At 45.0% G+C, this 72,089-nt stretch overlaps 1 protein-coding gene across 1 annotated transcript; it reads right to left on the bottom strand.

Moving 5' to 3' along the window:
- Window positions 1–16,757: 16,757 nt before the first annotated feature.
- CNDP2 (carnosine dipeptidase 2) lies at window positions 16,758–43,903 on the bottom strand. Its single transcript, XM_040432408.1, is given in 12 exon segments — window positions 16,758–17,074; window positions 17,077–17,105; window positions 19,322–19,469; window positions 21,711–21,852; window positions 22,447–22,611; window positions 22,859–23,019; window positions 25,554–25,638; window positions 26,284–26,484; window positions 29,078–29,166; window positions 35,549–35,711; window positions 42,417–42,560; window positions 43,741–43,903. Coding segments are annotated over 12 exon segments (1,422 nt in total). The 5' UTR covers window positions 43,801–43,903; the 3' UTR covers window positions 16,758–17,039.
- Between the last annotated feature and the right edge of the window lie 28,186 nt (window positions 43,904–72,089).

Below are 72,089 nucleotides of genomic sequence, written 5' to 3'. Positions count from 1 at the left end.
CCCCCCTCTATTGTATTATCATTGGTGGCCAGTGTGCGCCCCCCTGCCCCCCCCCCCGCCCCCCCTCTATTGTATTAATATCATTGGTGGCCAGTGTGCGCCCCCCCTGCTCCCCCTCCCTCTATTGAATAAAGGAACTGCTCTTACTAATTAGAGTGCTGAAAGGGTTAACCCGCGTCCTGTGAGCAGAGGTGGAGAACGAAGGGCGGAGTGGAGCTCGTCTGAGGAGGTGGCTTACCTGCTGCGCTGTCTGTGACCGGCCGGGAGCTCCTCCTACTGGTAAGTGACAGATCATTAAGCAATGCGCCGCACAGACCTGTCACTTACCAGTAGGAGGAGCTCCCGGCCGGTCACAGACAGCGCAGCAGGTAAGTATGATGCTTCTAATATTGCTAAGTAACCATGGCAACCAGGACTGCAGTAGCATCCTGGTTGCCATAATTACCGATCGGAGCCCCAGCGATTAAACTGGGACTCTGATCGGAACTCTCCGCTGCCACCAATGATCGGGGGGAGGGGGGGGGAGAGAGGGGAGGCCGCACACTGGCCACCAATGATAATACAATAGAGGGAGGGAGGGGGGGCCGCACACTCGCCACCAATGATAATACAATAGAGGGAGGAAGGGGGGCCGGGGGGGGCGCACACTGGCCACCAATGATATTCAAACTGGGGAGGGAGGGGGGTGTGCCCCCTGCTGCCTGGCAGCCCCTGATCTCTTACAGGGGAATTATGATACACACAATTAACCCCTTCAGGTGCGGCACCTGAGGGGTTAATTGTGCTGATCACAGCCCCCTGTAAGAGATCGGGTGCTGCCAGGCAGCAGGGGGCAGTCATGTACACAGTTCGTAGTATATTCTAACTTAAAAGGGTCCCCATCACTATGGGAACGCCTCTGTGTTAGAATATACTGTTGGATCTGAGTTTCACGATGTAACTCAAATCCGATGGTATATTCTAACATAGAGGCGTTCCCATGGTGATGGGGACGCTTCAAGTTAAAATATACCATCGGATTGGAGAAACTCAGATCCTATGGTATATTAACTCCTGACTTTACATTGAAAGTCAATGGGGGACGGATCCGTTTGCAATTGCACCATATTGTGTCAAGGTCAAACGGATCCGTCCCCATTGACTTGCATTGTAATTCAGGACGGATCCGTTTGGCTCCGCACGGCCAGGCGGACACCAAAACGACTTTTTTTTCATGTCCGTGGATCCTCCAAAAATCAAGGAAGACCCACGGACGAAAAAACGGTCATGGATTACGTAAAAACGGAACCCTTTTTTGCGGACCGCAAAAAAAAACGGTCGTGTGCATGAGGCCTAAGGCTTACATAATAGAAACCACCCAAAAATGACCCCATTCTAGAAACTACACCCCTAAAGGTATTCAAAACTGATTTTACAAACGTCGTTAACCCTTTAGGTGTTCCACAAGAGTTATTGGCAAATGGAGATGAAATTTAAGAATTTCAATTTTTGGGCTAATTTTCCATTTTAATCCATTTTTTCCAGTAACAAAGCAAGGGTTAACAGCCAAACAAAACTCAATATTTATTGCCCCGATTCTGCAGTTTGCAGAAACACCCCATATGTGGCCGTAAACTACTGTACGGGCACACGGTAGGGCGTAGAGGGAAAGGTGCGCCGTGTGATTTTGGAAGGTAGATTTTGCTTGACTGGTTTATTTACACCATGTCCCAACCCTTTTGTGGAACACCTAAAGGGTTAACGACGTTTGTAAAATCAGTTTTGAATACCTTGAGGGGTGTAGTTTCTTAGATGGTTTCACTTTTATGGAGTTTCTACTCTAGGGGTGAATCAGGGGGGGCAGGGTAATAAATATTAGGTTTTGTCTGGCTGTTAACCCTTACTTTGTTACTGGAAAAAACAGTTTAAAATTGAAAATTTGCCAAAAAATAGCTGTTTTGGCACCATTTTTATTTTATTTTTTTGACCGTGTTCATCTGAGGGGTTAGGTCATGGGGTATTTTTATAGAGCAGATTCTTACGGACGTGGCGATACCTAATATGTCTACTTTTTTAAAATTTATTTAGGTTTTACACTATATTATCCTTTTATAAACAAAAAAAAAATATCATTTTAGTATCACCATAGTCAGTTTTTTTTTTTAGTTTTATCTTAGGTAGGGGCTCATTTTTTGGGGGATGAGAGGACAGTTTTATTGGCACTATTTTGGGGGGCATATGACTTTTTGATCGCTTGCTATTACACTATTTGTGATGTAAGGTGACAAAAAAATACCTTTTGTTGAGGTTAGTCATGGGATATTTTTATAGAGCAGATTCTTATGGACGCGGCGATACCTAATATGTCTACGTTTTTTTAATTTATTTTAGTTTTACAAAATCTTTTTTGTTTTAGTGTCTCAAGTCTGAGAACCATAGTTTTTTATTCTGATTGACAGTGGCTAAATTGGGGAAGGGGAATATAAATTTAGTACTCTATGGAAGTGTGGTACTACCTGAAGCAACCAATAAGGGTCCATTCACACATCCGTGTGTGTTTTGCTGATTCACAAAACATGGACACCGGCAATGTGCATTCCGCACATCGCCGGCACTAATAAAATATGCCTATTCTTGTCCGCAATTGCGGACAAGAATAGGGCATGTTCTATATATTTTTTTTTTTCGGGAACGGAAATGCGGACCCGGAAGTGAATGGTTCTGCAAAATGCGGAACAGAATTGCGGACGTGTGAATGGACACAATGTTCCGCAAAATTGTGGAACTGATCTGGACCCAATTATTTTCAATGGGGCCGCAAAAGAGGCAGACAGCACACAGTGTGCATCCGCACTTCCGCAAAACACGGACTGCGGCAATGTGCGTTCCGTATTTTGCGAACCGCACATTGCCGGCACTAAGAGAATATGCCTCTTCTTGTCCTCTATTGCAGACAAGAATAGAACCTGTTCTATTTTTTTCAGGATCGGAATTGCGGACCCGGAAGTGCGGGTCTGCAATTCCGATCGGGGCCGCACATCGTGCGGCCCCATAGAACTGTATGGGTCCGCAATTCCGTGCCTATTGCAGAGGCCCGGATGATCGGGGCACGTGTCACACTGAGTGGTGGTGTCCTTCCGTACCCCTCTCCTGTAACACACTCTGCACCTTTTTTGGGTCCATCCCTTCCATCAAGTATGGGGGACCACACCTGGAAAGTGTTGGCCAAGGACGAACCTGGCGCCTCCAGTTCCCGATGTACTCCGGCCTGCTCTTTCCCGGTCAGAAAAGATCAGGGCCTTGAGGACTGCCTCATAGAACTGAAGGAATTTCCCTGTATTGCCAGCGCTCCGGGACAGCACAAAAGAGTTGTACAAGGCAACCTGTACCAAGTAGACCGCAACTTTTTTGTACCATGCCTGGGTTTTGCGCATAGTATTATATGGCTTGAGGACTTGATGAGAGAGATCAACTCCTCTCATATACCGATTGTAGTCGACGATACAATCGGGCTTGAGGACCGTTGCCGCGGTACCTCGCACAGGGACAGGGGTGATGCCGTTACCATGAATTGTGGACAGTAGAAGGACATCCCTCTTGTCCTTATATCTGACCAGCAACAGGTTTTCTCTGGTAAGGGCACGGGTCTCACCCCTGTGGATAGGTACCTGGAGGGGGTGGGCAGGGAGGCCGCATTGATTTTTCCGCACGGTCCCACAAGCGGACGTGGATCTGGCGGCGAGGGACTGGAACAAGGGGATACTAGTATAAAAGTTATCCACGTACAGGTGATAACCTTTATCTAGCAGTGGCTGCATAAGGTCCTACACAAGTTTCCCGCTAACACCCAGAGTGGGGGGACATTCTGGGGGTTGAATACGGGAATCTCGCCCCTCGTACACACGAAACTTGTAAGTGTACCCTGAGGTACTCTCACAAAGTTTGTACAGCTTCACGCCATACCTCGCCTGCTTTGAGGGAACATACTGGCGGAAAATGAGTCTCCCCTTGAACGCAATGAGAGACTCATCAACCGCGGCCTCCCTTCCAGGTACATAGGCCTGTACAAATTTGGCCCCAAAGTGACATGCTGCATTATCTGCATAATGCAGGCATTTCCGGATGGCCTCAAACCGGGAGCATGTCATGGCCGTACTGTAAAGTGGGGTCTGGTAGAGGACGTCCCCACTCCAGTAATGCCTGACACTAGGTTTTTTGACTAGGCCCATGTGCAGCACGAGACCCCAAAACGTCCTCATCTCGGCTGCACTGGCCGGAGTCCAGCCAACGGCCCTAGCCAAAAAGGAGAGGTGTTGAGCAATGAACTGTTGGCCATCAGGTTCACAAAGTAGTCACTGAAAAAAAGACTAAAATAGTCATATTCAGTGAAGCCCACTGTGGGAATCTGGATTCCTGGTTGGCCAACAAAATCAGGAATCGCAGGCTCAAAATGCTCTGGGGTACACCATGCAAGTTCACCTGTAGGGGCTCCGGTGGACTTAACTGGTGGGCAGAAATCTAGTACGAGCCCCAGAGCTGCTCGTACAAGTGTGGGCCACAGGGTCCCTAGCATGGCGGTCCCCTTGCTCCGCCTAGCGGATGCGGATGACAAAAGGAAAGTGGGGTCATCCTCGTAAAAATTCAAACTCGCTGATCAGCCATCCGAAGTTGATCAGCGGTGGGGTGTGCGATGCACTAACAGTGGCCGGACGCTAAGAGGGCCGGCCACAGTCAGCGTACGCAGAAAAAAAAAAAAAAAACAACTGCTTGCGCCCAAAAAATTTTGTGTGGTGGGGGAGGGAGCAAGCTGCAGCACCCCTGGGGGGGGGGGGGGGGGGTCTAGGGTCACACAGCTGTGCTGATTTAGGGTGATGCAACCAAAAACTTTTTTTTTTCAACTAAACTTTCCCTGAATATCCCTGCCTAACCTAACCTTTCCTAAATACATTTTAGTGCCAGAAGGCACTGTGGAGGGTCAGAACTGGGGGTGCTGGGTTAGAAGATCGATGCAGCGCTCCTCTCTCCTCGGACTCTCTCCTCGGCTCCCCTGCAGCCAATCAGAGCCGATCCTGAGAGGTGATGTCACCATCACTTCTCAGGATCGCAGGATGTTGATTGGTGGTGTATTATCACACCACCGTTCACCATCCTGCGCTTTGCTGCGATCGCCAACACGGGGGGGGGGGGGTGTCAATGATTTGAGCAGGCACCCAGTTCCGATCACCACCCGCCGCTGATCTGAACTACACATGACGTACCGGTACGTCATGTGTCCTTAAGTACCGGGACATCATGCCGTACCGTCCCCAACAGGTTAAAGGGGTATTCGAAAAGATTTTGATATATATTGATACCCTGCAATGAGCAGGACACTGGTACAGTGGGTCAGCTATGCAGTGGGTCAGGATATATGTGTAGTAGTTTGTGAGCCATTTGCAGCTTGCGCAGGTACTGTAGCAGGGCCCTTTAAGATGTTATAACTCATGTACCAGGTGAGGAATGCCAGAGGGGGATAATGTCTCTGTGTAATAGGTATTGTAGTGTCAGCGGTGTCTCCTACTTTGGTACGGCTGGACTCCTGGATCCTGGCTCACTTGCAATAAAATTGAGTGTGGTCAGTAGGAGTAATTGAGGAATGAATGAAATCCAAACAGGGAATATAATCCAATTTGTCTTTACTTAGTGATTGGCAGCTTTGATCCATACAAGTTACAGCTTTAGTCTTGGGTCCCAGCAGGTATTGGCAATATGTGGCAGGAATCTATATATATTCTGCTTCTTGTCATATGCCTAAAGGATCTGGCAGGTATCTATCTTCTGCTCTGTCTGTAGTCTGCTTGATATGGGCCTGACTAGCTGAGGAGGTATTTGGCTTCTCCTGGTCTTTGGATCTGTACTTACAGGACTGCTCGCAGGGTATGATGGCTTCTTCCTGGAGATCTGTAGTTCTGGAGATGGCTGCTTTCTTTGTCAACCAGCTGAGTTAGATGACTCAGGCTGGGAAGGGTGATCTTGGCCTCAGCCGAGGCTCGATCCTGTCTTGGGATCCCTGTTGCTGGGAGGTCCTACTAACACAGCCTTCCCCTAGCAGGGGGCTGATACACACTCTAACTAACTTCCTTTCCTCCCCTTGAGGTAGGATGTGAGAACATTCCACTCCTCCTCAAAGAGGGGGGAGCTAGCCTGGAATGAACTATTCCAGTCTAGGGATACTAAACTGGCTCTGGTCTGCTGAACATATTGCTGCCACCTGCTGGTGTACATTGAAATTACAGCAAATACATTATACAGGCCTGGAAAATACATATAATAATGAATGCAAAGTTAGATTACACAAGATGACAATACACATATACACCTAAGATTATTGTAGCGGGGAAACAGAAGTTTAGTGACATACTTCAGGATGTTACAACCCTATCCCCTGTAAGTGCCAGGAACTTCACAAATGTGTCTACATTATTTTGATTTTATACCAGATTGTACAATCAAGTAAAGTTGTGTATTCTCTTTTACTTTTGTATTTCATTTATTGGGTTAAAAAACAATTGAAGGCTACGTAGATGCTTACTAAAGCTGTAACGGTCACGTCCACACACACACAGGGGGAAGGATAGTGACCACTGCGCTCCACCCTCACCCCTGGCCCTGCCTACTTGCCTCACGAGTCCTAATGACAGGGGACAACTGGATGACAGTCCCTAACTTAGGATACGTGCAGGGAAGACAGACAAGACAAAATACGGAACATGAACGGACCGGGTCAGAACCAAGAGAGCTACGCAGTACAAAGGGTTAAGCAAAGAATGGTCAGGAGAAGCCGGGGTCAAATACCAGGAGAGTAGAGAAGTACAAGAGGAGTCCTAAGAGAGTGGTCAGGTGGGAGTCGAGGTCACAATACCAGGACGGATGCGCAGTACAGGAGGAGCAGGCAAAGGATCGTCAAGGAACGGAATCAGGTGGGTATTCAGTAGTCCAACAAATAGCCAGGAACCTAGAAATTAACAGGCAACCTGTGGCTAGCAGGCTGCCTGTATTTATAGTGGGGAGTGAGGGTTATGTGAAATGGCCAGCGTCACATGACCGACAGACCAACCAGTTGAGCACCGAGTGATCAGCTCGGCGCTCAAGGCAGACTTAAGAGCAGGGAGCCACCCAGCAGTAAAGCCGCCCTGGGAATGAGGTCAAACACAGATCCTCATTCCCAAAGCTAAGCAACAGTTCTGCGGGCAATGGGGGACCGAGTGCACCTTCGGAACCCTGTTACAAAAGCTCGTAAATATTGTACAATCTTACAAATCCAGGAAAAAAATATTATATATATATATATACCAATTGTTCAAAATTTTCCAAAACTCCCTCATCCTCTCCCCCCACCCCTTACTTCCATTGCATCACAGTTAGGGTCCCGAAAACACAGACACCGGCAATGTGCGTTCCGCATTTTGCGGACCGCATTTGGCCGGCACTTTAAATAGAAATGCCTTTTCTTGTCCGTGTCTGCGGACATGAATAGGACATTTTCTATTTTTTTCGAAACGGAAGTGCGGATGCGGACAGCACACTGTGTGCTGTTCGCATCTTTTGCGGCCCCATTGAAAATGAATGGGTCTAGATCCGTTCCACAACGTTGCGGAACGGATCCGGACCCATTTTGCAGACGTGTGAATGGACCCTAAGGCCCCCTGCACACGGCCATATGGCTTTTTCAGTATTTTGCGGTCCGTTTTTTACGGATCCGTTGTTCCGTTCCGTTTTTCGGTTGTTGTCGTTTTCAGTGAAGATAAATTTTTTTTTTTAAAAAGAGATTGATTGATTGAAACTGGAAAGATGATACCATTGCAAGCTTTTGAGGCTACTTGAGCCTCTTCCTCAGGCAGTATCTGAAGACTCATATATTTATACACCAAAGTACATAGGAATAATGAGGTAGATGAGGCAAGTGATGTTAATCAGATTAAGGCCTCATGCACACAACCGTAGTTATGGTCCGCATCCGCCGCTTTTTCTGCGGCTCGGATGCGGACCCATTCACTTCAAAGGGGCCGCAATAGATGCGGACAGCACACGGAGTGCGAGGCCCCGCAAACAAAAATATAACATGTCCTATTCTTGTCCGTTTTGCCCACAAGAATAGGCATCTCTACAATAGGCCGCCCGTTCCGTAAATTGCGGAAGGCACACGGGCGGCTTCCGTTTTTTTGCAGATCCGTGGTTTGCGGACCGCAAAAAATGGCATGGTCGTGTGAATGAGGCCTAACCCGTAGGATACCAGCGCCGTACATGAACGGCGCTGGAAAGTGGGTCCAAAATCCTAGCGCCGTATGGCACAGTCGGACCCCTGCTGTATGCGCTGGCATCAGTGAAAAAACAGATGCCAGTGCATTAACCCTTGCACTGCCTTCCTTTAGGCATCGTGGCTGCCTTCCGTGACAGCCTGTGAGATCCAGCCCCCTAGATCTCACAGACAGGGAGCTGTAAGTGTATTACATTCAGTAATACACTTACAGCCATTGCATTACAAAACAGAAGTATTGTAAAGGGGATCAGACCCCCAAAAGTTGAAGTCCCAGATTGGGACAAAAAAAAAAAGGGTAAAAAATAAAAATATTAGGTATCGCTGCATCCGTATCAACCGGCTCTATAAAAAAATTAAAAAAACATGACCTAACCTAAAAAATAAATAATAAAAATTGTGCTAAAACAAATATATTTTTGTCACCTTACATCACTAAAAGTGCAACACCAAGTGATCAAAAAGGCATATGCCCCCCAAAATAGTACCAATCTAACTCTCACCTCATCCCGCAAAAAAATGAGCCCTTACCTAAGACAATCGCCCAAAAAAAAAAAAAAATAATGCTCTCAGACTATGGAGACACTAAGGCCCCTTTCACACGGGTGTTGCGGGAAAATGTTGCAGGAACACCCGCGATTTTTCCGCGCGAGTGCAAAACATTGTAATGCGTTTTGCACTCGCGTGAGAAAAATCGCACATGTTTGGTACCCAAATCCGAACTTCTTCACAGAAGTTCGGGCTTGGGATCGGTGTTCTGTACAGTCTGGCCAAAGTTTTGAGAATTACATAAATATGGAAATTGGAAAAAGTTGCTGCTTAAGTTTTTATAATAGCAATTTGCATATACTCCAGATTGTTATGAAGAGTGATCAGATGAATTGCATAGTCCTTCTTTGCCATTAGAAATTAACTTAATCCCGAAAAACAGTGGTAGATTGTGGTGGCTCACTAGCAAGTAGTTAAGGTCTGGTGCAGCAAGCTCAAATAGAGGGAATCACCCCACCCCTCTCTAAAGGCAAATGTAGTAATAGGAAAATGATCGAGCACTCATACACTTGCAACCAGATTGACATGGCAGAAAATAATTATAAATCCCCATAAATTACAAGTAATAAAATTTATAGACAATATAGCAATAATATACAACATTACAGTCACATATATTGTGGTAGATATGATCGACGCTATATTCATAGACTCAATAGTGTCGATAAATTCAATAGTATATATCTCACCAAAAAACTTCAAATATATGCTGTTTATTGGGAAGAGGGGGTATTATCTTCTAGCGCTCTATCCCAATTTGGGAAACTGAATTCACTGAAAATGTTGTAGGTGTATTCACTGGAGCGCAATATGTTCATAAAGTGTCCGCAGAATCCTGATATTGTGAAAAGTCTCTTATAGCATATCCTTTAAGCTCGATATGAGCTTTGGATTGAAGAAAACTTTAAATCGATGTTTGGCTTACGTCTAGCGTCTGCTGTCTCCCTATAGCTTCAATGGAGCTTTAAATATTTGCAGCTTGTCAGTCGCTCCATACAGCAAGTTGGTTTAAATTTCGCAGGAGTTCCAAAGATCGCGGGAGTTGCCACTCTGTTCCGCAATTTCCTTTGGTGCAGCTTTCGACGATAATAATAGTTAATCCTTTACTGTAGAGATTTTCTTCTGTATGGCCATACAGTATTATCGGAGGCTTTTCAATGCAGGTACATCACTTGTTTCACCATACGCGTTACGGGTAGATTCACTCTCCCTCCCTTATCGAGCTTAAAGGATATGCTATAAGAGACTTTTCACAATATCAGGATTCCTGCGGACACTTTATATACATATGCGCTCCCAGTGAATACACCTACAACATTTTCAGTGACATTCAGTTTCCCAAATTGGGAAAAGAGCGCTAGAAGATAATACCCCCTCCCAAATAACAGCATATATTTGAAGTTTTTTGGTGAGATATATACTATTGAATTTATCGACACTATGAGTCATATGAATATAGCGTCGATCATATCTACCACAATATATGTGACTGTAATGTTGTATATTATTGCTATATTGTTGTTATAAATTTTATTACTTGTATTTTATGGGGATTTAATAAATATTTTGCGATGAATGTCAATCTGGTTGCCAAGTGTATGAGTGCTCGCTCATTTTCCTATTACTTAATCCCAAAAAAAACCTTTCCACTGCATTTCATTGCTGTTATTAAAGGACTGCTGAGATCATTTCAGTAATCGTCTTGTTAGCTCAGGTGAGAATGTTGACGAGCACAAGCTGGAGATCATTATGTCAGGCTGATTGGGTTAAAATGGCAGACTTGACATGTTAAAAGGAGGGTGATGCTTGAAAATCATTGTTCTTCCATTGTTAACCATGGTGACCTGCAAAGAAACGCGTGCAGCCATCATTGCGTTGCATAAAATGGTTCACAGGCAAGGATATTGTGGCTACTAAGATTGCACCTTAATCAACAATTTATAGGATCATCAAGAACTTCAAGGAAAGAGGTTCAATTCATGTTAAGAAGGTTTTCAGGGCGTCCAAGAAAGTCAGCAAGCGCCAGGATCATCTCCTAAAGAGGATTCAGCTGCGGGATCGGAGTGCCACCAGTGCAGAGCTTTCTCAGGAATGGCAGCAGGCAGGTGTGAGCGCATCTGCACGCACAGTAAGGCAAAGACTTTTGGAAGATGGCCTGGTGTCAAGAAGGCCAGCAAAGAAGCCACTTCTCTCCAAAAAAAACATCAGGGACAGATTGATCTTCTGCAGAAAGTATGGTGAATGGACTGCTGAGGACTGGGGCAAAGTCATATTCTCCGATGAAGCCTCTTTCCGATTGTTTGGGGCATCTGGAAAAAGGCTTGTCCGAGAAGAAAAGGTGAGCGCTACCATCAGTCCTGTGTCATGCCAACAGTTAAAGCATCCTGAGACCATTCATGTGTGGGGTTGCTTTCTCCATCCAAGGGAGTTGGCTCACTCACAATTTTGCCCAAAAACACAGCCATGATAAAGAATGGTACCAAAACACCCTCCAACAGCAACTTCTTCCAACAATCCAACAACAGTTTGGTGAAGAACAATGCATTTTCCAGCATGATGGAGCACCGTGCCATAAGGCAAAAGTGATAACTAAGTGGCTCGGGGACCAAAACGTTGACATTTTGGGTCCACGGCCTGGAAACTCCCCAGATCCTAATCCCATTGAGAACTTGTGGTCAATCCTCAAGAGGCAGGTGGACAAACAAAAACCCACTAATTCTGACAAACTCCAAGAAGTGATTATGAAAGAATGGGTTGCTATCAGTCAGGAATTGGCCCAGAAGTTGATTGAGAGCATGCCCAGTCAAATTGCAGAGGTCCTGAAAAAGAAGGGCCAACACTGCAAATACTGACTCTTTGCATAAATGTCATGTAATTGTCGATAAAAGTCTTTGAAACGTATGAAGTGCGTGTAATTATATTTCACTACATCACAGAAACAACTGAAACAAAGATCTAAAAGCAGTTTAGCAGCTAACTTTGTGAAAACTAATATTTGTGTCATTCTCAAAACTTTTGGCCACGACTGTAGATTGTATTATTTTCCCTTATAACCATGGTAAAAGATCAAGTGACATACCATGTGATGACCGGAGTGACGTCATCAAAGGTCCTTGACCTATAATTAATGCTCACCACAGGTCCTATTCAGTAAAGGGGACAGAAGGAGATGCCGGCATCGCGATCAAGTGGATTAAGCGAGTTAAATGATTTTTTATTTTTTTAACCCCTCCAGCGCTGTTTTACTAATGCATTCTGTATTCAGAATGCTATTATTTTCCTTATAACCATGTTATAGGAAAATAATAATGATCGGGTCTCCATCCCGATCGTTTCCTAGCAACCATGGTGAAAATCGCACCGCATCCGCACTTGCTTGCGGATGCTTGCGATTTTCACGCAACCCCATTCATTTCTATGGGGCTTGCGTTACGTGAAAAACGCACAAAGAGGAGCATGCTGCGATTTTCACGCAACGCACAAGTGATGCGTGAAAATCACCGCTCATGTGAACAGCCCCATAAAATGAATGGGTCAGGATTCCGTGCGGATGCAATGCGTCACCTCCCGGCAACGCATCCGCGCGGCAAAACTCGCTCGTGTGAAAGGGGCCTAAAACATGATTTCTTTTGTTACAAAAATGCTTTTATTGTGTTAAATGTAAAAAACTTAATAAAAGTAGATATATTAGGTATCACCGCATCCGTAACAACCTGCTATATAAAAATACCACATGACCTAACCCCTTAGGTGAACAACGTAAAAAAGGTAAAATAAAAACGGTGTCAAAAAAGTCATTTTTGGTCACCCTACATGTGTATATAGCAAGCGATCAACATAAGTCATATCACCCCAAAATAGTGCCAACTGTCATCTCATCCGGCAAAAATGAGCCCCTACCTACGACAATCACCCAAAAAATAAAAAAAACTATGGCTCTCAAACTATGGAGACACTAAATATGATTTTTTTTGTTTCAAAAATATTATTGTGTAAAACTGAAAATAATTAAAAAAAATGTTAACATATTAGGTATTGCTATGTCCGCAACGACCTGCTCTATAAAAATATCACAAGACCTAACCCCTCTGGTGATCACAGTAAAAAACTAACAAAAAAAACGGTGTAATAAAACTTTTTTTGTCACCTTACATGACAAAAAGTATAATACCAAGTGATCAAAAGTTCATATGCACCCCAAAATCATACCAAACAGTCATCTCATCCTGCAAAAATGAGACCCTACCTAAGATATCACCCAAAAAAATAAACAAAAATAATGGAGAAATGTTCTCAAAAAATGCTTTATTATGTAAAACTGAAACAAACAACCAAAAAAATATATTTGGTATTGTCGTATCTGTAACAACCTGCTCTATAATAATTCCACATGATCTAACCTGTCAGATGAACACTGTAAATAACAAAAAATAAAAACGGCACCAAAACAGCTATTTTATGTTACCTTGCCTCACAAAAAGTGTAATATAGAGCAACCAAAATCATTGTACCCTAAATAGTACCAACAAAACTGCCACCTTACCCTGTAGTTTCCAAAATGGGGTCTTTTTTTTTAGAGTTTCTACTCTATTGGATTCATCAAGGGGGTCTTCAAATGTGACATGGAAACTTAAATTTATCCCAGTGAAATCTGCCCTCCAAAAACCATATGGCGTTCCTTTCCTTCTGCACCCTGCCATGTGCCCGAACAGCAGTTTACGACCACATATGGAGTGTTTCTGTAAACTTCAGAATCAGCGTAATAAATATTGAGTTTTGTTTGGCTGTTAACCCTTACTTTGTTACTGGAAGAAATTTAAAATCTGCCAAAAAAGTGAAATTCTGAAACTTCATCTACATATTCTTGGTTTCCCCCTCAAGGAACCCAAACCCTCAGTGCTTATCAAACCAGAGGACCACCCCAATCTCCTCTTCCAAACCATCCTTTTAGCATGACAGCCCGCTAGCATCTTCCTCAAGCACAGCTCCACCAGCTGCTGTTTTGCCACAGTCTCCTTAGAGCAGGGATGGCCAACCTGCGGCTCTCCAGCTGTTGCAAAACTACAACTCCCAGCATGCAAAGACTGCCTACAGCTATCAGCCTACAGCAGGGCATGGTGGGAATTGTAGTTTTACAACAGCTGGAGAGCCTCAGGTTGGCCAGCCCTGCCTTAGAGAGTTTGAAGCACCTCTTGTCTGGGTCCATCCATCCATAGCTCTTCAACTATTCTAACTCCACAAGCATTCTCTCCACAAGCATATTAAGTTCTGACAAGGGTCCTCCATTGATCCCTTGTGTTTTTCCCAGCACAACCCACAGACAACCAATTGAACTGAGATTTTTGAGAAATTTGGAGGCCAACTCATCACCTTAAGGGCCCATTTACACATCCGTGTGTGTTTTGCGGATCCGCAAAACATGGAAACCAGCAATGTGCGTTCCGCATTTTGCGGACCGCACATCACCAGCACTAATAGAACATGCCTATTCTTGTCCACTATTGCGGACAAGAATAGGACATGTTCTATTTTTTTCGGGATCGGAATTACGGACCCGGAAGTGAGGCCCCATAGAAATTAATGGGTCCACAATTCCGTTCCGTATAATTGCGGATGTGTGAATGGAGCCTAACAGGGTTGTCCATGATTTTTTTTATTTCCTCATCACCCAGCTGGACCTGTGAAAAGAACTGTACTTACCTGCTTCCTGGAGCTGTGTTCAGGATCCATGACTTCCAGGCTGTTTTCAACAGACTTCCATCCCACCTGTAAATTTCCTGCATGGACCACAACACTTATACTGCTGCAGCCAATGACTAGCCTCAGCAGTTACTTTCCCTAAGTGACACATCATTGTTGGGTCTTGTCACCAGAGGCCAGTTACTGGCTGCAGCAGCGCACACGAACCCTTCAGTGCAGAAAGGTGGGAACCAGAATTTGGTGAAGCCAGTTCAAGAGCCATAGAGTCTGAATGGGGGAGTGGGGAGCAGGTAAGTATAGCTCTCTTCATAAATCCTCCTTTTAAAAACTCTTTTTCATGTTCATATGAATCAGATTTTGCGTTGTGGCAGGGCACATTATACCGTTGCCACTGCCATTAGGTAAAATCGTTGCCAAGAAAGGGGTGACCATGGTCTGGTGTTAGATAGGTGCTATGTAACAAATGAATGTTAACATAAATGCCGGGACAGGTTTCCATGTAGAACATTGCCAGAGCATTACACTGGTTTGCCTTCTTCCCAATAGTGCATTCAAGTGCAATATTTTGCACAGGTCAATAACACACACACCCAGCTGTTCACATGATGTAAAAGAAATGTTATTCATTAGACTTGGCCACCTTCTTCCACAGTCCAGTTCTGATGGTCATGTGTCCGTTATAGGTGCTTTCGGCAGTGAACAGAGGTCAGAATGGGGATGCTGATCAGTCTATGGCTATGAAGATCAGGCAAAGATTATGTCCCTCTGGATTATTTATTTCACTACCTTTTTTATCAAAATATAGACTACACTAAAATAAAAAAATCCAGGGGAACCAGATCTTTACTTGATCCAGTGATACATCTCAGCAACGCAGTATGTTTTCTAGCACCTTTCAATCATTGAGCATTACCTTTTTCAGCAATTTGTGCTATAGCCCTCTTCTGACCAGAGGGCAAGAAAATGCAATCAACTTTTTCCATCGTTTTTGTCACCTTTTAGTTCTGCTACATCTGTATCCTTAGAGCAGGTATGCCCAACCTGTGGCCCACAGCTATCAGGGCATGTTGGGAGTTATAGTTTTGCAAAAGCTGGAGGGCGCAGGTTGTACATACTTGCCTTAGAGGATAAAAGCCACCTCCTTTTTGTCCTCAGGTTGGGTTTTTAATGCGTTGTACTTTTTTATTTTATTGTGTTTGATGTCTACACGATTGGTGAAATAAAAAGAACATGGGGACCACCAGCAGAAAAATTATATATAAATCATTGAGCCTTGGGCACCTATGACCCTGTCACCAGGTCACTGATGGTCCTTTCTTGCATCACTTTTGGTACGTACTAACCCAAAAAAGCTGCCATTCTAGAGATGTTATTTTCTAAACTGCTCAGACGCTTATATTCACCCATTTTCCTGCTTCTAACACATTATCATCAAGAAATGACTGTTCACGATCTCGCTCCTTATGTCAGTCACAAAATAGTCAATGTCATGGCCATTTGATGCATTCACGATATACACTAGTAGGATTACTTCTAAAGTTGTCACCACCCCCATTGTTGAATTTTTTTTATCTTGTTGGCCCACGTAGAAACCTCTTAAAGTTATAAGCTCTGGTGTTATGCCTCCTGATATATTATGGTAACAAATGGTTTGATAGCTGTAATAATTAACCCCATCCTTAGAAACAGAAACTGGTTAGAATTCTGATACTTTGCTGTAGAGATCATGGTTCAAGGTTATATAGAATCTCATCTTTGTTTAGCATGAGTTCTTCAGGTTACATGAAAGGGTAGAGTTTATGCAAGTTTACTCTAAAGTCGCTAGTTGGTGGGAGTTCCGTGGCTTTCCCAACGGAAGAGCTTAAAAGACCCGAGTTTTGTTAGCAACTTTGTTGTTGGCTATTAGTTCCATTTACTTTTGATCATTACATCTAGGGGAGCCGGAAAGAACAGCAGTCAGAAACCTAACTTTAAGGGCTCATGCACACGACCGTATGCCCTCTGAGACATAGGGTCCATGAGCGGGCCATATGTCCCGGAGCGGCATACATCATATACATGGGTGGTTCGTACAGAACGTGCAGGCCAAAAAACACCATGAGGCCAACTATCTAAGTGTAAACTTAATACACAAGGCAGATGTAGCAGAATTTCGTTTGTTATGAGGTTCTTAGTGAATCATTGGCTTCTTGTGATCCTCATAAATTTTAGGCACAAATCAACACCATTACAGTTGGTCACCAGGCATTTTAATAGATAACAGACAGTATTTGTCTCCTCTGCGTACTGATCTCTGAAAATACTTTATTCGGAGCACAGAGTGTTCTTATACAGGGTCCTATCTGAAATTCATCATACTAGATTTGCAGCCCATTCTTTGACAAAGAACTGCACAGGAAACTGGACCGACTTAAAACTGCTGTTGCCTTGATTCGTTTTGGAATACAGAAAATGTACACTTTTAGGTTGCCTTTTAGTCATTTTTCATCTGTAAAATGATGACTGTAGTGTAGAATTAGTCCAGCATAGATACTTCGGACAGGTATGCTCCAGAAGTTTCACGCCTTGAACATAGTTGAACCTGGAATGCAATGAATCAAGTTAGAAATGCTGGAACGTGTACTGAAGCTGCCCTGGGGGGGGGGGGGGGGGGGGGTTGAACACCCCGACAGGCCAAAACTTAAAAGTGCAGATACAATCAACTGTAACACATCCCATCCTGGGTCATACGTAAAGACTGACCTACTGGCTGAGGAAAAAGTGCTGTATTCCCAAATAGCGGGGGAGAACGCTACCAATAGTCGGGAAATGGTAAAAGACCTTTGCACGTATTGGGAAGATTTACGAATAGTGTCGTACTAAGAATACGAATCATAGTCTTAATGTTAGATACATTTACCTTCCTGGCACATAGACATTTATAATATTTGGAGTATCGTAAATCCTTTGCCAGATTAATGCTAGAATTTTGTCCATGCTCCATAAAACTGTCTAATGTAAGTTTACACCACATAAATTGGTGGAGTTTTATGCCAAAAATGCACCAAAATGTTAGGTCATGCCCTTACTAGCAAAGCCGCACACCCTCACCAGACAAGGAGGAAAAGTCTTAGGAAAATGTGCAAAATGGTTAGTAAAGGTAATGCAAAGCATGCACATCGGTTATTTTTTTTTTCCTTTTGTGTGCAAATTGCGCTCAAAAACTGGCGCATTTTCATTAGTAAATCTGCCCCATAGTCTTAGTGTCAATTGCTGGCCAAAAGCCACATAGAGCCCTTGCAGTGTTAACTACTATCTAAGGGCTCACGACCGTAGTCTTGGTCTGCATCTGATATGTTTTTTTTTTGCGGATCAGATGTGGACCCTTTCATCTCAATGGGGCTGCAAAAGATGCAGACAGCACACTTTCCGTATCCGCAAGTCAGCACTCTGTCGGTATTTGCGTTTATGTACTCCGCCAGGATCAGAAAGTACTCCAGCCCCAGTTGTTTAAATGCCATGATCAAATGCGACTGCAGCATCTAAGTTATTAGAGTAAGGCCTCTTTCACACAACCGTTTTTTCCGTTCCGTATACAGAACCACTCATTTCAATGGTTCCGCAAAATAAAAAAATAAAAACCGAATGTACTCTGTATGCATTCCGTTTCATTGAAAGCTAGAACATGTCCTATTATTTCCCGCAAATCACGTTCCGTGGCTCCATTTAAAGTCAATGGGTCCGCAAAAAAAACAAAAAACGGTACACATACGGAAATGCACCCGTATGTTTTTCCATATCCGTTCCGTTTTTGCAGAACCATCTATTGAAAATTTGATGCCCAGCCCAATTTTTTCTATGTAATTACTGTATGCGGTATATGCCATACAGAAAAACAGAACGGATCCCGTGAAAAACGGACCGCAAAATACTGAAAAAGCATACGGTCGTGTGCAGGAGGCCATAGGGTCCATTCACACATCGTGTGCGTTTTGCGGATCCACAAAACAGACACCGGCAATGTGCGTTCCGCATTTTGCGGACCGCACATTGCCGGCACTAATAAAATATGCCTATTCTTGTCCGCAATTGCGGACAAGAATAGGGCATGTTCTATTTTTTATTTATTTTTTTTCAGGAATGGAAATGCGGACCCGGAAGTGAATGGGTCCGCAATTCCGTTCCGCAAAATGCGGAACAGAATTGCAGACGTGTGAATGGACCTTAAGGAACGGATCTGGACCCAATTATTTTCAATGGGGCCGCAAAAGATGCGGACAGCACCCAGTGTGCTGTCCGCATCCGCACTTCCGTCGGCAAAAAATTGTAACATTTTTAAGAACAAATATTAAAATTGCATAAAAGGTGATCACCTTTCAAAGAAAAAATAAATAAAATGCCAGATATGTAGTTTTGTTTTTGTCACCTCCCCCCAAAAGTGGAATAAAGCGATCAAAGAGTCTCATGTACCCCGAAAATGGTACTAATGTGAACTTCAACTCCTCCAAACCCAAATCGACAGGAATATAAAAAGCTATGGATGCCCATCAAAAACACAAAAGGTTTTTATTTTGTAAAAGTAGAAAGTCATAACTACAACTTTGGGATCGCCATATTGTTGCTGACCTGCAGAATAAAGTAAAATGGTATTTTCTGCATACAGCGATAGCTGCAAATACTAGACCCTAGAAACAATGGTGGAATTGCGAGTTTTTCTCCCATTTGACCCTACAAAAAAAATTGCAGGTGACCTTTAAAATAAGGCAATAGGAAATCTCAGTGTCACTTCAATAATACACTCAAGACAACAGTCCTTACCTGTTAAGTTTTTCATTTTGGGAATGTGCCCCGTCATCTGCAGCGCCGACAGGCAGCAACATCACATTCTTTCCAGTTGCTTCTTGGAAGGTTAGAGTCACAGGAATGCTTCCACCTTCTCTGGTCAGGTCGGGTTCAACATTAAACACTGTACAGGATACAACATACAGATGTTATATGCAAGTGCAACGTAATCATTAGAGTTGCACTCTGAACAAGGATCCTAAAGAGATAGGTGCAAAGCTTCAAGGGATCCGACTCAATCATCCCGATTTCCTCAAAGGGTAAAGGAAGCAGCACTTCAAATTCCTCAGCAAAATAAAGTTTACTCACAGCCATAGGCCAGTAATCAAATCTGTATATACATCCCATCCATGCTATACACAATCACAAGCAAAAAGACACACAACACCTCAAAGCACCGTCTTAAATAGGAATTGTAATCTCTCCCGCCATGTATTCTTATGACTCGGCATTGTACCATTTAATTATTCCTTCTAGAAGTTTTGAATGAATTGCTAGCAGTTTGAAATGAAGGTCCAGATGGGCGTTACCAATTGGGGCTGTCTCTGCACATTGTCCAATCAGTGCTGCCAGTGTCAGACCGTGCAGGTACACATCCTCCACTGGTAGCGCCCGTCTGGACCTTTATTGCAAACGGCTAGTAATTTATTTATAACTTCTAGTAGGAATAAGAAAGGAATAGTACACAGAGTTGTAAGAATAGATGCCCCAGAATAATTATTACATGGAGAACGCAAGTAAATACTAAGACATTTCAGGAGAGGTAACATTTAAGTCCTGGAAAACTAGTACATGGGTTCATTCACACGACCGTATGTATTTTGAGGGTCCACAAATACACATGACGTCCGTGTTGCATCCGTTTTTTTTTTTTGCGGATCCATTGTAACAATGTCTATACTTGTCTGCAAAACAGACAAGAATAGGGGACATGTTCTATCTATTCAGTGGGACTGCGGAACGGACAGCACACCGAGTGCTGTCCGCATTTTTTGCAGACCCATTGAAATGAATGGGTCCGCATCCAAGCTGCAAAAAAATGCGGATAGGATGCGGACCAAAAATACGGTCGTGTGAATAGGGCCCTAGTTAAAAAAAGAAAGATAATCAGGACACTAGCAATACCACCCCCTCTTTTTGGCTTTGTAACCCCCTGAATAGATTAAATACATATACACTAAGTGGTTTACGGTGCATTTTTCTCTTGGGTTTAGAGTATCTCTGTATTCTTTACCACGTTTGGAGCACATGCACCATCAGGACATAAGAGTGGCTCAGGAGCAGAGCACAAAGCACCTTCTTAAAAAGGACCTATCACCACAAACTTTAATGCCATCTGTAGGCAGCACGTTATAGAGCAGGAGAAGCCGAGCAAAGCGATATATAGTTTTGTGGCAAAAGCTTCAGTAAAGCCTGTATTACACTGCCAGATTTTTCGCTAGATAATCGCTAATGAGCGTTCGCATGAACAGCGATCATCTTGCAGTGTAATACGGCCACTTATGGCCCGATGCTTGTTCCCATCTTCTGTGAACAGTTACTGGTACAGAGGGGAAATGTTATTAGTGACCGATAGCATTGTGTGCATAAGAGGTAGCTGCCAGTCACTGATCACACCTCCTCCCTGTACCGATAGGAAAATGCAGAATTACAGGGGTAGTCCTCCTAGTAAGTGGAACCACTACAGATGTTGAATACAGTACACCCTTATCTGTCCAAACTTATACTCCACAGAAAGCAAACACCTACATGTGTACAAGATACCAACACTACATCTGGCAGTTAAACCACAACCCTACATCTATATTCCTTTAGCCCTGAGCAGGGGCGGACTGGGAGCTTAAAAGGGGCCTTGGAAAAAATATAATAAAATGTAGGTGTTTGCTTTTTGAAAAGTATAAGTTCTGAACAGATGAGGATGTACCATACTCAACATCTGCTGCTGTCCCATTTGCTAGATGAGCTGGTTGCAATATATAGGTGTGTGATAGCGTTAAAGGGGCCCTCCAGCAAGCATCCTGGAATCCTAGAATATGAGCCGGACTGGTCGCCACCACTTGCACAGCTGCTTAGGGAGATGAGGGGGCAGAGACTCACTACACAGCTCTACAATAGATGGCAATGATGCGATCCTGCCTACGATATGCCATCATGGCTGAGCAGCCCGACAGGAAAACTCACCAGTGTGTGTTATATGAAAGTGCAAAATTGTAGTGTGTACACACACAAATCAAGAAGACTACCACCCGATGTGGCCATCAAAATAAAAAGCCAGCTAAAAAGTAATTAAAATAACGGAAAAAGACCCCCAATCACTGTAGTCATCTGTTTCAGTACAGTCACACCACATTGCATGTTCTCATACCTGTTTTCATGGCTTTCCTTCCAGCAAGGTAGTGAGGGTGATTGAAGTCTGCGACCCATGGTTTTCCTCCATGACCCATTGTAACTTTAAACTTGTTAGGACTGCCCAATGATGTGAACTGCTTGGTTAAGTAGTCTTCCACCTTAAATAGAAAATGCAAAAAAAAATGCTAATCTGATTCATACAAGACCTTTCGATCCATATCCACCAACGCTTTTCTCTAGAAACACAATGGCCCACCTTTACCAATACCTTCTAATATGTAGACAGTGTAAAGACGGGTTTACGCTCCACAAATCCTTTCTTCACGACAGTCGGTTGCTCGTTCAATGAAGGAGACAGTACTAGGACGAGGGATCGCTATTGCGATCGTTCGTCCCCATAAAGAACTATTGTTTCTGGGCAGCAGATCGCTGTTTAAACAGTACGATCTGCTGCCCAGAAACAATTGGTATGCCTGCACGAATGACAGGATCATTCGAATGAACGAAAGTTTTGCTCGTTCATCGACTGCACATTTAGACAGGTAGATTGTCAGGAACGAGCATTCGCAGGAACATACGTTCCCGATAATCACCCCGATTATCAGGCAGTGTAAATCCGCCTTAAAGCTAGAGCAGGCAGTCACAAGATGCGCCAAATTTATTACAGAGGACATTTAAGAAGCTGCAACTCTAGCGGAATTTTCAGTTTTTGCCCAAAGTATGTGCATTGTTAAGGTCAGAAAATGTCCTACCTGTTTCTTCACCTCATCTGGAGTCATATGAGGCACCAGTCTAATAGAGAATTTGCCTATGACTTTTCTAGGGATAACAGTTTTGGCCCCACCACCAGAGAAAGCTCCCTCAATGCCGTGAAGTGAAAGGGATGGGAATCTCCATCTGTGCATCAATATCAGCTCCTGTAAAAAAAGACCAATACAAAATGTAATAATCCACAAAAGGACGTCTTAGTCAACTTTGTTACCCATAGCAGGTAAATGAAGACTCCTTCTAAGGGTTGGCCGAGACCGGTAAATATTTTTTTCTTCTCCGCTCATGAGGGGAGTGGATATAAATTTTGCATTTACACTGGTTATGTCTTTTCTCAAAAATACCAGGTATATCAAATGTCACTATGAAACTGGAGTTTTTATAAAGACACGGTACCTTTGATTCATGTAGGAGTTTATTAGCCCCAATATCTTTTGCAAACTCCTCAAGATCAAAGTCAATGGCGTCATAAATTGCCTTCTCATCATTTGAAACCGGTTCCACTGTATCATGTATTCCAGGAATAAGAATTTTTCCCTTCTTGTCAACTAAACTGCCTAGGGGAGGGGAACAGAAGAAACAGCATTTAGCATGGGACTAGTTACTCTTTATATGGAGAAGAAGAAAGAGAACATATTGCAACAGGTTTCTTCATGGAAGCAGCAGGAATACAGTAGCAAAATCACAAAAACAAAGTAAAAAATAAAAATAAAAAATTAATGTCCTAATAAAGGAGTTGGCCACCTTCTGGCTATTGTTGTCTGATGTATATGTAAGATGATTACATGGCAATTATTTCTGGAATACGATATCTCTTTAGGGGGAGCACCTAAATAGTGTGAGGAGTCTTATAGGCCAGGCAACACTCCTCTGAAATTCAGGGAAGAAGATATGCAAATAAGCTGATAGCAAACTCCGCCTCTAATGCTATTGGATGCAAGGTAGCTTTCCTACAACAACATTCAACCTTTTAAACAGGCCTTCAGACATGACTCCTAACATCCTTCAGGCGCTCTCCATAAGGGGATATCGTATTCCCCAAATCCTGACCTAGGCCTCTTACCCAGTGAAGCCAGTACTCGCTGCTCTGCACCGATGAGGGGCAATCCTCCCGAAACAGCTGTCTGCAGATGAGATGCTGGCTTATTTATTACCCAAGTCATGTCTCAAAGCCTTTTAAATGGTTTAACATTTATCTATAGGATAGCTACCTTATATCTGGTGGCATCAGTGGCAGAACTTGCCAAGAGCTAATTTGCATACCCCTCTTCCTAGATGGTACCTACTAAAATAATCTGTTGATATTCTGTGCCGTATGCTAGGTTTCATAAACGACGGTCCCTTGGGCAAATCTTCTATGCTGTCCACATAGAGGTCCTGTCCATAAGATGTCTACTGATGGAGGGTCATGCACATTACTCAGCCTCCCTCATTCAAAACACACTGCACCGGCACTAAACTCCTAACAGTGCAAGTGCAAATGTGTTTGAATAGAGGAGACATCACATGGAGGTGATTTGCCCGGACACAGGACCCTCCATCAGCAGCAATTTTATGGACGGGACCTCTTTTTGGACAGGTGCATTATAGCCATCTTACAAACACATTGATCAACAGTAGCTAGAAAGTGCATAACCCATTTAAGTCATATGGATGTCAAAGAAGGGTGCCTCAAGCTATACCTCTATAAGCCAGAGCACTTCCATGGGGTACATGGATGGCCACTCGGGGTAAATGCTAAAACATCCAGTTTAAAGGGGCTATCCTGGAAATGATAAAAGTAAGGATAGGTCATCATTATCACATCGGCAGGTGTGCCATGACTTGGACCCGCGTCGATGTGATAATCAGTTCAGTTGTTCCAGGGAGTCACTGTGCTCAACAGCGTGGAGGGATCCCGGCAGCCATGCTTGCTATTGCAGCTCAGCCTCATTCACTTTAATGGGGCTGAGCTGTAACTAGGCCACGTGACCAATGTACGGTGACGTCACATGGCCTAGGAAGAGGCCGCGCTGCTCACAGAGCACCAGCCTCTTCTAACAGCTGATCAGCGGGAGTTTCGGGTGTCGTACCCCCGCTAATCTGATATTGATGACCTAACCTGAAGATAGGTCATCAATATTATTTCCAGGATAACCCGTTTAATCACTTTATATGGACACATTGGCAGACTATTACATTTTATTATGGGATACATATTTGCAATTTTTATTTATTTATTAGAAACGTTGTTCCATTTGTCTTCTGCAGCCTGCACGGATTTCCAGAAATTACACAGTCAGACAAGCTCTTTTACAGGCCACTACCCCTTCTCTCATGAACACTTATACATCCGACATTCTTTAATTGAAGTCTCTTTGATTGTAATAATGTCAGCTTATATTTGTGGAGACAAACTGAGCATTTATTTAACATTTTAATCCCACAACACAGCCAATGCAATAACAGTTTGCCTTAAACATGCTCATAGCCTGTAAGCCTCAAGATACATAACTGAACTCTGGGGGTCTGACAGTTGGGACCCCCAATGTTCCCAAGAATGAGGGTTCTGTCCCCCCATTCTGATGGAGTGGCAAACCGCACATATGCCCTGCCATTCCAGTCGTTTTCTATGGGACCTCCAGAAATAGATAATCGTCAACAGTCCCATAGAAAAGGAACGGAGTGGCAGGGCGCATGAGCAGCCTGTTTCTCCACCAGGAAAGGGAAACGGAACCCCAGTTCTCAGGATCATTGGGGATCCCAGCGGTCGTACCCCCAGCAATCAGTTAGCTTTCCTGTAGATAGGGGATAACGTGACAACCCCTTAAGAGAAACTGCATGTTACATCATTTAGCCTAAACTGAATGTACAATAAGTGGGGGATCCAAAGCCAGCAAAATACAGCAATGGAGAAACAGAATTCCTGCACCGAGTGCATCATATATTATTAAACCACAGATGAGAAGTATGTAAGGAGTAATATATATATATATATATATATATATATATATATATATATATATATAATTATATATATATATATATATATAAATAATTCATGGAGGGTTTTTCCAACGTTTATGTGATTGTTAAGAGGGTTAATGCCTACCCATTAGGAAAATGAGATCGGTCATGGCTTCATGAACTGAACCACCATATACTCCAGAATGCAGATCCTTGTCAGAGCATTCAACCTACAAGAAAAAATAAAAATAATAATAATTTCGAGATGATGGGCTAGAAGAAAACACATGACCCCGCCAGCTATTCCCTTCCTCTCCACTGGGTCTCTGGTCATGTTATGTGCACACTTCTTTAGGATCCATAACAAATGATGGATGCGCTGTGATCTATGACGGCTATGTCCATTATGATAAAAGAGTCAGTATAGGTCAGCCATGTTTACTACGTCTTGTTTAGTGGTTTCTACCTGTTCAGATTCTTTTGGGAACTCTCATGATTTCTTAAAAAGTTTCCAGGGTCTGTGCAACATAGAAGCCGGCAGAACTTTGTGCAGCACTACTTACTGCCTGGCTTCAGCATCTTCTTAGTAGTGAGGGAGAGTATTCTACATAGATGTAGCCAAATAAAAGTTGAGACTACCCTACAGTACCGAAACACGAGGGAACAGCTAAATGTTAGATGTGAAGCGTAAAATGTGAAAGAAAGCCCAACGTCACACGTACATTCCCGATGCCATAACTGTCTATTCTGTGGCTACGTAGAAAAACAAGCTGCCAAACTTTGACTATTGCTGTAACGTCTGGTAGAATGTAATGTCTGCATCTAGAAATATTATATTGATGCTTAAGAGCACGGCAACTAATATCACTCCATACCTCGATGAAGAAGTAGCAGATGCCACGTAGACCATATGTAATACATGGCTTGTTTTTTCCTAGCCAGTAGTTATCAGAAATGCAGACGTAATCCACATCTTTGAAGAATGAATCTTTCTTGGCAAAGATCAAGTCATCTAGGCCTTCTGATCCAGACTCCTCCATTCCTTCAAAGCAGAACTTGAGGTTGACAGGAAGCTCCTTTAGAATAAGAAGTATAGTCAGATCAGGTTAATAGATGAAGTAGCTAAACAAAATAAAAAACCACCGCAACTGACCACCAGTGGAAGAACAGGTGTATGGCCCGTGACAGATGAGCTGCTGGATAGGTTAAGAAGGAAGGTACAAAAAGTCAGGAAAGCAAGAACTGGAAAGACAGATCAATGGTCTGACATAAAAGGGAGTTTATAGAGGTTGTGCCACCAAAATAACCCTCGCCCATATACCCTACTGCAAACAGAGGATCCCATTTAGCGTAAACATGTTGAGCACTGTCCCCCACTGATGTCAAGGGAAGCTGTTGGCAGCTAGACTGATCAATGCCGAGGATTCATATAGAAGGCTGGTTGTCTTGATGAGACATCTCCTTTAAAAGGAGTATCCAATGTTTTTTTGCTTTATAAGACACTTTTTTCCTCCAAAAGTGGTGGGAAAATGGCAGTGCATCGTATAAAGTGAACACCAATGAGCGTTCCTATAATGGAAGCGCTAATTAGTATGCAGGAGGCGCAGGGAGCAGCTAGTATAGCGCTGGTTGTACTCACCACTTCCTGGTCCTCGTCACGGCCCTGCACTGTGTATAGTGTCAGGACACAGTGCACTTAGGCATGCACTATTTTATTATTATTATTATTTATTATTAAAGCGCCATTCATTCCATAGCGCTGTACATATAAAAAAGGGGTATACATACATAATACAGACAATTGCACTAAGCATGAACAAGACGAGTTACAAACTGGTACAGAAGGAGAGAGGGCCCTGCCCGTGAGGACTTACAATCTACATGTATAAGAGAAGGACACAGTAGGTGAGGGTAAAGCTGGTCATGGCGGTATAGGGGCAGCAGGGTCACTGATTGTAGCATGACCTGATGCTGTGCGTTGTCAGGTCACCGTGCACCCGGAACAGGAGGTGCAAGTTAATTTATTTTAGGTCTGATCTGAGGGACTTCCGGAGATTGCAGAGCCCCAGGACCACCACCGATCTAATAGTTATCACCTATCCTGTAGATGGGGGATAACATTTAGAGGGAGTCTGTCACCAAACTGTCACCTTCTTTGCTGCTTACATAACGCTGTAGCACAAATAAACATGATTTAAATGGTACCTTTGTTCTTTTCTAACGATGTTCATAAGCAGCAAAAGGTTATAATCATATGCAAATATTGGCTCGCAAGTGCCCAGGGGCGGCGTTCGGGCAGTAAGTGGCCAGGCCGCTCTGCGTGCACAACTCCCTCCTAATCCCTCTGGCCCGCCCTGTAATCCCTGCGTCATCCTGTTAGATGGCCAAGATGCCGTGCTTGTGCAGTTCACTGCTAGGCCCGCGCATGCACACTGTTCTGACCACTGTGGGCATCGGCATTGCTCCCAGCAGTGCGCATACGCCAGCTAATGGCATTCTACTAGGGATAGCTGGTGCTGGGCCCAGTGGTGAACTGCACACGCACGGGATCTGTCACTCAACAGGATGACGCAGGGATTACAGGGCGGGCCAGGCGAGGGGCTAGGGAGGAGTTATGCACGCAGAAGGCAGAGCGGCCTGGGCACTTACTGCCCGAAAGCCACCCCTGGGCACTTGCGTGCCCTTATTTGCATATCATTTAAGCCATGCTTTTGCCGTTTATGAACATTGGAAGAAAAGAACAAAGGCACCATTTAAATCATCTTTATTTGTGCTACAGCTATCCAACCCCTAAAATGCCTCACTATACGCCTGTGCCACTCACAGAGGTTGTATTTACCTGGCTCCCCGGCACCCGTGTAGCTTCTGAAGCCCGCCGCTGCATCTCCCCAACGCTCATATGAAAACATCCGGCTTCTGCGGGGTGGGGCGAATCAGCCAAAGAAAGGCCACGACGGGAACAAACCTCCCTAGTGATGCGGGTGCCGAGGAGCCAGGTAAGTACAACCTCTCCGAAAAGCCCGGGCGTATGGGGAGACATTTTAGGGATTGGACAACCCTTTTTAAGTAAGCAGTCCTTTAGGCCATCCTTACTGGGCCAGAGGGCTCATGGGAGGCTTCTTTTGGGTGCCTCACTTGCATAAGGCACTGCTTTATCTTAAAGGGGTTGTCTCACTTCAGGAAACAGCATTTATCACTTAGATTAAGTTACTACAAGCCACTTACTAATGTATTGAGATTGTCCATTTTGCTTCCTTTGCTGGCTGGATTCATTTTTTCAGCACATTATATACTGCAATCTTGCAGTGGTGGTCGTGCTTCCACACTACAGAAAAAAGCACCAGCCTATGTGCACTCCCACGGTGTCGGTCATACTAAAGGCCGGCGCTTTTTCGATAGTGTGCCACCGCTGATGGATTACATGGACAATCACAATACATTAGTAAGTGCTTTGTATTAACTTTCTCTACATGATAAATGTCACTTGCTGAAGTGAGACAACCCCTTTTAAAGTCATCTTTTAGGGTTGTTCTGCTGTGGCTCTGTACAACCTCAGAGATGGACACAGCACCCATAGAAGGGTCTGGGTGACTATGTAAACATTACAAAACAGGTTGTTTACAGCCGATACGGTTTAATCACCAACTCTTGAGCGGTTTATTGTTTTACCTGCTTTATTTGCTGATACGCTTCAATGCAATTAAGCCATGCAAGCACTGGACCTTTGTCATCTGAAGATCCTCTCCCATACAGCTTGCCTAGGCAACAATAAGTTACAGATTAAGATCATTTAGTCGCTCATATTTATCTGCAATATAGTAATTCAGCCAATATGCTATCTGTAACAGGGCAATCTGAAATGTCAGCATGCAACCGGTGCAAAGGTGCAGGTCAGTTCAAAGCTCACAAGAACCATGTCCTTGTAGCCTGCAGGCGACCCTGCACCGAGCAATACGAGTCAGATTGGAAAGACAAAGCCATTTTACTGAAATGTACTTCTTTACTTGTGAACCCCCTCATTTCTGACATCAGGAGGGACACTGCCCCTAATAAATCACCCAAAACTGAACCTACACAACACTGCCGCCACTATATAGCTAGCTGGCAATTTACCAATTACTTTACCAATTTACCAATCACTTTAGTTGGTGGTGTCCTGCACGTCGTCTTCCATGCAAAGTATGGCTGCTACCATTGAACACTATCTGATGAGTTAGATACAGCAAAACACGGATCCGCAAAAAATATGGATGACATCCGTGTGCATTCCATATTTTGCAGAACGGAACAGCTGGCCCCTAATAGAACAGTCCTAGCCTTGTCTGCATAACGGACAATTTTTTTGCGGAATGGACATATGGAAACGGATTGCACATGGAGTAACTTCCTTTTTTTTTTTGCAGACCCATTGAAATGAATGGTTCTGCATACGGTCCGCAAAAAAGACGGCATGGACACGGAAAGAAAATACGTTTGTGTGCATGAGCCCTAAGGGTGAATTCACATGCGGTAGAATAGTTGGGGAGATTCCTGCAACTCAAAATCAGTTCCATTTATTTGAATAGAGTTGTTTGTGAAGGAAGCCTTATTAAAAGGGGTTGTCCAGGATGTTTTTATGTATTTTTTTCCACTCCTGCAGGGCTCCGACGGCCCCCCGCTGATTGTTTACATCAATATGTATGTGTGCGGTAACTTCCTGCCGCACTGCCTTGTGGGTCCCAGCGCAGCATAGTGTGGTTTAAGCTGTCTATCAACTCCTCCGTGCATCCGCCGCCCTCATTCATATTCCGCTTATTTCTCCAGCCTGCCGCCCCATTTGCCTGTAATTTACAATGGAGGCCATTACTATTCTAAATAGCATAGTGCTCCGCCTCCTCTATTGATAAGAAAGTGCACTGCCCGGTGACGTCACCGGACCAGAGGGGCGTGGCCTAGCGTGGTGTGTTGCCGCCTAGTTACTGCCCTCCGTGCGCTCTGCATAATTACTGTGGCTGACGGTGACATCACCGGGCTCCTTGCGGCGCGGAAGAAGAGGCTTCGCTCTGCACAAAGGGCCCCGGTATGTCACGGACTCTGCGAAAATCTGCACTTCTGGCTGAGAATTTCTGAATTGAAAACGGGGCATCAGAAAAGTCTGGTAAAGGTAGCACAGGCATGTATGTAATATTTAGGAGACTGCTGTACACTTACACCAATGTCCCCAATCCCGGACAACCCCTTTAAGATGAATGGGACAGAAACGTGTGTGACATGCCTGCCATGCGCTAGTGGCAGCAGGGGTGTGGCGTTCCAGTGCCTGGTTCAGTGCAGCGCCTCCTGAAAACCGCCGATCGAGAGTTAGACTCCTGCGATCCGACATTCATGGCTTAGGGGTAAGTATGCGTCATCAATAGCAAAGTCACCGAAAACCCTGTCAACCTTGAAAAGCCAAGAAAGTGTATATTGGGACCACCCCCTCTACCGTGTGCAGAGCCCACCAACCACCTAAATATATCAGCTTTCTGGGCCTCTAAATTTGACAATGGATCTAGAAACTAATTAATAAAATAAAGAAAAATATATAAAAAAAAAATCACCTTCCACACCATTTAGGTGGCCGTATGAAAACATATAAGGAAGGAGAAACCAGCTACCAAACAAATACATAGAACCAAAATCTTAATACAAGGAGAAGAGGAGCCCCGTCAGCTCCATTATTATTAGTCATGGCTCCCCCTGACCTCATTACAACACTATACGCTGGCCAGATATGGTAGGATTAGTGATTCTGCTGCATAGAAAAACCCCTATGGGGAAATGAAACCTTTCAGCTTCCTGTTACTTGTCTGTTGCACAATGCTATACAAAAGGCATCTAGCAGAAAAACCACTCTTTGATGCTCATAGCTACCAATCACTGCATAGATTTAAAGAGGCACTCCGTGTTTTTTTTCCTTTGCCTATATAGTGCAGGAAAGGAGATTAAAGAATAAGATAGAGGCTCTTGTGTATGCCCGTCTTATTTGAAGTGTAATTTGTGGATTGTCTGCCATGTTCATTACTTCTTCCCCTCTAGTGAAGGCTACATTTCCCATCATGCCTGGCTTTGCAGAGACAGAGGGGCAGAGTCCTATCGCACTTCACTGCTCTGTGAGGTGGCAGCCATGACAGATCAGTGGCACAACTGCTGTTCCCTCACACTGCAGGGTCTCCATGTTCTCCTATGTAATACAGATGCCCTCTCTCCCGTTATCCCTCCCTTGTCAGCTCTTACATGCATAATACAAGGGGACCAGTGTGAAGCTTCATCTCATAGGACTACACTGGAGAGTCAGCACACCCAGATAGTACAGACCGTGAGTCAAGAGGCTTATATAACTGCAGCTAATCAATGTATACACTCACCTACTATATATCTGGACTCCTGGCCCTTTAGCTAGGGGACACACTGTATAATTAAAGAATGATGTCATCCTGTAATTCATATCTTCCCATAATGAAAAGGTGCAAAATGTATGGATGTTAGGATGTAACAAATTACACCGCTAGAATACTACTGGCGAAATAGTAATATATGTAAAATAACAAATGCGCAATCTTCACCAGTGCCAGCAGCCTTGTGAAAAAAATATAAATAAATCACTGGTATGGTGTGTGCCCGCCTCCTCCCTATGATCCCCTGACTCTGGTTTGGTTGCCGGCCGGCTCCTGCGCGATCCTTACCAGTGCCGGGAGCCTTATCAAATTAGCATTGCCCTAATCCACTGGCCATCAGAACCAAAAGCCAAGAGATATATAGATCTATGTATGTGGGAATATATATTAGATCAATATATATAAGTATATAGAGATATATATTTACCGATCGGTATCTATCTCTATAGGTGAGGTAAGAACTGATGCAGTCTGACACTTCAGCTGTTTAGTATGGCTGTAAAGCTGATCCAACACGTCTTTTACTAGGAGTAGCCAAAGTGCTGGGTGGGTGGCTACTCCCCACATTCCAGGCTGGGTCTTGGCGGGCTTAAAAAGCAGTCAGCACTATCAGGTGGTGTGGATTTTACCTCCATCTGACAGTGAAGCTGTGGATCCTCTGTGCTGAAGGCTGAAGGCTGCAGACAGGCATGCAGGCCGCCTGGAAGACTGCCAGTGAACTATTCTGTGGCTGAGCATTCAGCCGGGTGTGAACTGACACCTAGGATTCCAGGTGAACACTGTTTTGTTTTGCTGTGTGTGAAAAAGCACCAAGACTGTTATGTTTTGCTGAGTGTGAATAAAACACTGAAGTTTGATTTACAACCTAGTTCCTTGCCTCTATACTGTGTCCGCTAACCTGTCTACCAGAGCAAATCCCTACAATATCTATCTATCTATATCTATCTATCTTAGAGAGAAAGATGTAGATATACATCATATATGTACATAGAGATATAGATCAGTAACTAATATATATATATATATATATATATATATATATATATATATATATATATATATATATATATATATATATATATAATTATATATAGGGCTGCAGCTAACGATTATTTGAATAATCGATTAGTTGTCGATAATTTCATCGCTTAATCGGGAAAAAACACCAAAATGACAAAAAAAAAAAAGGGGTTTATATGATTTTACTTGAAAAATTATGTTCAAGGGCCATATTAAAACAAATTGTGGATTTGGGAGGGGGGAATCTGTGGATGGCACCCTTATGGGGAGGGGGGAATCTGTGGATGGCACCCTTATGGGGAGGGGGGAATCTGTGGATGGCACCCTTATGGGGAGGGGGGAATCTGTGGATGGCACCCTTATGGGGAGGGGGGAATCTGTGGATGGCACCCTTATGGGGAGGGGGGAATCTGTGGATGGCACCCTTATGGGGAGGGGGGAATCTGTGGATGGCACCCTTATGGGGAGGGGGGAATCTGTGGATGGCACCCTTATGGGGAGGGGGGAATCTGTGGATGGCACCCTTATGGGGAGGGGGGAATCTGTGGATGGCACCCTTATGGGGGGGGGGGGGAATCTGTGGATGGCACCCTTATGGGGGGGGGGGGGGAATCTGTGGATGACTATGCTATGGGGGGAGATCTATGGATGACATTATATAGCATCTTATGCTATATTTGTCATCCACAGATCTCCCCCATAGCAGTGTCATCCACAGATCCCCTCCATAACAGTGCCATACACAGATCCCCCTCCCCATAACAGCCCTGGCCCCGCCGCTCACAGCAGTATTCCTTAACCGGCAGTAACTTTTACTTTAAATCACCGCATCTTCTTTTACCTTACAATGAAGCTCCAGTAACAGGCAGAGGGGGCGGCGGCGTAACGTCACTCACGTGACGTGCCTGCTCCACCTACTTTAAGAATGAAGCAGGCGGAGCCTGCGCGTCATGTGAGCAAGTGACGTTACGCCGCCGCCCGCTCCTGCCTGTTACTGGAGCTTCATTGTAAGGTAATAAAGATGCGGTGATCTAAAGTTCAAGGACCCGCAGGCATAGCAACGAATCGGCCGATTATTCGATAACGGGATTCGTTGACAACGAATCCAGTTAACGAATATTATCGATAACGTCGATTAATCGTTGCAGCCCTAATTATATATACTGATCTATATCTCTATGTACATATAGGATATATCTACATCTTTCTTTCTGACATATATCTTGATCTGCAATGTGACAGGAAGATCTTCTGCCTGTGTGAGCTAGGAGATGATCATGTGACTGTGTATGCAAGGTTAGGTTGTGCAGTGCAGGGGGCGGGGAAGGGCAGATTATTCACACCCACAAATATTCATGAGGGAGAGCTCAGGCACTGTTGGTACACGCCCCCACAACTTTGCTGTAGCATGTAAACAAAGCAATAATAACAGAACCATGCAAAGGTGTAAGTATGAGTTTTCTCTTAAGAAATCAAGCCTAAAAGGGAACCGGTCACCTCAAAATCGCATATAAAACTGCCAGCATTACCGTATAGTAGCCCCCAGTCTGTTATTAATGATGTGTTTGATCCGGTAATCTGATGCTCCATACATGCCAAAAATGATGTTTTAATCGCCGTCAGCGCTATCTCGCTGGTCAGTTTGAAGTCAAGGGGGCAGCGGTCTCTTTGCTTCAAGTCAGGATAAGCGTGCCCCCTAACCGTCCCCTCTTCTGTGTGATTGACATCCTGCAGTGCGGCCGGGGATAGCATTTGTCTCACGCAAGCGCGGTGCGCTCCTTGTTACTGCGCGATCCCGGCTCCCCGCAGTTAGCCGGGTTTCATTAGCACACCGCTCATGCGCGAGACTAATGCGATTCCCGGCCGCACTGCAGGATGTCAATCACACAGAAGAGGGGACGGTTAGGGGGCTAGCTTATCTTGACTTTCAGCAAGGAGGCCGCTGCACCCTTGACTTCAAACTGACCAGCGAGATAGTGCTGACGGCGATTAAAACATCGTTTTTGGCATGAATGGAGCATCAGATTACCAGATCAAACACATCATTAATAACAGACTGGGGGCTACTATAAGGTAATGCTGGCAGTTTTATATGCGATTTTGAGGTGATAGGTTCCCTTTAACTAATGTATATGTATGTCCTGATGAGTTTTATAAGTTTATTTATTTTTTTTCCATAAGGCTCCATTCAGACGTCCGTAGTGCATTGCGGATCTGCAATACATCAGGCCTGCACTCCCATAGAAATGCCTATACTTGTCCACAATTGTTAAGAAGAATAGGACATGCTATATTTTTTCCGGAGCTGCGGACCGGAAGATCGGGGTCGTGCTCCGGAAATGCGGATGCGGACAGCAGACTGTGTGCTGTCCGCATCTCTTCCGGCCCCATAGAGAATGAATGGGTCCGCACCCATTCCGCATAATTGTGGAACGGATGCGGACGCATTCTACGGACGTGTGAATGGACCCTTACTCGGATAAACCCTTTAAAAAAAAAAAAAAAAAATATTTCTCAGCAATGCAGGCACATACGAACATGGGACCAACACAGATGCCTTCAGCAACCAAGAGCACATGCAACAGGTCAGGCAGTTTCATAGGTACAAATCTGCTGACAGATGCCCTTTAAGGAATCTCCAAGCCCTATCATGAAGACTCCAATTGGCATCAACGCTGGGGAAATAATTCAGAACTGTGTTTCTTACCATCTCTTTCTTCCAGGACAAAGGGTTCGCTGTCCCATCCATCCTCCAGCGCTGCCGGTTGGACATCCAGGTGACCATACACACACACCGTCTTCTTACAAGGATCTGAACCCAGGTTGCCCAAAATAATGGGAGGGAGAGGGATTTCTGAGCCATCTGGAAGCTAGGGCACACATGAAATAAAGGTAAGTTTTCAGAAAACATCGTTATTTTTGTAATCCTTTTATGTAGTTATGTATAGAGGTAGGGGGGAAAGCTGCAGAAAGGCAACACTTATGGGTTAACACAAAAAAAAAAAAAAAAAAATCCCCCCAAAAAGGTGAGTCTCTGGAGACTGGCAATGTTCGGTAAAAGTGAGGTAGACCAACCAAGGGCAAGGTACAGCATAACAGATCCCTCAGTGCTGACTTACTGACTTAGGCTCCATTCACCGGTCCGCAAATGGGTCCGCATTCGTTCCGCAATTTTGCGGAACGGGTGCGGACCCATTCATTTTCTATGGGGACAGAATGGATGCGGACAGCACACAGTGTGCTGTCCGCATTTGCGGAGCGCGGCCCCGATCTTCAGGTCCGCAGCTCCGTAAAAGATAGAACATGTCCTATTCTTGTCCGCAGCTTGCGGACAAGAATAGGCATTTCCATAGGGGTGCCGGGCGGGTGTGTTGCGGATCCGCAATTTGCGGGTCCGCAACACACCACGGACGTGTGAATGGAGCCTTAAAAGGAAACTTGTGAACTTGACTGCAGTGCAATCTGCAGGTTATAGAGCAGGAGGAGCTGAGCAGACTGATATGTAGTTTTGTGGGAAAAGATTCAGTATAAGTAGTAATTTATTAATTTCAGGCTCCGCTCATTTTATGCTTAGGAGTCATGTGGGCAGGCCTAGTCGGTGACCGACAGTCTTCTCTGTATGCTTCGTCATCACTGTGTGGCAACGTCCTTATGACTCCTAAGCATAAAAAGGGCAGAGATATAAATGTTTTACTGAATCTTTTCCGACAACATCATATATCAGCCTGCTCAGCTCCTCCTGCTCTCTAACATTGCATTGCATTTTCATGGGGACAAGTTCCCTTTAAACTGTCCTTTACAATTACATACTCCTGCTCAGAGACGGGGAGGGAGTAATTGAAATCACAGTTAGGCCTCTTGCACACGAACATGTGCGCCCCGTGCTGCGGGCCGAAATGCACTAACACCCACCGTGGGGCAGCTGCAGCGGACCCATTCACTATAATGGGTCCGCGATCCGGCCGTTCCGCAAAAAAGATAGGACAGGTTCTATCTTTTTGCGGAACGGAAGAACGGGACGAAACCCCACGGAAGCACTCAGTAGTGCTTCCATTCTGCATCTCCAGATTTGCGGACCCACTGAAGTGAATGGGTCCGCATCCGTGATGCGGAACAGGTCCGCATCCGTGATGCGGAACGGTGCCAGTGTATTGCGGATCCGCAAATGCGGTCCGCAATACGGCCATGGAGCGCACACGTTGGTGTGCAATAAGCCTTAAAGGCAGGTTTTGTTACAGAAATTTCTGAGATTGAAAATCTGTTCCATTCATGAGAATGAGGCTTGCAGAAATCAATGTGCTTCCCACCAAAACAACCCCATTCAGATAGAACTGATTTCTGCAACAAAACCTGCCGAGTGTGAAGGCAACCTAAAGAGTATCAGCACTTCTCCACAGGATAGGGATAAGCATCGGATTATTGGGGGTTCAACCACTCAACCGCCAAAATTGCAGAGAACCCATTCTCTTCAGAACGGCCAGAGATTAGTCTTTAATAAATGTTATCCACGCATGAAGAAAAAAAAAAAGTCTGCATAGAAACTGGAGTGGTGCAGAATTTCTATTGTTTCTGCAGATTTCCACCATAGATTTACCCTTTGCAATGCACAGGATGGAATCCACACTGCATGGAAGGCCTAACTCCTTAGTGTTAGGTCAGTGTTTGATCAGCGATTGTAAACCAAAGCAAGGTGCGGGTCAAAAACACAAAAAAAAAAGTGCAAATCTTTCAGTTATATCTTAGGCCGAGTTCACAAGGGGCGAGTATTCCGCGCGGGTGCAATGTGGGAGGGTTAACGCATTGCACCTGCACTGAATCTGGACCCATTCATTTCTATGGGGCTGTGCACATGAGCGGTGATTTTCACGCATCACTTGTGCGTTGCATGACAATCGCAGCAAGCTCTACATTGTGCGTTTTCCACGCAACACAGGCCCCATAAAAGTGAATGGGGCTGTGTGAAAAACGCAAGCATCCGCAAGCAAGTGCGGATGCGGTGCGATTTTCACGCACGGTTGCTAGGAGACGATCGGGATGGAGACCCAATCATTATTATTTTCCCTTATAAACATGGTTATAATGGAAAATAATAGCATTCTGAATACAGAATGCATAGTAAAACAGCACTGGAGGGGTTAAAAAATAATAATAATAATAATTTAACTCACCTTAATGCACTTGATCGTGCAGCCCGGCATCTCTTCTGTCTTCTTAGCTGTGTGCAGGAAAAGGACCTGTGGTGACGTCACTCCGGTCATCACATGATCTTTTACCATGGTGATGGATCATGTGATGACCGGGGTGACGTCACCACAGGTCCTTTTCCTGCACACAGCTAAGAAGAAGACAGAAGAGATGCCGGGCTGCGCGATCAAGTGGATTAAGGAGAGTTAAATTATTATTATTTTTTAACCCCTCCAGTGCTATTGTACTATGCATTCTGTATTCAGAATGTATTATTTTCCCTTATAACCATGTTATAAGGGAAAATAATACAATCTACAGAACACCGATCCCAAGCCCGAACTTCTGTGGGATTTAGGTACCAAACATGCAGATTTTTCTCACGCGCGTGCAAAACGCATTACAATGTTTTGCACTCGCGCGGAAAAATCGTGCATGTTCCCGCAGCGCACCCGCACCTTTTTCCGCAATGCCCGTGTGAACTCAGCCTTAGGCCTAGTTCACACTTCAGTTATTTGGTCAGTTATTTCCATCAGTGATTGTGAGCCAAAACCAGATGCCGGTCAAAAACCCAGAACAGGTGCAGATCATTACATCAGACTCCACTAGGGCTGCAGCTAATAAATTAGTTGTCGATAATTTAATCGATTAATCAGGAAAAAAAAAAACACCAAAATTGACAAAAAAAAATAAAGGGGGTTTATATGATTTTACTTGAAAAATTATGTTCAAAGGCCATTTTAAAACAAATTGTGGATGCCACCGTTATGGGGAGGGGGATCTGTGGATGACTATGCTATGGGGGGGGGGGGGGGGGGGGAATCTATGGATGACACTATATAGCATCTTATGCTATATTTGTCATCCACAGATCTCCCCCATAGCAGTGTCATCCACAGATCCCCCTCCCATAACAGTGCCATACACAGATCCCCCTCGCCATAACAGCCCTGGCCCCGCCGCTCACAGCAGTATTCCTTAACCGGCAGTAACTTTTACTTTAAATCACCGCATCTTCTTTTACCTTACAATGAAGCTCCAGTAACAGGCAGAGCGGGCGGCGGCGCAACGTCACTTACTCACGTTACGCGCCTGCTCCACCTACTTTATGAATGAAGCAGGCGGAGCATGCGCGTCACGTGAGTAAGTGATGTTACGCCGCCGCCCGCTCCTGCCCGTTACTGGAGCTTCATTGTAAGGTAATAAAGATGCGGTGATCTAAAGTTCAAGGACCCGCAGGCATAGCGCCTGACCGCCCGCATAGCAACGAATAGGCAGATTATTCGATAACTGGATTCGTTGACAACGAATTCCGTTATCGAATATTATCGATAACGTCAATTAATCGTTGCAGCCCTAGACTCCACTACTGGTTTTGGCTCACAATAACTGATGGAAATAACGGACCAAATAACTGAAGTGTGAACTGTGTAGACTCCATTGCTGGTTTGGGCTCACAATCACCGACGTGTAAGTTAAAGGGGTTCTGCAGTTTGTTTTAACTGATGATCTATCCTCTGGATAGATCATCAGCATCTGACCGGCGGGGGTCCGACACCCGGGACCCCCGCCGATCAGCTGTTTGAGAAGGCAGCGGCATTCACACTGTTTACCGCTGGCCCAGTGATGTCACGACTAATATCAACTGGCCTGGGCGGGGCTAAGCTCCATTCAAGTGAACAGAGCTTAGCCCCAGGCCATTGATATTAGTTGTGACGTCACTGGGCCAGCGGTAAACAGTGAGAAGGCCGCTGCGCTGCTGGAGCGCCGCTGCCTTCTCAAACAGCTGAAAAGCGGGGGTCCCGGGTGTCGGACCCCCGCCGGTCAGATGCTGATGATCTATCTAAAAGATAGATCATCAGTTAAAACAAACTGTAGGCCCCTTTACATAGGCTGCCTGTGTAGGCAATTATTGTGAACGAACTGTTCCTTCCTGATAATTGCCTGCTGTTCAGAGAAGGTGAGAGCGGCATTTACATGCAGCAATCACCTCCACTGTATGGGGACAAGCAATGGCTACCGCGATCACTCGTCCCCCTATACAGATTCACTGATTCTGGGCAGCAGATCCTTCTTTACACAGACCTACCTGCCATCCAGGAACATGCCTTCACCGGATATACGAGCGGTTGCCACTGTTATGGACCACTAAGACAAAATGGATACCTGCTTGTTGAGAACTATGTTTAGCCAAGATGGCGGCCAGGCATTCAGCCAACGCCTATATAAACTAGAATCTTACTTTGTGTTTTATTGTGTGCTTCTTTGTGGTTTCCGTTCAGCTCAAGCAAGCAGTTTCAAAGAAAGAAAAAGTAAAAGCTTCACCCACCAGCAAAGGGGGGGGGGGGAACTTCCTCTAGTCATCGATGTTACAGAAAATAGTTTATAGCCAATAGAAAAGATACACGCCACCTTACACCCCCCACTCTTTCCTGTCTTATATACTGTCATAAACCAGAGATCCTATTATAGGTACCCCCAGCTGCGTGTGGTCTCAGTATTCATCGCTCAGTATACGTATACTTTAACATTAATTCATTTGGAGCAGTACATCAACCGAACCAGAACACCCCCTCATCAGGCGATCAGCAGCACCTTTAGACAGGGCAATCATTGGGAATGAGTGTTCATAGGCTCATGTAAAGGGGCCTTTAGGATTAACATAGGCAGAATTCGCCGTAGTAGATTTTGATGGTAATTTGCTGCCTACACTGTGGAAAACTGGTCCACGTGGACATACCCTATTGACGGGCTTCATGCTTCAATGTGTGCTATAAAGGACTACCATACACAGGGGGTAATGCAATCTGGCTGGAGGCCAGAAAACACAGGCCTGGAAGGAGCTAAGGCCGTAGCGGAGGAGAGAGCACAAGGGGTCTAGGACTGGCATACAGTCGAGGAGTGTATACCGCTGATTTATACCCAGACCTGCTGACAGTGCGTCCTAGTGTTACATTTCGCAATAAGGGTGGTTTCCTTGGATGTAAAGAAGCAAGACATCAGGAACCAGTCCCTTTACGGCAGCTCATTATTAACTGCAAAACTGCCAGTCAGTACCAGTCTATTGTATGCATGGCACTGAACTGGAAGTGGATGGCACATGTCCAAAGCATTACCCTGAAGAAGTAAACAGGGCCCCGCAATATCTCATCTGAAGTGAACTTAGAGTGGAATTGTGCACTACTGTAAAATCTATTTGCTTTGACTAATTTACCAAGGTCTATGGTGCTTGAAGATTAGAGATAATATACTGGATAAGCAGCAGGGAAGAGATAAGTAGGAAAATCTAAGGGCCGTTTACACAGACACTCGTTCCTGATCAACAGGAGAGCAGCAAACCAGCAAAAGCTCATTTATCAGCTGACCACATCTTTTATAGGGTCAAAAAAATTATTAAAAATCTCACTTGTCAGCAGCACATCTTCCCCCCCTAAACCATGGATATACTCCTGACATAATGGACAGCGTATTAGCCTATCTGCTAAAAGTTAGCATTAGGAGCATTTTTTAATAGTGTTATTTCACAAGCAAAAGCTACACCTTAAAGTTTCCCACAAGTTTACATAAATCAATACAAGTGACCACAAGAAACTTTGTAATATATTTTATCCGTGAGAAATGACAAGCTCTCTTGTCATCAGCTGTTTACCTTGACCTCCTCCCTGCTAATTGCTTTTCACTTTGAAAAAATGCAATACAAGTCTATAGAGAGGGGAAGGGGGAGGAGTGAGCAGCAGCAGGAGGAGTGAGACGGGACTCAAAGACAGCACAGCTACATAGGAGATTCAGATCTCAGCACAAGTGCTAAAATCACAACCAATACATCAGTCCGTTAGGTCCTTGGGGCATTCTTCTGAGTGAGTAAGAGAAGCTTAGGAAGAAGTTTCTACACTTTCTATGTGCAGTGGATGGAAGCTGGTCTCCTCCCACCATGTCTGAGAGATCTGCAAACTAGATGTTCAGCACGTAAGGAGGAAAACTGCTAAAAATGCCAGATACAAGTAACATAGGGGCCCAAACTAGTGTTATTTCTTAGGTACACAGACTGTACTATTGAGTGATGCAGAGTTTGTTGAAAGGTTAGGTAGCCATTAACTTCACACCGGCCTGGAATGGGAGCCTGGCTGCAGTAACCTGGCACGACCACTATACTTTGAACAAAGTTGTGCTTCTGGTTCAGTTCTCAGTGGTAGTTCTGGGGGCTGCAGGTAACAGCTGATTGGCGAGGGTGGCGGTGTAAGACCTCCACCAGTCTGATATTGATGAACTATCCCGAGAATAGGTCACCAATATTGGCTCAGAAAACTACTTAAAATAAGCAGCCTAGCAGGTACAGTGGGAAACTCCGCGATCAGACACATATGACCTGTGCTCTGAACATCTGTAGTCACCTTCTGCTTTCCGATGTCCACCAGTTCCGCAGAGCCACCCAAACGTTCAATCTCCTTGGCAGCGACTTCCATCATTTTCTTGATTTCTCCTCTTTTCTCTGGCAAGGCTGATACACTTTGGATTGCCACCCATTCTGCCAGTCTCTGAAAAATTACACTGTGTCAATAACTCGCTTAAAGAGGCGGTTTGCGTTGGACAATCTCTACTTCTTAGAAGGGTCCCTTGACAAAGCAGATTTGTGTCCCAATGCTGGACCACCCAGCAGACAACGGTTATCTGTGGGGATGCCTGGTAGTAAGTGGTTGTGCCAAGTCTAAAGGTTATACAATAGACACAGGATAGGGGATAACTAACTGATCAGTAGGGGTCCAACCACTAGGACCCCCACCAACGTGATGGAGCGGCAGGTTGGACATGTGCCCTCCTGCTCTATAGACTGCTGGAAATATCCTCAGCCTGCCGCTCCATCAGAGTGGCAACATGGGACTCCTGTGCCAGGGGTCAGACCCACACCACCATCAGTTAGTTATCCCCTATCCTTTGACAGGAGAACCACCACCCCTTTAATGAGCGAGACATGATGCCTCATTGGAAGCAGGTTTTCCCAGGCAGGGAGGTTGCTAAAAACCTCACCCCAGATGTGCACAGCCTCTTTAGTGTGATTTTTGTTGGCTAGACTTAAAGGAGTTTTTCAAGTTTGGGCTCCCATATCCGATCAGTGATTGCCCAACACTCTACACCCCCCTCCCCTGGAACTAGCACTGTGACTGGAGCAGGAAGCTCAGCAGTGGTGTCCACCTCAACTCCCACTGAAGTACATGGGAGCTGAACGGCAGCAATCCAGCGCGCCCACTACACTTCGTGCTGAGCCTCCTGCTCCATTCACCGGACGCTGCAGGGAACAGCAGAACGCTGGGGGGTGTAGAGTGCTGGCCCCTCACCGACCAGACATGGGTGCCCCACCCTGGGGATAGGGCATCAATATCAAGAGCCTGGAAGACCCCTACTTTCCAATGAACATGCATGCTCTGCTGAGCTGAGTGTCAGCAATCTGGTGCTAGACACCATTGGTGGTGACTTAACTCCAACATGTCCCATCACTTCCAAGACAGGAACATAGTGGAGGTCCACACTTGAACAAGCTCACAAGCTCTGGGGGCTTTTTTTTTTTTTTTACTATTATTACATCTGAAGGCATTCTACAAGAAGTGGTCCTCCCATATAGGTACCACCTGCTCCCTACATGTATACCATCTGCACTGGAAGTACTGCCAGTCTGCCACATAGCGACCTCTGCTCCCCCACCCCAAAGGGCTGCATTACCTTGACGTAGACGTCCTGGTGATTGTCGATGTAGTCGAACAGAGGAGTGAGATCAGACATGGTGACCGGCGGGAGGTGAGCAGCGCTGTGGCCCTGGAGCAGCCGGCACTCTCTATATGTCACACGCTTCCTACAGAACAGGCTCCGCCCACAGCCGGCACAGCTCACGTGACGCTCGGCGGTCAGCTGACTAGCCGGGTGCTTGTTTGTCAGCGCTGAGTTGTCGAGTCAGCAGCGTCCGTCCTGTGCAGGCAGAGGCGGCAGTGTAGACTGAGGCCTGCACGCGCGGCTTCTAAATCGCAGCCTCCTGCTCTCCATATGTGAATGAGGCTTTTATATTTTAGCATTCTGTTTGCTGCAGTAGTTGTAACGTCATGGGGATAAGGGGGTCATTCATCAAGGCTGGTGTAAAGTAGAACTGCCCTAGTTGCCCATAGCAACCAATCAGATTCTACCTTTCATATTCCAAAGGAGCTGTCAAAAATGAAAGGTTGAATTTGATTGGTTGCTATGGGCAACTAGGGCAGTTCTACTTTACACCAGTCTTGATAAATGACCCCCAATGTGCTTGCTGTTGTAACGGACCTTCATAAGTTATTTGGTGGTGTTTTTTTCCTTATTCATTTTTGACACGTTTGCATTATGCTAAAAAACAAGTTAAGCCTCATTCACACGTCAGTGTCCTTGCTTAAATCTGTGAAAAGGCGGTCAGTGATGCCTCTGTGAATGGGGACGTGTACTGTCTGTGAAACACGGACGTGGGCATGAGGCCTTACGCTGCATTTTTCCAGAAAACATCTGTGGATTTTGACCGTGAAAACGTGGTGTTTCACTTTGGATGTTGTGAATTTGCTTGTGCCATTAAATGGGGCTAAAGCGCGAGAGCGCGAGAGGCCTCTGTCCGCGCACACGTGTGAACGGGCTCTTATTGAGGCTGTGTTTTGCCACAGATTTCAGCACGGAAGCTGAAAATCGCACATTAACCACACTGAAGCTGCTTCCCACTACTTTCAAAGGTAGTTCAAGCCGCCATTCATGTGGATTATATATATATGAGGTTTTCCAGACCACGCAGACTCCAAGGGAAGCCACGGCGGGAGCCTGCTCGCAGTCTAGTCTTATTGAATGGGGCTAAACCGCGAGCTGATCTGCAGAATTGAAATGGAAAAACCAAACACTGCAGTGGTATCTGCCGCGGGACGTGGTGGATTTTGACATAGTCAAAATCCGCCATGTGAACAGTCAGGCAAGACAGATTTTCTGCCACACATTTTGCTGAACGCAATAGTAGACAAAACTGACTGAACTTGCTTGCAAAATGGTGCGAGTTTCACTGAACGCATCCAGAGCCAATCCGTCACACTCATGTGAAAGAAGCCTAAGGCTACATGCACACGACCATTGTTTGGGTCCACATCTGAGCCGCATTTTTTGCGGCTCAGATGCGGACCCATTCACTTTAAAGAGGTCCTTTCATGGGTCCAAACATTATAAACTAAGTATCAGGATATGTAGGGCATAGTGCAGGGATCTAACTGCACTTACTATTTGTGGGTGCCGCTCCGTTCGCCCGCTGTGCCCCGCCGGATTTCACCCGCTCAGTATGCTAATACTGAGCATCGGAGCGATGAGGAGGAGACTGAGTCTTTCTCCGCAAGCGTCTCCTTCTCCCTGGCTGCAGTGCTGTCCAATCGCAGCGCAGAGCGTCACAGCCAGGGAGGTGAGTTTTTTTTTTTCTCCCTAACTGTGACGCTCTCAATGTACTGAAAAACACTTGATAAAGCAATACCTAGGGTATAAAAAAAATGGCAAAAACAGTCAAAATGCAACAAAAAGGCACTGTTTGTAGTGTACTTGATAATTCCAGATTGATTCCAAGCAAAAATACAGAAAAAAAGAACTAAGGGCTCTTTCACACTTGCGTTCTTGTCTTCCGGCATAGAGTTCCGTCGTCGGGGCTCTATGCCGGAAGAATCCTGATCAGGATTATCCTAATGCATTCTGAATGGAGAGAAATCCGTTCAGGATGCATCAGGATGTCTTCAGTTCCGGAACGGAACGTTTTTTGGCCGGAGAAAATACTGCAGCATGCTGCGCTTTTTGCTCCGGCCAAAAATCCGGAACACTTGCCGCAAGGCCGGATCCGGAATTAATGCCCATTGAAAGGCATTGATCCGGATCCGGCCTTAAGCTAAACGTCGTTTCGGCGCATTGCCGGAGCCGACATTTAGCTTTTTCTGAATGGTTACCATGGCTGCCAAGACGCTAAAGTCCTGGCAGCCATGGTAAAGTGTAGCGGGGAGCGGGGGAGCAGTATACTTACCGTCCGTGCGGCTCCCCGGGCGCTCCAGAGTGACGTCAGGGCGCCCCAAGCGCATGGATCATGTGATCACATGGATCACGTCATCCATGCGCATGGGGCGCTCTGACGTCATTCTGGAGCGCCCCGGGAGCCGCACGGACTGTAAGTATACTGCTCCTCCGCTCCCCGCTCCTACTATGGCAACCAGGACTTTAATAGCGTCCTGGGTGCCATAGTAACACTGAACGCATTTGGAAGACGGTTCCGTCTTCAAATGCTTTCAGTACACTTGCGTTTTTCCGGATCCGGCGTGTAATTCCGGCAAGTGGAGTACACGCCGGATCCGGACAACGCAAGTGTGAAAGAGGCCTAAAATACCCTTTGTGGTATGTCCACATGGCATGTAATTTGCATCAAACCATGGATTTTGCTACAGAGTTATGCCTTAGGGCTCTTTCACACGAGCGGATGCCGTGCGGGTAATCTGCTGTGTGAAAGAGGGCCAAGCCCCGCTCCGGACAGCAGAGACACGGAGCAGTAACAGGATTGATAATTCTCTTTGCCTCTCTGTGACCTTTTTACTACAAAATCACGGTGACAACTTTATCTCACTGTGATTTTGTAGTAAAAAGATCACAGAGAGGCAAAGAGAATTATCAATCATGTTACTGCTCCGTGTCTCTGCTGTCCGCTTGGCTCTCTTTCACACAGCAGATTACCCGCTTGTGTGAAAGCGCCCTTCGGGCTCATGTACACAGACTTATTTTTTGTCCGCATCCGATTCACATTTCTTGCAGATCAGATGCGAACCCATTTACTTCAACAGGGGCGCAAAAGATGCGGACAGCCAACCATTTGCTGTCCGCATCCGTATGTTCCATGGCCCGCAAAATCACACATGTCCTATTCTTGTCCACATTACGCACAATTATAGGACTGTTCTATTATAGGCCGGATGCTCAATTCCACAAAATGTGGAACCCACACGGCCGGTATCTGTGCTTTGCCGATTCGCAAAACAGACGATGGTCGTGTACATGAGCCCTTATTCACACAGTCAGTGGGGAAGATTTATCAAAACTGGTGTAAAGGAAAACTGATTTAGTTGCCCATAGCAACCAATCAGATTCCAGGTTTAATTATTCAGAGCTCCTTTGGAAAATGAAAGATGGAATCTGATTGGTTGTTATGGGCAACTAAGTCAGTTCTACTTTACACCAGATCTGATAAATCTCCCCTAGTGTTCGGTCAGTGATTTTGAGCTAAAGCCAGGTACAGATCTTTCCCTTATACCTCACTCCTGGTTATTGACTCACAATCACTGATGGAAATCACTGACCGAATACTGACGTGTGAATGAGGCATTACATGTGGATTTGTCACTATTTTGCTGCGGATTTTATACTGTGCTTTGCGAAAGGGTGAAATCTTTAGCATAAATTGACATGTAAAACCTGAGGATTATTTTTGTCCATCAGCAGCCTCCAAGCATGTGCTAATTTCTAATGCCATGCGCTTGTAAGCCAATGGAAGTCGCCGATGGATGGTTCTGTTCATATACCCCTCCATCAGCGGCCTTTTGGAATCAGAGCGTCTTGCTGGCAGTAACGCTGGGTTCACACCAGAGCGTTCTGAACGTACGTTCTGTATGCGCGACTGTACGGGCGTTTACAATCGCGCATACAGAGACAAGTGAACGCCCAGTGTCGCGCGTTCCCGGAAGTCTATGTACGGGAACGCGCGACACTACGCCCCAAAGAAGCTCCTGAACTTCTTGGGGCGTCGGGCGTTTTACAGCACGATCGTACGCGCTGTAAAACGCCCAGGTGAGAACCACGCCGATAGGGAAGCAGGGCCGTCTTTGCCGCAGGGCAAAAGGGGCAGCTGCCCCGGGCCCAGTTGCTCCTGGAGGCCCTCGCGACTCCCAACCACTGACTCTGACTGTCTATGCAGCAGTGCAGGCGCAGCGCAGCAGTCTTCACTAGAACAACTTGAACTTACAAGCGAAGCACTTCGGCGCCCGTCACGTGGTAAAAGGGGGTGTGTGACTCACCTCAGCCTGGTGAGTGGCGCCACGGCGGAGCAGCCAGCAGCAGGGACTAAGTCCCCGCCTCCGGTCTGGAGCTAAAGGGATTGGGTGGCGGTGGTGAGTCACGGCCTCACGTGACCAGACAAGAACCAGACCAGTGACTCACTCACGTCACCTGACCTAATAGTAGTAGTACCTTAAAGAGGACCTTTCACTAGAATAAAACATCTAAACTAACTATACAGACATGGAAAGCAGCGCCCAGGGATCCCCTGCACTTACTATTATCCCCGGGCGCCGCTCCGTTCTCCCGGTATAGGCTCCGGTATCTTCATAGTTAGGCTCCACCCAGGGGAACCTGCCGGCGTCTCATTCTCCCATGCTGTAGCACTGGCCAATCGCAGCGCTCAGCTCATAGCCTGAGAGAAAAAAAAGCCTCTCAGGCTATGAGCTGAGCGCTGCGATTGGCCAGCGCTACAGCATGGGAGAATGAGACGCCGGCAGGCTCAACTGGGTGGAGCCTAACTATGAAGATACCGGAGCCTATACCGGGAGAACAGAGCGGCGCCCAGGTATAACAGTAAGTGCAGGGAGATCCCTGGGCGCCGCTCTACATGTCTGTATAGTTAGTTTAGATGTTTTATTCTAGTGAAAGGTCCTCTTTAAGCTACAGTCAGCCAGCCAGACCTGCCACTGCCGCGCCAGGAGGGGAGGACTGAGGAGGTAAGGTAAAGCAACTGCTGCGCATATACACTGCTCAAAAAAATAAAGGGAATACAAAAATAACACATCCTAGATCTGATTTAATTAAATATTCTTCTGAAATACTTTGTTCTTTACATAGTTGAATGTGCTGACAACAAAATCACACAAAAATAAAAAAATGGAAATCAAATTTTTCAACCCATGGAGGTCTGGATTTGGAGTCACACTCAAAATTAAAGTGGAAAAACACACTACAGGCTGATCCAACCTTCATGTAATGTCCTTAAAACAAGTCAAAATGAGGCTCAGTAGTGTGTGTGGCCTCCACGTGCCTGTTTTACCTCCCTACAACGCCTGTGCATGCTCCTGATGAGGTGGCGAACGGTCTCCTGAGGGATCTCCTCCCAGACCTGGACTAAAGCATCTGCCAACTCCTGGACAGTCTGTGGTGCAACGTGACGTTGGTGGATAGAGCAAGACATGATGTCCCAGATGTGCTCAATTGGATTCAGGTCTGGGGAACGGGCGGGCCAGACCATAGCATCAATGCCTTCGTCTTTCAGGAACTGCTGACACACTCCAGCCACATGAGGTCTAGCATTGTCTTGCATTAGGAGGAACCCAGGGCCAACCGCACCAGCATATGGTCTCACAAGGGGTCTGAGGATCTCATCTCAGTACCTAATGGCAGTCAGGCTACCTCTGGCGAGCACATGGAGGGCTGTGCGGCCCTCCAAAGAAATGCCACCCCACACCATTACTGACCCAATGCCAAACCGGTCATGCTGGAGGATGTTGCAGGCAGCAGACCGTTCTCCACGGCGTCTCCAGACTCTGTCACGTCTGTCACATGTGCTCAGTGTGAACCTGCTTTCATCTGTGAAGAGCACAGGGCGCCAGTGGCGAATTTGCCAATCTTGGTGTTCTCTGGCAAATGCCAAACGTCCTGCACTGTGTTGGGCTGTAAGCACAACCCCCACCTGTGGACGTCGGGCCCTCATATCACCCTCATGGAGTCTGTTTCTGATCGTTTGAGCAGACACATGCACATTTGTGGTCTGCTGGAGGTCATTTTGCAGGGCTCTGCCACTGCTCCTCCTGTTCCTCCCTGCACAAAGGCGGAGGTAGCGGTCCTGCTGCTGGGTTGTTGCCCTCCCACGGCCTCCTCCACGTCTCCTGATGTACTGGCCTGTCTCATGGTAGCGCCTCCATGCTCTGGACACTACGCTGACAGACACAGCAAACCTTCTTGCCACAGCTCTACCTGAGCCACTTGTGTGGGTTGTAGACTCCGTCTCATGCTACCACTAGAGTGAAAGCACCGCCAGCATTCAAAAGTGACCAAAACATCAGCCAGGAAGCATAGGAACTGAGAAGTGGTCTGTGGTCACCACCTGCAGAACCACTCCTTTATTGGGGGTGTCTTGCTAATTGCCTATAATTTCCACCTGTTGTCTATCCCATTTGCACAACAGCATGTGAAATTGATTGTCACTCAGTGTTGCTTCCTAAGTGGACAGTTTGATTTCACAGAAGTGTGATTGACTTGAAGTGTTCCCTTTATTTTGAGCATTGTATATATTGACTTTATTTTATATTAGAAGAAACCGGTCAGGTCACCGAATCTGATTTAATAATTAACCCCAGATCTGACCATTCATAAACTAGTGGGGGATAAGGGATTATTATAGAGACAGACGGCCCCAGGAGACATAAGGGGTCGGGTTGGGTTCTTCTCTCTGTCTGACTCTGCTGCTGAACTGGGGCCACCACCTGCCACATTTACTAATCTTCGCTCTGGGGGGCCCTCATGGTGTGGTGTGGACTGGTCATTTTCACCAAGGAATATAGTTTAACCATTTATGTGCAAAAGAGAAAATAAGAAGTCAGCTCCAATCAGATATCTGCACATACACCAAGACTCTGGGTCTATGTGCAGATATCTGATTGGAGCTGACTTAGTGACCTCTTTTTTTCTCTTTTGCACATAAACGGTTAAACTATATTCCTTAGTAAAAATGACCAGTCCACACCACACCATGAGGGCCCCCCTGAGCAAAGATTAGTAAATGTGGCCGGTGGTGGCCCCAGGCCACAGTTCAGCAGACAGACCGAGAGAATCCCTTATGTCTCTCGTCTCTCTAATAATCCACCAGTAAGAGGACATAAGGGGTTGGGTTCTCTCTGCTGAACTGGGGCCAGCCGGCCGGCCGGCCACATTTACTAATCTTTGCTCAGGGGGCCCCTCATGGTGTGGTGTGGACTGGTCATTTTTACTAAGGAATATAGTTTAACCGTTTATGTGCAAAAGAGAAAAATAGAAGTCACTAAGTCAGCTCCAATCAGATATCTGCACATAGACTAAGGGCCAGATTTATCATGACTCTGACAGCTCACTCCACTTTAACATATGGCTAAAGTCAGTTTTAGCCAAGTCAGATTTATGATCGGCCCTTTAAGACTGTAATAAATGTGGTTTGACGGTAGCAGTTTATCCGTCAGTAAGCAGCTTTACAAAAGTCGCACATCTTTACGAAAAAGTTGCACGTTTTTATGAAAAAGTCGCATGTTCTATTAAAAAGTCTCATAAGATAAGCATGGTCCTCACTGGAGGGAAATTGCGACTTTTTTGCGACTTTTTTAAATAGTCCCAATAGTAAATCTGTCTAGAGATTCATTTACATAAGAAAACACGCCCACTTTCAGAATACTGGCGAGCATAGTGCAGAGCAGAAAAAAGTCGCAAATTTGTGCACATTTTTAGCCTTTGGGACTTTTTCACTCCATTATTCTGACCTGAGCTAATGATAAATCTGGCCCTAAGAGTCTTGTTCTATGTGCAAGGCCCCCCCTGAGCAAAGGGTGACATCAGCCATAGCAACACCACTGCCTCTATCTGTAAGTGGCTGGAGTGCACGGCAGGCTCGCTTTTCTGAAGGAAGTGGAACTGTGTGAACTCTGAATGGCTGTACAGTCAGTAGTGGCATGTGACACATGTGGCAATAATAATGTGTCTGCTGGCCTGCAGCCTGGTAAAGACCTATGTCATGTGTGATCTGCATCCCATTTATGCCATATAAACATGTGCAGATACTGGTCCTGTGAGGCTGCAAGGCAAGGGTGTGGTGTGGACCACTCCTGAGACTGCATGTGCTTAGGCCTCATGCACACGGCCGTTGTTTGGGTCCGCATCTGAGCCGCCGTTTTGGCGGCTCGGATGCGGACCCATTCACTGTGTGTTGTGGTGGAGGGCGTGATTGCATGCTAGGGTGTGTGAAGGCGGGATCCAGGGGGCCCCAAGTAAATTCTTGCCCAGGGTCCAATCAATATTAAAGACGACCCTATAGGGAAGCATTGGTTTCTCCTTGTTGAGCGTTTTACAGCGCGTAAGAACGCGCTGTAAAACACTCAGGTCTGAACCGGCTGTAAGGAAAATCATAGTTAAGGACTTCTGCACACAACCGTATGTATTTTGCGGCCTGCAAAACATGCATCCGCCAAAAAAACAGCTGACATCCGTGTGATATCCGTATTACATCCGTTTTTTTTCCCGGATCCATTGTAACAATGCCTGTCCTTGTCCGTAAAATGGACAAGAATAGGACATGTTCTATTTTTTTGTGTAACAGACTTGTGGACATATGGATGTGGAATGCACATGGAGTCTATTCCTTTTTTTGCGGCACCATTGAAATGAATGATTCTGCATACCGGTCGCAAAAAAATTGGAATGGACACAGACAAAAAATATACGTTTGTGTGCATGAACCCTATAAAGGTGTTTTCCGAGATTAGAATATTGCTGACCTATCCTCAGGATAGGTGATTAATATCAGATAGGTGGGGGTCCGACTCCTGGCACCCCTGCTGATCAGCTGTTTGAGGAGTCTGCAGGGCTCCAGTTAGGCTAGGGTTACACAGTGACGTGTCACACTACAGCAAAGAGTATAACTACGCAGCTGAAAAGTTGTGCAACATTTTTTTTTAAATAGTCAATGTTGTCGTAATGCAACAAGCTGGAACTGCTACATGACAGTCGCAAAAAAATCCGCATTGGGACATCATTGATTATCATTACAAAAAATGATGTGCGACATGTCGCTCTGTAGCCCTACCCTAGGTGGCGCTGCGTGCTTTTCTGACCAGCCCCTTCATACATTTCAGGGGGCCCCTGTTCTCGTGAACGGTGTGGGTCCCAGCAGTAGGATCCCCACCAATCTGATAGTTAAGTGAAGAGATAGATAAAGGATGGGCCGTGAGCGCCTGAAACGTCAAAGAAGGACGTCTCAAGACGGCCCTGCCCTCACCTAAAAATAAACAGAGGACAAACGAACAAATTTCAGCGCCACTCTCAGCAATAAATAATATTAGTGGCCCATAGGCGAGCCTCAGGGTGAATATTAACTCCTAAAAAAAGATTGATGAAGAATCGCTGTCCCGCGTGCCGTATGTTTCCATCTTGGTACGTCATATCTTCTACACACTACAGGCGATCCTAACTGGCGGGTTCTGCTCCAGGTGTCTTGAGCTTTATCCTGGTGGCACACCCCCTGTGAAGTGAGTGCATCAGGGTGTTTTTTCTTAACCTTGATTTTAATTCTATTTCAATTTACCACTTAATGAGTGTATATTTTAATTCAACACGTGATTCAGGGTATACTTTACTTTCTTGTTATATGTCTTCTCCTAAAATACCGCTAATATATAGTACATAGAGTACGCTAATATATTGGTATCCACTTAGGAGTTAATATTCACCCTGAGGCTCGCCTATGGGCCACTAATATTTTTTATTGCTGAGAGTGGCGCTGAAATTAGTTTTTGTCCTTATTTTCAGGTGAGGTCAGGGCCGTCTTGAGACATCCTTCTTTGACGTTTCAGGCGCTCACGGCCCATCCTTTATCTATCTCTTCACTTGATTATTAAGTGTGTAGCTTTGCTAACACTGATCTGAGCTGCCTTCTCTATTATTATAATTTTCTAGAAGATTACTATCATTTTTACTATTAACTTCTTTGTCCATCATCTCTGGCACCTCTGGTTCTTTTCCACCTGTTGTATACTTTGTACTTAGGTAGTGTTTAATAACCGCATCCCCCTTTTTTCTTTCCTTTTTATACATATACACAATCTGATAGTTATTCCGTTATCCTGTGGATAGGGGATAACTTGTTATAACCGGAATACCCCTTTAAATGGGTGAATTTATGTTATTTTAAAACAATGCACTCAAGCCTTTTAGGAAAATATTTTTGTGCAGTGGACAGCCTCTTTATGTTTAACCGCTTTACGTCCGCCCATAGGATATAAACGTCCTATGGGTGGACGTCTATTTCTGAAAGCACGTTTTAGAACGTCCTTTCAGAAATAGCAGCTGCACGCTAATCGTGCAGCTGCTGATCGGGTTGCCCGCTGTCAGTGACAGCAGGGCAACCCTTAGAGAAGGCAGGGACAGTTCCCAGGTGTCCCTGCCTTGTAGATGCGCTTTCTGTTCCAGCCCGGCGGTCATGTGACCACCGTGACCGGAGAGTGCAGGAGCTGTATGAGGTCTCTCAGAGACTTCGATCAGCCCTGCTCTGAGGCTGTACAGCGCTGGATTGCTGCTGTACAGCCTCTCTAGGGGTGCATTTGTCCTGTAACTGGGGCTACTATGTCAGCCCCAGTTACAGGAGAAATCAACAGTGAAAAAAAAAGTGAAGTAAATGTCCCCCAGAGGTCTTGTATGACCTTATGGGGGACGAAAAGTGTAAAATAAAAAAATAAAAAATAAAAGGTTGAAAATAAAATTTTTTTAAAAAGTTTCACATGTAAAAAGAAAAAAAAGTCCCCAAGTAAGGAATGAAAAAAAAAAGTTAAAAATAGAAAAAATAAAAATAAGTATACATATTAGGTATTGCCGCGTCCGTAAAAACCAGCTCTATAAAAATATCACATGACCTAACCACTCGGGTGAAAACCGTAAAAAAAAAAAAAAAAAACTGTGTCAAAACAAGCAATTTTTGTCACCTTGCATCACAAAAGGTGCAACACCAAGTGATCAAAAACGCGTATGTCCCACAAAATAGTACCAATAAAACCGTCACCTCATCCCGCAAAAAATGAGCCCCTACATACAAAAATCTCTCAAAAAATAAAAAAAACTATAGCTCTTAGAACATGGAGACACTAAAACATCATTTTTTTGGTTTCAAAAATGCTATTATTGTGTTAAAGTGAAACAAATAAAAAAAAGTATACATATTAGGTATTGCCGCGTCCGTAAAAACCAGCTCTATAAAAATATCACATGACCTAACCCCTCGGGTGAACACCGTAAAAAAAAAAACTGTCAAAACAAGCAATTTTTGTCACCTTGCATCACAAAAGGTGCAACACCAAGTGATCAAAAACGCGTATGTCCCACAAAATAGTACCAATAAAACCGTCACCTCATCCCGCAAAAAATGAGCCCCTACATAAGAAAATCTCTCAAAAAATAAAAAAAACTATAGCTCTCAGAACATGGACACATTAAAACATAAGTTTTTTGTTTCAAAAATGCTATTATTGTGTAAAACTTTAATAAATGAGAAAAAGTATACATATTAGGGATCGCCACGTCCGTAACAATCTGCTCTATAAAAATGTCACTTGACTGAACCCCTCAGGTGAACGCTGTAAAAATAAATAAATAGAAACTGTGCTAAAACAACCAATTTTTTGGTCACCTTGCCCCATAAAGTGTTATAATGAATGATCAAAAAATCATATGTACCCAAAAATAGTACTAATAAAACTGGCACCTTATCCCCTAGTTTCCAAAATGGGGTCACTTCTTGGGAGTTTCTACTGTAAGGGTGCATCAGGGGGCTTCAAATGGGACATGGCATCTAAAAACCATGTGGAGTTCCTTTTCTTCTGCGCCCTGCCGTGTGCCCATACAGCAGTTTATGACCACATGTGGGGTGTTTCTGTAAACCGCAGAATCTGGGTAATAAATATTGTGTTTTGTTTGGCTGTTAACCATCGATGTGTTAAAGAAAAAAATTGATTAAAATGGAAAATCTGCCAAAAAAGTGAAATTAAAAAATTTGATCTCCATTTTCCTTTAATTCTTGTGGAACGCCTAAAGGGTTAACAAAGTTTGTAAAATCGGTTTTGAATACCTTGAGGGGTGTAGTTTCTACAATGGGGTCATTTATGGGGGTATCCACTATGTAGGCCCCACAAAGTGACTTCAGACCTGAACTGGTCCTTAAAAAGTGGGTTTTGGCAATTTTCTTAAAAATTTGAAGAATTGCTTCTAAACTTCTAAGCCTTCTAACGTCCTAAAAAAATAAAATGACATTTCCAAAATGATGCCAACATAAAGTAGACATATGGGGAATGTTAAATAATAAATATTATCACTAGGTATCACTTTCTGTTTTAAAAGCAGAGAAATTGAAATTTAGAAAATTGCAAATTTTTCAAATTTTTGGGTAAATTTGGGATTTTTTTCATAAATAAAGGTGAAATATTTTGACTCAAATTTATGACTATCATGAAGTACAATGTGTCACGAGAAAACAATCTCTGAATGACTTGGATAAATAAAGGCGTTCCAAAGTTATTACCACATAAAGTGAGATATGTCAGTTTTGCAAAATTAGGCCTGGTCAGGAAGGGGGCAAATGGCCCAGATGGCAGGTGGTTAAAGGGGATTTCCAACACTTTTTGAGTGATGACTTATCCTCTGATTGGTGGGTTCCGACACCCGGGACCTCCGCCGATCAACTGTTTTATGAAGGAACCAGCACTCCTGTGAGTGCCATGGCCACTTCACAGCTCACCAAGCACAGCGCCGTACATTGTATAGAGGCTGTGCTTGGCATTGCAGCTGAGCCCCATTCAATGGGAATGATCTGTACCTAGGCAATGTGATCAATGAACATGATATCCAAAGGATAGGTCATCAGTTAAAAGTCTTGGGAAACCCTTTTAAAATAAAAGAATGGGTAAAAGTCTTCTAATGGGACTAATGAAAAATCTTTTAAAATAATGTAAATAAAAAAAAGAAACAGCCCAAGGTGGCAGTGACATCCTGCAAAACAAGAGCATCAAATATACACAGTATATACATTTTAACTTAGACATGATGCATGTATATAAGGCAAACAGAGATAAACTAGAGTAATGTAATCAATCTGAAGAAACGGTCAACCATTAGTAAAGGGATACAGTCACAGCCAGGTGCTGCAATAATGCGCAGTATATCATTTACCCTCCTTACATATATAGCTATGGAGACGTGAAAGGTGTGAATGATTACAAGAGACAGTTGATTAATCAGTTTTATGATGAAAAGGACTGTGAATCATATCTAGGTTGATACATTCAGATGACATATGCCCTAGTTTCATGACAGGGAAGAATGATGAGCTTAGCTGCTTATGGGTAAATTATGCTGAGTTTTCTTCTAGTATATGAGTTAAGCAAGCTATGTTAATCTTTGGACTTCTGTCATATTCAGGGGTGATTATCTCTACTTGAAATAAGTATCCCTGTATGTGTGTGTTGACTACACCCTCAAGGAGCTTAAAAAAAGGGTCAAATGTCAGAATGTTGAATGTCAGTGGAGGAAACATCAGTCCCCAGAATTTAAAACCTTATTAGTTCTCCACCTCAAGAATTACCAGTCAGTCATTAGCAAGAAAAAAAAAAATCAAACTTTGTTACAGGAGAAAGCAATACATTGTATTTTATGTTAGTGTTTTACTGACATTCACCAGCAGGCTGCGCCAGAGAGGCACAACCTGCAGGGAAACTCTGAAGGCAGGCTTGGGGTCTTCACTAGGCCCTGGCCTGGATTTTTGCTCCCTCTGTAACCGCTTACATGCTGTGGGCGCTATTCCGGGCCGTTAAAGCAGGAGCGTGCTCACATGAGGGAGCCATGCCCCAGCTCCCGGCTGCACAGGAGACCCATGCAGCACTTAGACTGGACCGCCGTAAAAAAGCAACTGCCCAGCCTAAGGCCCTTTAGTGACCGGCGTCAGAAGGCATATTGGTGGTTACTAACGGGTTAAATCTTCATACTTCCACTTGAAAAGTGGAAGCTATATCTACATTGGTACACACCTTTATAACCTTGCGGTGGACTACTGTAATACCTTTTACGTAGGCCTCCCAGACAAAGCAACACGCCACCTTCAGCTAGTTCACAAGGCTGCAGCTAGATTAATATGCCCAGGCATGCTCCCATTCTCCGCTCTCTGCAATGGCTGCCCATAAGGTGAAGGATAACTTTTAAAACAGCGCTCAGACCTTCAAAGCCATAAACAACGTAAAGCTTTGCTACATAAAAGAACTACTGCAGTCCTACACTCCTTGCCATACCCTCAGATTAGCAGGCTCTTAAATAAACACCCAGAATGCACCAGAAAACTTTTGAAGCCAGATCCTTCTGTCATGCATTTCCCACTCTCTGGAATGAACTACCCGGATCAATAAGAAATATAAAAATAAAAAAAACAATACTAAAAATGCACCAATTCAGTTTGGCTCTTGAGGGCAAAAAACTCATTTAATTCAAGAACTTCTCACCTGGCATTATCACGAACTGATTGATTGCTCCTGGACTGCGCTTAAAGTCCCTTGTGAGAAAAGCAAATTACAAATGGTTGTTCTTGTTCACAAATGTTGTACATAGGTTCATGATAAACTATAGATATCTTGTAGAGTTATTTGCATCAGTTTTATTAGGGAAAATAGACTTAATAGCTTGTTGGGTTCCCCCACTTTGCACTCACCGCTCTATGAGCTATAACATGAGGCCGCTCTGTAAGTGTAGCTCATGCTCTGGTAGACTCAGGCAATCCATTAGTCAGCCATTCAGTTGAAGCCATTTCCACTCTACAATGCTGATTACCAATATCTAATAGGCTGGGGCTAAATGGAGATATTGGCCACGACATCGCTATGTAGCAGTGCAGTCTCACAATTGAATGGAATCACACAAAAAAAAATCCAACACTGCTTGGTTTAGTGTGATTTTAGGGTCATGGTCACGGCACCGTGCGAGTTGCGCGGAACCCCATTCAGCTCAGTAGCTGCAGAGCTGCAAAGCAGTCATTGGTTGCACGATGGGTGTTGCAGCCAAGATCACTTTCTGGCCCCAGCCTTAGGCCTCTTTCACACGGGCGAGTGTTCCGCGCGGGTGCAATGCATTAGTGAACGCACTGCACTCGCACTGAATCTGGACCCATTTATTTCTATGGGGCTGTGCACATGAGCGGTGATTTTCACGCATCACTTGTGCGTTGCGTGAAAATCGCAGCATGCTCTATATTGTGCGTTTTTCACGCAACGCAGGCCCCATAGAAGTGAATGGAGCTGTGTGAAAATCGCAAGCATCCGCAAGCAAGTGCGGATGTGGTGCGACTTTCACGCATGGTTGCTAGGTGACGATCAGGATGGGGACCCAATCTTTATTATTTTCCCTTTTAACATGGTTATAAGGGAAAATAGTAGCATTCTTAATACAGAATGCTAAGTAAATTAGGGATGGAGGGGTTAAAAAATAATAAATTTAACTCACCCCATCCACTTGGTCGCGTAGCGGATCTCCTCTTCCTTCTTCAGGACCTGGCTAAAAGACCTTCGATGACATCACTGCGCTCATCACATGGTCCATCACCATGCAACACCTCTGTTTTAGTGAGATAGACCTTAAATTAGTAAGGCTACTTTCACACTAGCGTTCAGAGCGGATCCGTCTGATGTTTCATCAGACGGATCCGCTCCGATAATGCAGACGTTTGCATCCGTTCAGAACGGATCCGTCTGCATTATAACTTAGAAAAATTTCTAAGTGTGAAAGTAGCCTGAGCGGATCCGTCCAGACTTTACATTGAAAGTCAATGGGGGACGGATCCGCTTGAAGATTGAGCCATATGGTGTCATCTTCAAGCGGATCCGTCTCCATTGACTTCCATTATAAGTCTGGACGGATCCGCTCGCCTCCGCACGGCCAGGCGGGCACCCGAAAGCTGCAAGCAGCGTTCAGGTGTCCGCTCGCTGAGCGGAGCGGAGGCTGAACGCCGCCAGACGGATGCATTCTCAGTGGATCCGCCTCCACTGAGAATGCATTAGGGCTGGACGGCTGCGTTCAGGGCCGCTTGTGAGCCCCTTCAAACGGAGCTCACGAGCGGACACCCGAACGCAGGTGTGAAAGAAGCCTTAGATGACCAAGCATGATACATTTTTGGAAAACAGAAGGGAATAATATGCAGTTGTAGCCCAAGCCATTGTGACTCAGATTCACAAACTGTGCTGTTTCAGTGTTTTTCTATTTCTGTGAGAAGTTTCTATGGTTTACTGAAGTGTACTTACCATATTTTTTGCCCATAAGACGCATTTCCCCCCCCCCCCCCAAAAGTGGGGGAAAATGTCCCTGCGTCTTATGGGGTGAATACTAATGAGCGCTTCCATTATGGAGGCCGGGAAGTGGTGAAGGATCTGTACTCACCGCTTCCAGGTCCTCTGCTTTTGGCTGTGCTGTGACCTGTGCGCATCAGGTCACAGTACAGCCAGCGGCAGGAAAAGCAGTAGGAGCACTGGAGGTGAGGAGCAGGAGAGGTAAGTGTTTTTTTCTGAGGTCTCATTGGGGGTCATTCACATTGGAGTCTCAGCTGAGGTCTGATTGAGGGTCTTAATAACATTGGGTATCTGATTTGTGGTCTGGTCTGACGTCTAATGAAAAATATTTTTTTCTTATTGTCCTAGGTGTGTGTTATGGGCTGGTGCGTGATATAGGGCAAAAAATACAGTATATGCTTTTCATAGGTTTATTTTTAACTTTTCTTGAGAAATACATCAATTTCATGCAAAGACTCAACATTTACAGTATTTACCCTTTTTTCAGGACTTCTGCAATTTGGCCTTTCATTTTGGATATCAGCTTCTGGGCCAAATCCTGACTGATGACCACCCATTCTTGCCTAATCAATTGTAACATTCGGGTGTGGTAGGGAAACACACCAAACATAGGAGGGAAAGGGGTAAGGGAATAAGGCCTGGAAACTAGGGAAAGGAGATAGACACCTCCTAGTAAAACCCTAATCAAACTCCTGACTAACTACCAGTATGAACAGACCCCAGAGGTAGGTGAGTTCATACACCGGAATACCTAGTGTCCTAACTCAGGACTGAGACAACATGTTCTTTCAAAAGAATGGAGTCTCCTTTAGGCCTTAATACAAATGATAGGGAAATGCAACACACAAAATAACCCAAACAAAATACAAAAGGGAAAGAAAACACTTAACTTCAAGTGGCTATGGCAGCACCAGGAACTCAGTCGAGATCCACACACCAGCTATCCACAACTCCAACAGAAGCTATTAACCGCATGTGGGAGAAACAACAATAAATAGAGAAGGTTAAATGACCATAATAGCCACACCTGGGGAAAGAAGGTGTGGCAAGCACCAGGAACAACACAGACGTCATTTGATCCAAACGGAAAACATGTCAGATCAAACCTAGTGTTGCCAGTCTCACCGATCTCCTACCACCTGTCGCGGGAACATACGTGACATCAGTTCTTGGAGTTTATCACAATTTCTGTTTTTGTTTGTCAATCCAATTTTTGAAGATTGACCACAGGACAATGGGATTGAGATCTGGGGAGTTTCCTGGACATGGACCCAAATCGTTTTGTTCACCGAGCCAAAATCACGGTGGAGCCCACTCCCTTGGATGAGAAGCAACCCCACCCATGAATGGTCTCATTATGTTTTGCTATTGGCATGACTCAAGACTCGTAGCACTTACCTTTTCTTCTCTGGATAATTATTTTTCGAAATGTCCTAAACAGTGTGAAGGAATCTTCATCAGAGAAAATAACTTTAACCCTGTCCTCTGCAGTCCAATCCATGTACTGCCTATAGAATGTCAGTCTGTCTTTGATTTGTTTTTCTTGGAGAGAAGTGACTTCTTTGCTTTACTTATTGGCATCAGCTATCCTCCAGAAACCTTCTCCTCACTGTGTATGCAGATACATCACATCTGCTTGCTGCCTGAGCAAACTGTGCACTGGTGGTGACTCTTTAGGAGGACTTGCTGGACTTTCTTTACAGCAATGGAACCTCTCTCCTTGAAGACCTTGATGATCGGATAAATAGTAGGTGCAATCTTTCAAGCAGCAATGTCCTTGCCTGTGAAGCCCTTTTGATGCAAAGCAATGATGACTGCACATGTTTTCTTGGAGGAAACCATAATAAACAGAAGAAGACAATGATTTCAAGAACCCCCCACCTTAAAGCAACCGGTCAGCTTTTCTAATTCAATCAGCATTACAGAATGATATCAGCTGCCTTGTCCTTATTAAAGGGAACCTGTCACCTAGAAAATGCATATAAAACCGCCAGCAGTACTTTATTGCAGCCTATAGCATGATTATAAAAGTATTTTCTGTGCAATGCGTCAAAAGTAAAAAAAAAAAGACTTTTATTCAACTGGCCACGCTATGTAAATGATTGTCTTGAAGTCAAGGGGGTAGCGGCTTTCTCGCCTGAAGTCGAGCGTGCCCCACCCCCTTTACCTCCCCATAGCGTTTGATAGGATTTCCTTCACTACTGGACGCTGGAATGTAGTCTTGCAAGTGCACTCTATCCCTGCAATACCAGCACCTGGGCACTGTTCCATCCCGCTATGAGGTATTGTTCAAAAGCTCAGTGCTCAGGCACTCGCGAGGCCGCGCATGCGCAAGACTACATTCAAGCAACCGGCAGTGAATGAATCGGGCATCCTATCAATCAAACGCTATGGGGAGGTAAAGGCGGCGGGGTACGCTTGACTTCAGGCGAGAAAGCCGCTGCCCCCTTGACTTCAAGACTATCATTTCCCGTTGAATAAAAGTATTTTTACAGACTTTTGCTGCATTGCACAGAAAAGACACAGACACCTTTATAATCATGCTATAGGCTACAATAAGGTACTGCTGGCGGTTTAATATGCATTTTTTAGGTGACAGGTTCCCTTTAACCATCCTCATCCTCAGCTAACAAGAATATCACTGAAATGATGTTAGAAGGTCATTTTGTGGCTGTGCTGAAATGCAGTGGAAATGGGACGTTTGTGATTAAGTTATAGTTTTTATGGCAAAAAATTACTTTTGCAATTAATCACAATTCATCTAATCATTCTTCATAACAATCTAGAGTTATTGCAAACTGTCACCATAAAAACTGAAGCAGCAAAGTTTGTGAAAACCAAAATTTGAGTTTGTCTCAAAAACCTTTGGCCACAACTCCTTCTCCTTTGATCCCCACTTGATCATTACCGTATTTTTCGCCCTATAAGACGCACCGGCCCATAAGACGCACCTAGGTTTTTTAGGAGGAAAATAAGAAAAAAATAATTTTAACCAAAAAGTGTGCTTTTGGTGGGTTTGAACTAATCGCGGTCTGTGCATGACACTATTATGGGGGATCTGTGGATGATGCACTGTTATGGGGTGGGGGATTTGTGGATGGCACTGTTATGTGGGGGATCTTGTGGATGGCACTGTTATGGGGGGAGCTGTGGATGGTATTATGATGGGGGGTCTGTGGATGGCATTATGATGGTGGGGGGGATCTGTGGATGGCATTATGATGGTGGGGGGATCTGTGGATGGCATTATGATGGGGGGATCTGTGGATGGCACTGTTATGGGGTGGTGGATCTGTGAATAACACTGCTATATGTGTCATCCACAGATCCCCCCATAACAGTCCCATCCACAGATCCCCCCATCATAATGCCCTCCACAGACTTCCCCCACCATCATAATGCCATCCACAGATTCCTAGGGAGGGACTGTAGTAGGTGGGGAGAGCGGCGGGGCCGTGCAGGCACTGTACTCTGGCCCCGGAGCTCAGTATGTACTGTATTGTACATATTGTTAATCATCAGATCTAAACTGAATAATGATGCGTACCGTACTTACCGGTACACACATCACGCTCCTGTAGTAAGCACTAGCAGCTAGCAGGCAGGCCGGGCAGCCGTAACTCACGGAGCTCACGTGCCTGCTCCGCCTACTTCATTCATAAAGTAGGCGGAGCAGGCACGTGACCTCCGTGAGTTACGGCCGCCCGGCCTGCCTGCTAGCTGCTAGTTCTTACTACAGGAGTGTGATGTGTGTACCGGTAAGTACGGTACGCAGGGGGAGCGCATCATTATTCAGTTTAGATCTGATGATTAACACTACGTATAATACAGTACATACTGAGCTGCGGGGCCAGAGTGCAGTGCCTGCACGGCCCCGCCGCTCTCCTCGCCTACTACAGACCCTCCTCACTAATACATCTTCGACTGCGATGTAAATTGCCAGCATTCGCCCCATAAGACGCAGGGGCACTTATCCCCCACTTTTGGGGGGGGGAAAGTGCGTCTTATGGGGCGAAAAATACGGTATGTACTAAAGGGGTTTTCCACCTTTTAGATATTGATGGCCTATCTTCCACATATAATATTTCGGTAGGGTCTGACACCCACACTCATTAGCTGTAGCTGTTTGCAGCAGCCCCTGGCTTCAGAGACATAACAATTTCAGAACAGGAGCTGTCCACTATATATTGACCATGCGTACTGCAGCTCAGCAGCCATTCATTTTCACCTTAAAGGGGTTCTTCGGGAATTATTTGAAAATGGCTGCCAGCAACCTGTCCTAGAATGTGAGCAGAACTGCTTGCCTCAACTTGCTGAGCTGCATAGGGGGGTGAGGGATCACTGCACCCTGTGTTCTGGCACTTGCATATACTACACATTGATGCGTTTTCCTGTCAGGCTGTTCAGTCATGATTGCACATCATAGGCAGGATCACATCAATTGTAGAGCAGTCCAGTGTGTAGTTTTCTATTCTGCTGGGTCAGTTTATTGTGTTGCACTGAGGTATTTGGCTATTCTAGAGTGGTGTTTTGTGCCGCATTATGGTGTTATTGGCCCCACCCACTTGTGTTAGCTCTGCCTTCTGTCAATTTGGACCCGTCTACAACATGGGGCCACTTTTTATTTTTTTCCTGGGCCACTTTAATTTCCCAGTCCACCCCTGGTGGTCTCTCTCTGGTAAGAAATGTGAAAATAGAAGAACATGGAACACAGCATCAAGTTTAATGTCAATTGACATAAACACCTCACACCACTTTTCTATTGGTCATAGAACATGTGTATCCAGTACGGAATTACACAGTTGAGTCACATTATTATGACCACTTTCGACATCGGCAGTGCATAGCTCATGAAGGAAGTCTTTGGTGGGTATATAAGGTGTGTGATAGGCACACATATCTCACGTTGCTGTCATGGGTAAAAGGGGCAATTTATCGTTGAAAAATGGGATGATTATTGTTTTTCTGGCCAAGGTTGTCAGTATTTCTGAAACGTCACAGTTTGTGAACTGTTCGTGTGCTGCTGTGGTGAAAGTGTATCGTGAGTGGAAAAATGGCACCATTGTGAATAAGTGATGTGGAAACTTCAAGGCACCACATGCCTCTGATGTGAGAGGTGAACGTCGACTACAAAGGTGTGCAACTGTGGACTGATACGCTACAGTGGAGCAGCTCAACGCCAAAATAAAACGGGGAGCTAAGACAACAGTTCAGTGGATTCTACTGTGTATGGGACTCCAAACTACAAAGTTGCATCGGCAGAAAAGGCTTCCATTTTTTCCGTAGTACTGGAATTGGACCTCCGCTTATTGAGTTGCCATCTCTGATGAGTAAGACTTTCTGCTTTATTGAATGGATGTATGTTGGCGTGTCAGGCGAGAAACATCAGAGAATAAACACCCTGCAGTCATTGCTAGAAGAAGACAAGCTCGTGGTGACAGTGTTATGCTGTGGGGAACGTTTTGTGGCATTCTCTGGACCTACTCATCCATTTAGATCACATACAGATCTTCCAGCAAGACAATGCGACATGTCACACGGCTAGAAATGTCTGACATTGGTTGGAAGGGTATGACTAAGATTTCCAAGTACTTCCTTGGCCCACTAATTTCCCAGACTTGAACCCAGTTGAACATCTCTGGGACCTCCTCGATCATTGTGTTCACTCTATGGATCCTCCCCACACCCCCTCCAGCAGCTATGGGATGCACTGTAGTCAGAATGGCTCCAGATACCTGTGACAACCTACCAGGACCTTATTGAGTCACTACCAGCCCGTCTAGCTGCTGTCTGTGCTGCACTTGGCGGGTACTTTGTCTGAATATTAGCTGGTGGTCATAATAATGTGACTCGACCGTGTAGTACACCAACACAGATAGCTCAGCACTCAATCCCAGGTGTGCTGCTGCGTAAAACTTCAGTATATAGCACCAAAAAATCCAGCAGCACATATATGTTCTTCAATGCTTTTTTATTCTGTCATATAATAAAAAATATAATCAGGACGCGTTTCGGCCCATCCAAGCCTTTGATAATCCCAGCAGCACACCTGGTATTGAGTGCTGAGCAATCTTGTGCTATCGACTGGGTGGTAGACATAATAACCAATATATACCAAAATCACAGATATATAAAGATGTAACTATACATATGTAAAATTACATGTTGGCCATATAGAATAGGTGCAGAGATATGAAACTAAAAGAAAAATGGTCTGTTGCTCATAGCACCCATTCACAGTGCAGATTTAACTTTTAAAGCACTGAATACAAAATGAAAGCTGTGTCGATGGGGCAGTTTATCTTTTAGGGTCCATTCACATGTCCGTAGTGTATTGCGGATCCGCAATACACCCGGCCGGCACCCCCCATAGAACTGCCTATTCTTGTCCGCAATTGCAGACAAGAATGGGACTATTTTTTGGTGGAGCCGCGGCCCAGAAGTTTGGGGCCGCGCTCTGGAAATGCGGAAGCGGAGAGCACATAGTGTGCTATCCGCATCCATTCCTGCCCCATTGAGAATGAATGTGTCCGCACCCGTTCCCGATATTGCAGAACGGATGCCGAGCCATTTGAGGACGTGTGAATGGACCCTAAGGGTACTTTCACAGTTGCGGCAGAGGATTCCGGCAGGCAGTTCCGTCGCCGGAACTGCCTGCTAGATCCGGCAATCTGGACGCAAACAGATGCATTTGTGAGACGGATGCGGATCTGTCTGACAAATGCATTGCAATACCGGCTCCGTCTTTCCGGTTGTCACCCAGAAAAACAGATCCGGTATTTATTTTTTTAACATTTTTAAAGGTCTGCACATGCACAGATCGGGAAACTGAATCCGGTTTTCCAGAACACTTAGTACTAGATCCTGCATTAATACTTTTCAATGAAAATTAATGCCGGATCCGGCAAGTGTTCAGGATTTTTGGCCGGAGAGAAAACTGCAGCATGCTGCAGTATTTTCTCCGGCCAAAAAACATAAGAGGGACTGAACTGATGCATCCTGAACGGAATGCTCTCCATTCAGAATGCATTAGGATAAAACTGATCAGTTTTTTCCGGTATTGAGCCCCTGTGACGGAACTCAATACCGGAAAAGAAAAACGCTAGTGTGAAAGTACCCTAAGACAGTTTAATAAATCTCCTCATCTGGGGAAAACTGGCCATAAAAACCAATAAGATTCCACCTTTCATTTTTCAGAGCTTTTTTGAAAAATGAAAGGTGGAATCTGATTGGTTGGTATGGGCAACTAAGTCAGTTTTCCTTTACACCAGTTTCGATAAATCTCCTCTATAGTTTTATCATATCAGTACACACACCAAACTGCAATATTAGCATAATAAACCAATGTATAAAGAAATGCTCATTCAGCCAACTGCGATTATTTCTTCATACACATATATTCTCAGTTTGGCTACATTGCAGTCTGTGGAAATCAAAACATAGGAAGGTGCCATGAATATAGACTGATGTCAGGAAAACCGATTTACACGTAACACACCAACACACAAGTGATGTGACAAATATAGACAGAGAAAATAAAAACACAAACAAAGAAGATAAATACAAGCACAAGAGATAAGGGCTCTTTCACACCTGCGTTATTGTCTTCCGGCATAGAGTTCCGTCGTCGGGGCTCTATGCCGGAAGAATCCTGATCAGGATTATCCTAATGCATTCTGAATGGAGAGTAATCCGTTCAGGATGCATCAGGATGTCTTCAGTTCCGGTACGGAACGTTTGTTGGCCGGAGAAAATACCGCAGCATGCTGCGCTTTTTGCTCCGGCCAAAAATCCGGAACACTTGCCGCAAGGCCGGATCCGGAATTAATGCCCATTGGAAGGCATTGATCCGGATCCGGCCTTAAGCTAAACGTCGTTTCGGCGCATTGCCGGAGCCGACATTTAGCTTTTTCAGAGTGGTTACCATGGCTGCCGGGACGCTAAAGTCCTGACAGCCATGGTAAGTGTAGCGGGGAGCGGGGGAGCAGTGTACTTACCGTCCGTGCGGCTCCCCGGGCGCTCCAGAGTGACGTCAGAGCGCCCCAAGCGCATGGATCACGTGATCGCATGGATCACGTCATCCATGCGCATGGGGCGCTCTGACGTCATTCTGGAGCGCCCCGGGAGCCGCACGGACTGTAAGTATACCGCTCCCCCGCTCCCCGCTCCTACTATGGCAACCAGGACTTTAATAGCGTCCTGGGTGCCATAGTAACACTGAAAGCATTTGGAAGACGGTTCCGTCTTCAAATGCTTTCAGTACACTTGCGTTTTTCCGGATCCGGAGTGTAATTCCGGCAAGTGGAGTACACGCCGGATCCGGACAACGCAAGTGTGAAAGAGGCCTAAGATAAGAGGAGAGAAACAGAAAAGAGAGAGGAGAAAGAAATAATAAATAGGGAGAGGACAGGGAATATAGGGGGTAGGAAATTCCACTTGTTACACATCACGCAACAGTTTTATTTTATTTATTTTATGCACTTATATAGCGCTACTATATTCCGCAGCGCTTTGCAGAAATTAGCATCCAACTGTCCCCAATGGGACTCACAATCTAAGGTCCCTATCAGTTGTCTTTGGAGTGTGGGAGGAAACCGGAGTACCTGGAGGAAACCCACGCAAACACAGGGAGAACATACAAACTCCATGCAGATGTAGCCCTTGGTCGGATTCAAACCTAGGACCCCAGTGCTAACCACTGAGCCAACGTCGATCTTTAATATTGGCATAATAATCCAAGGTATAAACAAATGCTCATTCAGCCAATAACTTTCACTTCTGATCCCCTAATACACATACACTGCTCAAAAAAATAAAGGGAACACTTAAACAACACAATGTAACTCCAAGTCAATCACACTTCTGTGAAATCAAACTGTCCACTTAGGAAGCAACACTGAGTGACAATCAATTTCACATGCTGTTGTGCAAATGGGATAGACAACAGGTGGAAATTATAGGCAATTAGCAAGACACCCCCAATAAAGGAGTGGTTCTGCAGGTGGTTACCACAGACCACTTCAGTTCCTATGCTTCCTGGCTGATGTTTTGGTCACTTTTGAATGCTGGCGGTGCTTTCACTCTAGTGGTAGCATGAGACGGAGTCTACAACCCACACAAGTGGCTCAGGTAGTGCAGCTTATCCAGGATGGCACATCAATGCGAGCTGTAGCAAGAAGGTTTGCTGTGTCTGTCAGCGTAGTGTCCAGAGCATGGAGGCGCTACCAGGAGACAGTACATCAGGAGACGCGGAGGAGGCCGTAGGAGGGAAACAACCCAGCAGCAGGACCGCTACCTCCGCCTTTGTGCAAGGAGGAACAGGAGGAGCACTGCCAGAGCCCTGCAAAATGACCTCCAGCAGGCCACAAAAGTGCATGTGTCTGCATAAACGGCCAGAAACAGACTCCATGAGGGTGATATGAGGGCCCGACGTCCACAGGTGGGGGTTGTGCTTACAGCCCAACACCGTGCAGGACGTTTGGCATTTGCCAGAGAACACCAAGATTGGCAAATTCGCCACTGGCGCCCTGTGCTCTTCACAGATGAAAGCAGGTTCACACTGAGCACATGTGACAGACGTGACAGAGTCTGGAGACGCCGTGGAGAACGTTCTGCTGCCTGCAACATCCTCCAGCATGACCGGTTTGGCATTGGGTCAGTAATGGTGTGGGGTGGCATTTCTTTTGAGGGCCGCACAGCCCTCCATGTGCTTGCCAGAAGTAGCCTGACTGCCATTAGATACCGAGATGAGATCCTCAGACCCCTTGTGAGACCATATGCTGGTGCGGTTGGCCCTGGGTTCCTCCTAATGCAAGACAATGCTAGACCTCATGTGGCTGGAGTGTGTCAGCAGTTCCTGCAAGACGAAGGCATTGATGTTATGGACTGGCCCGCCCGTTCCCCAGACCTGAATCCAATTGAGCACATCTGGGACATCATGTCTCACTCTATCCACCAACGTCACGTTGCACCACAGACTGTCCAGGAGTTGGCAGATGCTTTAGTCCAGGTCTGGGAGGAGATCCCTCAGGAGACCGTCCGCCACCTCATCAGGAGCATGCACAGGCATTGTAGGGAGGTCACACAGGCACGTGGAGGCCACACACACTACTGAGCCTCATTTTGACTTGTTTTAAGGACATTACATCAAAGTTGGATCAGCCTGTAGTGTGTTTTTCCACTTTAATTTTGAGTGTGACTCCAAATCCAGACCTCCATGGGTTGAAAAATTTGATTTCCATTTTTTTTATTTTTGTGTGATTTTGTTGTCAGCACATTCAACTATGTAAAGAACAAAGTATTTCAGAAGAATATTTAATTAACTCAGATCTAGGATGTGTTATTTTTGTGTTCCCTTTATTTTTTTGAGCATTGTATATATATATATACACTCACCTAAAGAATTATTAGGAACACCATACTAATACGGTGTTGGACCCCCTTTTGCCTTCAGAACTGCCTTAATTCTACGTGGCATTGATTCAACAAGGTGCTGATAGCATTCTTTAGAAATGTTGGCCCATATTGATAGAATAGCATCTTGCAGTTGATGGAGATTTGAGGGATGCAAATCCAGGGCACGAAGCTCCCGTTCCACCACATCCCAAAGATGCTCTATTGGGTTGAGATCTGGTGACTGTGGGGGCCATTTTAGTACAGTGAACTCATTGTCATGTTCGAGAAACCAATTTGAAATGATTCGAGCTTTGTGACATGGTGCATTATCCTGCTGGAAGTAGCCATCAGAGGATGGATACATGTTCTCATTCTGTTTACGCCAAATTCGGACTCTACCATTTTGAATGTCTCAACAGAAATCGAGACTCATCAGACCAGGCAACATTTTTCCAGTATTCAACAGTCCAATTTTGGTGAACTCGTGCAAATTGTAGCCTCTTTTTCCTATTTGTAGTGGAGATGAGTGGTACCCGGTGGGGTCTTCTGCTGTTGTAGCCCATCCGCCTCAAGGCTGTGCGTGTTGTGGCTTCAAAAATGCTTTGCTGCATACCTCGGTTGTAATGAGTGGTTATTTCAGTCAACATTGCTCTTCTATCAGCTTGAATCATTCGGCCCATTCTCCTCTGACCTCTAGCATCCACAAGGCATTTTTGCCCATAGGACTGCCGCATACTGGATGTTTTTCCCTTTTCACACCATTTTTTGTAAACCCTAGAAATGGTTGTGCGTGAAAATCCCAGTAACTGAGCAGATTGTGAAATACTCAGACTGGCCCGTCTGGCACCAACAACCATGGCACGCTCAAAATTGCTTAAATCACCTTTCTTTCCCATTCTGACATTCAGTTTGGAGTTCAGGAGATTGTCTTGACCAGGACCATCCTCCTAAATGCATTGAAGCAACTGCCATGTGATTGGTTGACTAGATAATTGCATTAATGAGAAATAGAACAGGTGTTCCTAATAATTCTTTAGGTGAGTGTATATATATATATATATAGATATATAAATATATATGTGTGTGTGTGTGTGTATGTATGTATGTATGTTCCACGATCACTCAAAAACGCTACCTTCGATTTCAACAAAACTTGGTATACACATCCCTTGCTACCTGGAAAGAAATCTTGTGGGGGTCATAGGCCCCTACATAGCACAGCTGCATGGAGTTTGTATGCCGATTTTTATTTTTGCTACACACATATTGCTCTGTAACTCAAAAACTCATCGATCAATTTCTACTAAACTTGGTACACATATCACTTACTATCTGGGAAAGAATACTGTGGAGGTAACATGCTGGTATACATTGAGTTTCTGTCTGTCTCGACGTCTGTCTGTCTGTCAGTTCTTCATGCGCAACCAAACGATTGGACCGATCTTTACCAAATTTGGAACATAGGTACATCAGGTGTCCGGGAAGGTTTTAGACCGGATCTCAGCTCTCTGGGACGTACTGTTC

The sequence above is a fragment of the Bufo bufo genome, chromosome 5 (assembly GCF_905171765.1).
Source record: "Bufo bufo chromosome 5, aBufBuf1.1, whole genome shotgun sequence".
In the NCBI taxonomy this organism is placed as follows: domain Eukaryota; kingdom Metazoa; phylum Chordata; class Amphibia; order Anura; family Bufonidae; genus Bufo; species Bufo bufo.
Note: the sequence above shows the minus strand (reverse complement) of the source record. Positions and strands in the feature narration are given on the sequence as shown.